At 49.8% G+C, this 70,074-nt stretch overlaps 3 protein-coding genes across 12 annotated transcripts in view; 1 reads left to right on the forward strand and 2 right to left on the reverse strand.

Annotated features, from left to right (window-relative positions):
- Positions 1–4,308: 4,308 nt before the first annotated feature.
- On the reverse strand, positions 4,309–32,990 carry PPCDC (phosphopantothenoylcysteine decarboxylase). 10 transcript variants are annotated; one of them, XM_013059390.2, is made up of 7 exons: positions 29,237–29,418; positions 26,027–26,177; positions 24,647–24,855; positions 10,442–10,537; positions 9,458–9,586; positions 5,320–5,488; positions 4,309–4,885 (listed from the first exon to the last, which is right to left on the reverse strand). In XM_013059390.2, the coding sequence occupies exons 3-7, from the start codon at positions 24,779–24,781 to the stop codon at positions 4,800–4,802; spliced, it is 615 nt and encodes a 204-aa protein (XP_012914844.1). In that variant the 5' UTR covers positions 24,782–24,855; positions 26,027–26,177; positions 29,237–29,418; the 3' UTR covers positions 4,309–4,799. The 10 variants fall into 10 exon arrangements, with proteins under 10 accessions (XP_012914844.1, XP_012914845.1, XP_044926757.1 ...); XM_013059391.2 differs by lacking the exons at positions 26,027–26,177; positions 29,237–29,418 and adding exons at positions 20,061–20,091; positions 21,071–21,275 and having other exon boundaries at positions 24,647–24,784; XM_045070822.1 differs by lacking the exons at positions 26,027–26,177; positions 29,237–29,418 and adding exons at positions 20,061–20,091; positions 21,071–21,269 and having other exon boundaries at positions 24,647–24,774.
- SCAMP5 (secretory carrier membrane protein 5) lies at positions 30,342–51,951 on the reverse strand. The gene is made up of 7 exons (XM_004758447.2): positions 51,700–51,951; positions 39,107–39,170; positions 38,242–38,370; positions 35,025–35,181; positions 33,821–33,922; positions 33,300–33,417; positions 30,342–33,057 (listed from the first exon to the last, which is right to left on the reverse strand). The coding sequence occupies exons 1-7, from the start codon at positions 51,949–51,951 to the stop codon at positions 32,863–32,865; spliced, it is 1,017 nt and encodes a 338-aa protein (XP_004758504.2). The 3' UTR covers positions 30,342–32,862.
- Positions 51,952–68,547: 16,596 nt separating this feature from the next.
- RPP25 (ribonuclease P and MRP subunit p25) overlaps positions 68,548–70,074 on the forward strand; it is a 1,538-nt gene continuing 11 nt past the window's right edge. The window contains exon 1 of the mRNA XM_004758442.3: positions 68,548–70,074. This exon is cut by the window's right edge and continues 11 nt beyond it. Within this exon, the coding sequence (XP_004758499.1) occupies positions 68,782–69,423 (642 nt within the window). The 5' untranslated portion in view covers positions 68,548–68,781 and the 3' untranslated portion in view covers positions 69,424–70,074.

Below are 70,074 nucleotides of genomic sequence, written 5' to 3' on the forward strand. Positions count from 1 at the left end.
AGTGGGTGGCACGGGGGACTGGTAATAAATCTTGCGGCAACACACACACAGTTGTCATTAAGTGCCCCCCCCAACCCAGCCCCACACCCTCCAGCCACAGGACAGTGGTTCTTACGCTTTCTAATCCTGCTAGATTTTTGTCACATCGTCACTCACTTTTGCACCCCCTTCCTCCCCAGAACCACAGGTCTGGCCAAGGCCTTCAGCACAGCCTCGCTTCCCCTGCTTAGTGTCCGGCTTCCTCCCCAACTCCAGCATCTCAGTCCTCCAGTCTGTCCTGGGAACCACGAAGCTGACCTCTGTCACACTCCCCGTTCTCCTCGCTCCCCTTCTGAACCTCCCCAGGTCCTTAGCCCCGGAAGCCCAAGTTCCAATCCAGGTGTCCCACATCAAGCACAGGCAGCACGTCTCCAGCCTTCCTGTCCTCTTGTCCCTTCCCCCGTCCTCCAGGAAGCATGGGCGTGAGCTCTGCACCCTTCAACAGGCCCAGCCTTCCTACTTCTCAATTCTGAGCCATACACTGAGTCTCACGTTCAATTCTAACGGTAATTTGATTGTTTTAAGGCCTTGGGTCTTCTTCCCATAAGACCATAAGCTGCTTGAAACCAGGGGTCTCAGAGAATCCTAAGGAGCACCCAGGGTCCTCTCTATGAGCTCATGACAGGAAAAACAGACCCATTCCTACTCCAGAGGCCTTGATGGAAATCTCCAGAGGCCCCTGCCAAGCCTTTTGCATTAACTCTCTGCCAAGTCATTTTTAGGAACTTCTGGATGAAGGACAGAAGGAACCTTTCCTAAAATGTGTGGATTTACTGCCTCTGCGGTTGGTAATAGACTCTGCCTCACAACTTAAGATGCAGTTGGTCTCCCACCTCTCTCCACCATTTGCTGCCAAGCGCCAAACAATGGACTGACTGGTTTCTTGTTTATTTTTCCATAGGTGTTCGATGCACCTGCAAGCCAATGGGAACACAGCCTCCTTTCCGCCCCTCACTTGCTTTGCACACAAGCTAGCATGCAACAGACATTGTTCTGCGTCTCGCATTTTCTGTTTAGCAACGTGGTCTTGGACGGCATCCCATGGGGCACCTAGAGGGCTTCCTCACTTTCACCTTGTGGCTGCGTAGCGTCCCTGTGTAGGGGCAACTGTAACTGATGCAACTGGTCTCCAGCTGTGAGATAGCAAGGGTGTTCCGAGCCTTTTACCGGCTTGTACGATGCTGCAATAAATAGCCTTATTCAGACATAATGTCCTATATGCCAGCCTATCTGTGGGACTAATCCCTGGAAGTAGAATTGCTGGGTGAAAGAGCAAAGGACATACATGATTTTGATAGATATTTCCAGATTGTTCTCAAGCGAGGTTGTAGCAAACCTGCAGACCTGCTATTGAGGTAGCAGGTGCCCGTCCCCTCGCCCTCACCAATCTGACAGACAGAAACCTCCACGGGGGTGCAGTCTGCTTTGCATCACTCTCCCTGTGAATGTGGTGGAGTAGCTTTTCACATTTAAGAGCCTTGTCGGGGGTGTGCGTTTGTGTGTGTGCATGGACTTGATCTTTTTATCCTCTGCTCACTTTTCTTTTGTATTCTTGGTCTTTTGGGAATCAACATATAGCTCTTTATATCTTAGAGGAATTAGTCCTTTGTTATATGAGCTTCGAATAATCTCCCACTTATGTTTGTCTTTTGACCTTGCCTTTGGGTTACTGCTAGGTGGAACTGTTTGTTTTTCTGTAGGCAAATTTATCAGTCTTTGCTTTTATCGCTCCTAGGTTGTCTTTCTCAGAAAGGAGGACTGCCCCTCCCCCCACCACCACACACACACATCTTTTGTCAGTACAAGCTTGGAATGACATACCAGGCTTTGTGAGGAACAGGCCAACTCCTGCCCTCCAGGAGATCCCTGTTTACAAAGTAAACAGGCAATTGCAATTCCGTGTTATAATAAAGAAGAGGGGGCACCATAGGAACCTGGGCAAGCACCACTCGATCTAGCCTGAGCCAGCCAGGAAAGGCTTTCCAAAAGAGGTGGCACCCAGGTATATCTGAGGCATGAGTGTATCACCTGGAGTCAGCCAGATGAAGAACAGGGGTCAGCCAGGCCAAGTGGCAGCAGGTGCAAAGGTAAGAAGCAACAGGGCTCTGTAAAGGCAGCCCAGTCGGGAAGAGGATGGGGAGCCTTGCACGGTGGCATGTAACAGGGGTGGAGCTGGAAAGGTAGGCAGGGGCCAGTTCATGGAAGGCCAAGTTGAGTATGGCCCAGAAGTCAGGGCCTTACCCTGAGGCAGTGGGGAGAAATCACAGGATCACAGAAGAGCTAGATGCAGCCCAGTTTGGGGCCAGGCCCTGGCTTGGAGACTTGCGCCTCTCACCCCACAGTAGCCACAGCAGCCCAGAGAAGCTCCAGGCTGCCGAACGAGAGTGTGAGTTTCAGACCCAAATGTTCAGTTTTGTCAAACTTCCAGAATTCAATAAAATGAGAGAAACTAGGGCGCCTGGGTGGCTCAGTGGGTTAAGCCGCTGCCTTCGGCTCAGGTCATGATCTCAGAGTCCTGGGATCGAGTCCCGCATCGGGCTCTCTGCTCAGCAGAGAGCCTGCTTCCCTCTCTCGCTCTGCCTGCCTCTCCATCTACTTGTGATTTCTCTCTGTCAAATAAATAAATAAAATCTTAAAAAAAAAAAAATGAGAGAAACTAGCATCTTCTCTCAGAAATACTTCTAACTTCTACGCTGACCACTTTCAGAGCTCTGACTCTTGGTGGGGCGAGCTGTGCCCCTCATTTCTCTGCAGCTAGGACCAGGCGGGAGCAGCCTGATGTTGTTCTCTCAACTCCAGCGTCAGGGGCTCAGGGGACACCCGGGCTCTTCAGCCCCAGCTCCAGGCCATTCATCCAAACCCCAGTTCAAAATGTGCAACGGGGATACAGGATTGCTGTGACAGAGTGGCACACCCCAGGGATGGAGCCTCCAGCTGGCCCAAGTCCACAGGGGACATTTCTCCTTCCAGCCAACAACCTCCTCGGTCCCGCTCTGAGAAGCCAGAGCTGCCTGCAGACGTGCCATCTAGAGGCCTATCAGCCTCGCTGCTCCTACGGCCCTCAAGAACCAGCATCGTGTAGCAGGTCTGCTGGGCAGCTGTCTTCCCTAAAGTGCCCGGCACAAGGTTTTGCATACAATAAGCACTCAGTAAATCCGTAGCAGTTTGTTAAACCTGGAGAGCCTCACTACTCATTAATAGGTTGCTGAGGGAAAGAAAGGGCAATGTGGACACAAGGGATGCTGGGAACCACTGTAAGAACGACTTTTGGATTGTCTCTGGATTTCAGTTATCCAGGTCCTCCCCATCCCCCAACTTCAAGCCTGTCAAAGAGGCTGGTGTGCGCTTTGAAGTGGATTTTCTTTATTGCCTTCAGATTATTTTATCGCAAAGGGTCACTTGATTAAGTCAAGATAAAGGCTCGTGGAGGTCTGGAAGCCCTGGTCCCAGCCAGGAGGCTTACTGGTGCCCCTCAAAGGTTAATCTCTATCCTCAGGGGTCCAGGGGCATGCATGGAGTGCCCACACACCCTCCAGGCCCGGCAGGCAGGAAGCCAGCCCCAACCACAGCTCCAAATAGGCACACAAGCCTCTCCCCAATGCAGCAACCAGGCAGCCGTGAGGTCAGAGACAGGGTGGTGGGGTTTTCTAGGGCAGAACATGTTTCTCTCCGGAGTCTACTTCCCACACTCCTGTGTACCACGGGGTGGGGTTGAAGGGGAGGCACAAGACACCCAGGTCCCAGTCTCAGGTGCAACAAAGCTGATGAAGACATCAGGAAGTAAGGGCAGGTTCCAACCCTGCCGGCTGTGTGGCTGTCATTTGCATAAAGGCCCCGTCAGCTTAGGGCTGGGGATTTTACTTCTCCCAAAATGAGAGGATCTGTTTCAGTAAATGTTAAGCAAAGCTCACTGGTATGATATGTATTTGGCTTTAACTTCCCTTTAGTTGACATTTACTATGTAAGAGGCAGGGAGGTGGGGATCTTGTACACATAACCTCGTTTAATCTCTCAACTCCACTAGGGCAGGATAACCGAGATGTGGAAAGCCAGAGTCAGAAAGGCTGGGCCCTGAGCCACAGTCCCACTGCTAACACATGGCAGAGCTGGGATTTCAACTAGAGTCTTTCGGGCTTCTGAGCCCTCAACCACCCATATGAGCTTGGCAGGAAGACGCCAGTCAGTTGTCAGCCCTGACCCTTCCCCAGCCACACCAAGCAATGCCCCTGAGCTCCGAGACCAAGACAGAGGTAAAGGAAGGACACAGACTCCTCTAAAGGTCACTCTTTATTCCCCAGTTGGCAACCCCCTTGCCCCACCGATCTCACCGCATGGTTTATGGAGAATCTCAGTGTCTTGCCAATCACAGGCTGCCCTGACTGCACAGTGCCGGGGCAGCCCACCAAGGAGCTGAAGTGGCTCCCAGGCACCAGGGAGAACCACGGTTTCTCCGTCATCCCTCAGTCCCCCTCCCAGAGCACAGGGACATACAGTAGCCTGCTGTGCCAATCCCAGGGAAAGGTAAGGAGGGTCTTGGAAAGCAGGCATCTCTCAGCTGGAAAGAAGTTGGGGCCTGGGCCTTTGGTCTCATTGAACCTGAGGCCAGTCAGGCCCCCAGGGAGGCTCTGGAGCAGGACCAGGCCAGACCCCCCAGTAAACACAGGAGTCTTCACCATATTATGCCAATGTCCACCTTCTTCATAAACTTGGCCTGAAAACACGCTGAGTGCAGAGCGATACACATGACAGAAATCCTGGGTTCAACTCTGCTGAGAGCCACAATGCTGGAAGAGGACTTCTTTCACTTTGTCCACAATGGTGCCCACCTCGGCCATGGCCCCCAGACCTAGGGAGTAAGGTTCTGCTATGGCCTGCAGACTAAGGCAAGGGCCCAGCCCCAAGCCACCCTGCTCAATGCTCGCCTGAGCACTCCACCCAAAGCCCAATGACTGAAGGCCAGGACCATGTCTGCAGGAGCCAGACCCATCTAATCCCTTCTGAGGCACCCTCAGGTCAGGCCCCGGGAAGAGTCGCAGTAGCCGTCCGGAATTGCATACGGGCAGTGTGCCAGGGACACCAGGCACCTGACATCTCATTTAATCCTCCCAAGTCTGAGAGGAATCATGACTTCCATTTCCCAGACAAGAAAACGGAGCCCAGAGAACAATTCTGCCCAAGGTCACAACAGACTGCGATGCCGACCCAGATCTGACCCTGGAGCTGAGCCCTTCTGCGACCCAGGGCCGCAGGGAGGGCCTATGAGCCTGGCCAGGTGCGCACCTTGGTCTCCACACACCAACTTCTTGGCCACACAAGGTATCTCAACATAGCCGAAGGCCTTGAGCTGGCCCAGCTGCTGAGCAGTGATGGGATGCTCCCACATGACGGTGTTCATCGCCGGGCAGAAGAGCAGGGGTTTGCGGCAGTCCCAGGCTCGGATGACACAGGTCTGTGGAAAAGGGCCGGGGTGTGGCAGGCGGGTGCCTGCTGCTCTGCCTGCCACCCCTCCCCAGCACTCCCAATCCCACCCACCATCCTCTGGGTAACAGCCAGCCATGGGCCGGGGATGACTGGGTGAGACTCGTCCGTGTCCGCCAATCTCATGTCTCCTCAGCCTCTCCACCTCCCCATGGGTGCTGGCATGGGGCCTGATGCAGAAAAGGTCCTCCACCAACCCTCGCAGCAGCCCAGCCACCTCCACGCAGACCCCCACTCCTCTGCAGAATGCTCTCTCCGAGCCAAAGCACAAGGCTTCTCCACTGCGGAACACACCTCCCAGACAGAAGCCAGCCCAGGCAGCAGTTACCCCCAAAGCAAAGGCCCAGACTACTCACTGGTTGGGGCCCATCTACCCCAACACCAGCTCTACTTCGAGGCCGGACTAAAACTGGGCAGTGAGAACACCTGAACGTGACAAAAATCCTCTTCTACGCAGTACCCCACGCACCTCACCATGACCCTGTAAGGAAGCTGCTCTGGGTCCCGGACAGAAAAGCTGCACTCCCCAAGGTCCCATGGAGACAATCCAGGGCACAGAACTCTGCATGCCACCCCATGGGATCTGCCATTATCCCACACAGCCTCACTACCTCCCGAGTTCCGAGTTCCAGGCCATCTCACCAAGTCACACACCAGAGAAGCTGTGAGTGGGACCCGCCTGCTCAGTGGGTTGCCAAATCACAGACCTGGGTTCGAATCCCGACTGTGCTATCTACTCCCACTTCAAGCCATGAGAACTTGGAGGAGTAATTTAAGGTTGGGAGTCTTAGCCTTCTCTCTGCAAATGCCCCCCTCATTGCGTGGTTGTGAGGACAGAGGCTGGAAATGCTTAAAGCTCTTCATGCAGGGCCTGGCATCAAGGACAGGCTCCCAAGACAGTAGCTCCTATTACTACTATAAGCACAGGCTCCCTGGGCCAGGGGCTGCCTGGGGGAGAAATAAGCCCTGGGGCCCCCCAGGAGGGTGCTCCCCTATGCCCTGACTGCTCTGGTACCCCCTCCCCAGCTGTGGGCCCCTTGGGGAGACAATGGTCAGCACACCCCTTCCCTGAAGTGCAGCCCATGTAGGAAGGGGTGGGGGGAGTTCAGAAAACAATGCCATGAGCAGGACCGAGCCGATGCCTGCCCCTCTCAGTGCCCTGGCCCTCTCCTAGGGACAGGAAGGAAGTGGGATGGCCTGCAGCCTCAGGACTGGCTGCTTGTGCAGTCCCAGATACCAGCGTCTGTTTCCCACCAAGTCGTCTCAATGTGGCAACCAGGCTGAGTGGACAGTTTCAGTCCCACTTCCTTTTGGCCCTGTGCCACCTGCCGCATCTATAAAACGAACTTACCTAGAGGAGCCCGTCTGCGTGTGGAGTGTGGTCAGGGCTGGCTTGGGGTTTCTAAGCGTCGTCAAAGCAAAGCACACCAACAACCAGAGGACAAACCCAATACCTCCACGCCTCTCTAGCTCTTCCCACCTCACCTCGCAACTCAGCCCTTCCCGGACAAACCACAGCTCGTCTGAACCTCTGGCAGCAGGAGGGATGAGAGGAGGCAACAGTTCCCATGGTCACTTCTGTTTGGTCAGTGTTCTGCTCAATCTGTACCTCAAGCTCTGCCCCTGGGAAGCTGCCTGGGAGGAGAGAAGGCCTAGATCCCGATTGAGACAAGTGCCCAGCTAGACTGGTGACCCAGGAAAGTCACTCCTCTTTCTGGTTCTGCTTGGCTTTTTTTTTTTTTTTTTTAGTAATTTCCACACCCAGTGTGGGGCTCAAACTCATGACTCTGAGATCAAGAGCTGCACACTCTACCAGCTGAGCCAGCCAGGAAGCCCTCTGCTTGGCTATTTAGCACAAAGAAGGGGCCAGGGCCCGAGTAGGCCAGAGGGCTGGCTAGAGAGACACCTCACCCACGCCAAGGGCCCAGAGGCCTGGCGCACAGGTTCACACCTAGCACGCTGCTCTACCGGTACCCTGGGTTCTAGACACTGGAAAGGGAATCTGATGGAAGGGGACAGCAGGGTCATGTTTTCAGGGATAAAAGGACAAAACATCTTTGATTGAGGACAGAGCCATAGAGCAAGGATGACAGTTTAAACTCTATGAGAGGAGCGCCTGGGTGGCTCAGTCGGTTAAGCGTCTGCCTTCAGCTCAGGTCATGATTCTATGGTCCCGAGATCGAGCTCCACACTGGGCTCCTGTTCAGGGAGGAGTCTGCTTCTCCCTCACTCTCTGCCCCTCCTCACTCCTGTTCTCTCTCACCCACTCTCTCTCAAATACATAGAATTTTTTAAAAATAAAATAAAATAAACCATGGGATTTGTAATTCCTTGAAATATGTATGCCTTCAAGTGAAACCTTTTGAGGCAAATGGCCTGGGGACTGGTCCTAGGAACATATAACACTGCTCAGCCAACTCAGGAAGAGGGAGCCCTGAAGATTTCATGGAGCAGGGGGCAGCTTTGAAGGAAAAAGGGAAGCAAAGCTTTGCAGGGGAAGAAAAGAGCCCTCCGAGAGCCAGTCCAGCCTGGGGCACACCTCCTAGAGGTCAGTGTACTTCCATCATATCAGCCGCTGCTGACCGGCCGGTGGGAAGCCTGCAGACCTGCTGAGATGGTGCAGGGCACACACCACTCAGGCCTCCAAAGATGGAAGTGGCCAGGAGCCTCCCTGCTCCAACTGCCTAGTCAGCCATGCACCAGCCCCACTGGGAAGCCTTTTGAATAATACTGACCCCAGACTCGCCCTTCTCTGTACTCCCCTACCCCTGCTCCTGGCTGCAGAATCCGTGTGTCACTCTTTTTCTGGTCACCCTGGGCTCTTATTCAAATGACGCTTCAATCACTAGCAGATTCTTCGAGAAGTGCCTTACGTACTCATCAATTAGCATTCAAGGAGACTAACCTCCTATCAGACCCCCAACATTTTGACCCAGCTTCACTATTCACTTCTTTATTCTACTGAACTCTGAAAATCTCCTTGCTCTTTGCCAAAGCAGAGTGACTGATGACCTCCTACATACAGTAAATATTTACTGAACACTTATTATATGCCCAGCCGTGTCCACTGTCAAAGCACCACCTGGGGTCACTAAAGACTGTACCACACACACCAAAGCATACTCCCTTCTCACCTGCATGTGTAACCAAAAGCCTTCTCCTTCCAAACTGGGAGCCCCGTGTCCTGTGTGTCCCCAATCACAGGGCCTGGTTCATGTTAGGGAACCGCTCAATGAATGAGGGAAGCGGGGTAATAATGGAGAGGAGGCAGGAGAGAGATCACACACCTAGTTCTTCCCAGGAGGATCATATAAACAGGCCTTTTAGGACAACGGCTTCCTGGAGGTCCCTCAGACCGATGACAATCCCCACTTTGTGCAGCTGGACTTCTGTTCCTCTCCACCACCAGCCATCAGCTGGCTCCTCTCATCCAGCCTTTCTTCTCCTTCCCCTCTAAGCTTTCCCTAACACACAGGAAAACCACATTTCTGCCTTGTGGCCAATGCTACAGGAGAGATAAGTGTGTACAAGAGATCCATGAGGAAGTAAACACTCTTATCAGATTCCCCATGTGGATATCCAGATCCTGGGGAGAAGACAGGGCCAAGTGGGACAGGCAGCAGGGCTGGGCATGGAGAATAATGGAAGAGCACATCGAGGACAGCACATGAATGAGGGACAAAGGGAGAAGAGCTGAGCACCAAGGGGCGGGTGAGAGGTAGACCCCCTCAGAGAGCACACACAAGCTGAGGCCATCCGTCTGCCCACTAGCTGGAACACGCTGACACCAGGTGGAGGGGAGAGAGTCCAGGGGACAGTGTCCCGGGCAAATCAGCCCACCATAAAAAGAATTCCATGGCAAGAACCCCATACAAAGGCAGTCTACAGCTCAGCAAACCAGCAGTGAGGCCCAGGGAGGGAGGAAGGCAGAGTCACTCACAAGCAAGTTGTCACATATGCCACTGGCCACTTTCCCCAGGGTGTTGGCATCAAGAGGAGCCACCAGCATGAGGTCGGCCCACCTCCGCAGGTCAATGTGGAGAACAGGGTCGGATCGGCACTTCCACATCTGGCAGAGGGAAGGAAATGGGGGAGAGAGGGAGAAAGCTTGGCGGGGGTGAGGGGCAATGAGGCCAGGTAGAAACTTGAATGGGAAACCAAGGGAGACCACCTGGGCAAGGCCTGCCCAAGTCTACTGCTGTTCCCTCTCACAGCTATGCTGGGGAGCACTGGCTGTGGAGCCAACAGCCTGAGAGAAACCAGGCCCAAGGAAACAAACGCCCCTTGTCTCTCCAAGCTATTCCCTTTATGGTTTGGTTTTCAAGAGAACTGACATCTGGCAGGGAACTCCTGGCCTGTCTGCTTGAGGCGGATGCTTGGGTTGTCCAAGCCAGGGGAAGGGCTCTGGGGCGGCGAGAATGGAGGGGGCGGGGTGGAGAAGACAGGCCAGCCAGAAATGTTCTAGGCTGAGAATGTTTAAAAATGCCTGGCAGGGCACCCCTGTGAGGCCCACACTCGATGTCTGGTGAGCCGGCAGTGCCTGACCCTCTGCGGGAGAGCAGAGGCAAAACCCTGCGGCCGCGGGAAGCAAGGCACTCTCGACAGCCCTGACACTGGGAGCCACGTGGACAGGGGTGGTGGGAACAGAGCTCCTCTGTGGTTTCATTAGCCCAGATAAGTACAAGGACATTCAACCTGAGGCCCAGGGCCAGGGCTGAACTCAGCCTGGGGTGGGAGGAGACGTCGGGCCTCCCGCAGGCCAGAAGCTAGACAGATGTTTTCCTCATTGCCTCTGCCCAGAGGGCCCTGACCACTGACGTAAGCCTGGTCCGTCTGCTCTGGCCTCTGGGACCACAGGCTGTGGGGAGGGCACTCCTGCCCTGTTGGTAGAGAGAACTCGGCCCTGGGGCCCCCATGCACTGACCTCCCATTCATCAGCGTCGCTGTAGAGAGGGACAGGAATGTCCTGGGGGCTGTAGAAATGTCTGGCTCTCTCAGTTGTGACCACTGCTACTTCCAGCTGTCACCGAGAGAAAAATGGAGGCGGGGAGGGAAAGGGAAAGGAAACTGTTACCAAAGCCACGGGCCTGGAGGCCACACGGGGCCAGGCCAGGCAAGTGCTGTGGAAAAGACTTCTCCCTCCTCGGCAGTGAGCCCCATGTTTGCATAGCTACTTCCGATGTCACCCAAAGGTCAGCCCCCACCAGATGTGGCCGTTTCACTTCCCTATCTGAGGGGCTGCTGAGGAATGAGTCACCAACTGCCCAGTGCCTATAAAGCGGCAGGCTCCTGCCACTCAGCTCTAGGGGCAGAGGCAGACAGGAAGGAATGCAGGGCAAAGAGGGGCCACCCCCAAAAAGGCTTACAGGTCCTGAGCTCTAACCCACACGGCAACCCTGCCCTCTGCAGGCCAAGGCACTGGGCGCTGGGGCTTGGCACACAGTCTCTGCCGCATGCCCCAGCAAGAACACAAGGCAGAGTCCCTTCTCGGACTTCTAGGAACAAGGCCTCGTGGGCTCTACTTGCAGACAGACTCAAGGAAAACTAAACCCGTCCACCCTACACTCGTGGGGCAAGAATGACGTTTACTTTCACACTCCTCGGTCACAAGTAATTCATAATGCAAACAGGGGAATGGTTAAGGCGCCTGGCAGACTAGACGGCCGTGAAAAACGGCGCACCATAGTGCGGACAGCACTAACCAGTTGCCATTATTTGTAAAGTGCTGTGTTCATCTAACACGCTGGCAGAGAAAAGAGCTCCGAGGAAGTGGCTGGGAGGGGAAGGGCACAGAAAATCACATCTCTAGGGGACATTTATCCAGGAGATGGAAGAGTCAAGGATGACAAGGACAGACTCATCAGCTGGCTGGAACAGGAATCCTGTGTGGCACGTAGGCCAGATCCAGCCTGCAGACATGCTTCGTGGCCTGCATGAGGTTATAAACATTTTTGAGCCAATATATACAGATCGGGAGATTTCACAAAGAAAATCCAATTTCCTGGCTTCTCTTGAAAAACTAAAACTCTGACACCCTGGAGCCCACACTCCTCCTTGATAATGGCAGTGTTGCGTCATGGCTACCTCTTGGGATGGGGCATGCCCATGCCAACTCCTAGTAGCCCCATCCCTCCCTATGGTCTCATGGAGGCCCCCCTCCTCATCTGTGTCCTGCCTGTCCTGCAACAATGAATGACAGCGTTCCACACAGCCCGTAGAGCGAAGCTGGGGCTCAGAAGCAGATGTCTCGAAGCAGCAAAATGTGGTACTTCAGAAGGTCTGCTATTCCTAGCTCCACTGGAGAGCTCTCAGACAGGTCCCCTCTCCCTCACTCTCCCTTAGAATCTACCATCCACAGAACTTGCACAAAACCTCAGTGACCTTTTTAAAGGTCATTTAAACCAAACCCCCACTGAGCACTGGAGGCCCCTCCAGGACAGCTCTGAACAAGATGGCGGATGAAGAGGGCTGCCTTCTCTCCACAGAACCCAGGCCTGGAGAGATGACACAGGATCAGCAAAGGCAGGGAAAGCAGAGGGAGGCAAGGTAGTCCTGAGACTCTCAAGACACAAAACAGTGACAAGGTAAGATGGGAATGGTAAGTTAGAGGTAACCAGAAGAACAGGTAACTCTCAAACCAGCAAAAAACTCAAGTTACATAATAAAGGATTGGGAAAGGGAAAAAGGAGCAGAGAGAACACGTGACAAGTATGTGAGATGGTATTAAGACAGCAGAAGCTAAGTCCTAACATAACAGTTATGCCAGTAATATATAATGAGTTAAATTCCCTACTGCCATTTGATTCAGACTCTCATACTGAATTTTTTAAAACCCTCAATCATATCAAAACATGTCTAAAAAGACACATTTAAAACAAAAGGATATACTGGGGCACCTGGCTGGTCAGTCAGTGGAGCATGTGACTCTTGATCTTGGGGGTTATGAGTTCAAGCCCCACGTTGGGTGTAGAGATTACTTAAAAATAAAACATGAAGAAAAAATGGTGGGGCGCCTGGGTGGCTCAGTCATTAAGTGCCTGCCTTCAGCTCTGGTCATGATCCCAGGGTTCTGGGATCCACCCCTGCATTGGGCTCCCTGCTCAGCGAGAAGCCTGCTTTTCCCTCTCCCACCCCCCTCTCCCCCTCTTGTGTTCCCTCTCTCACTGTGTCTGTCAAATAAATACATAAAACCTTTAAAAAGAAAGACAAGAAATGGAATGGAATCTCCCATTCCATCCTGTCTGAGACAGGAGCCATCTCTTCTGCCTCCCTACTGACATTTGATCAGGATCAGGGGACCAGAGAATCATGTCCCTGTTACCCGCTGAGTGTCTCTGTCTGTGGAGCCTGGGCCCACAGCACCTCTTCCGGAGGCCACACCCTCCTGCTGACATATGGGGGGGGGGTGGTCTACAATCAGCAAGCTCGACAGAGTTCCTCACCACATTGCTAAGCCGCAAACCCCAGCCTGTACCTACATAGATACTCTTCTGGTCCCAACTGCAGTCTGTCACACTTCCCTGGTAAATTCCACCTTGAGACGTAGCCCACAGAGAGTTCATAACATCTCAGTCCCGCTCTTAGCCAGCACCACCATCAGGAGCCCTCCATCCCTACCCCGAGACATGAACCAAATCATGAACAGAACAAAGACCAGAGCAGAGCTCTTCCCTAAGGTCCGTGGGGGTGGGGGTGAGAGGTGGGAAGGAATCAAGAACAAACCCTCCCAAAATGGGATCTTTCAGGGCTTAACATGCTGACATCACCATCAGATGGTCCAGATCCTAAGACTCTATAAGGGCCTCACCTCAACCCCGAACTTTTTTTTTTTTTTTTAAGATTTTTATCTATTTGTCAGAGAAAAAGACAGCGAGAGAAGGAACACAAGCAGGAGGGAGAAGGAGAAGCAGGCTTCCCACTGAGCAGAAAGCCCAACTTGGGGCTCAATCCTAGGACCCTGGGATCATGACCTAAGCCGAAGGCAGATGCTTAACCAGTTGAGTCCCCCAGGCACGCCCCAGAAGTACTTTGATGTCCAAAAAAAAACAAAAACAAAAAAACAAAACAAAAACCCTGAAATTGTTAGGCCTTGTTCTCAATGAGCCTGATCAAGCCCCAGTGACTACCAGTTTCTAAGAGCTTTTCTAAGTGTTCGCAGACCCTGTATATGGTAATTTGCCTTTTTGATAAATGGAGATATATCTTCTCTAGCTCCCAGGCCCTCTGCTGTTTCCCACCCATCCTGCAGGCCACCAACCAAACAGAAATTTGCCCAGGAGATGAGCCGCCCAACTTGGGTTCAAGTCCCTTCTATCACCATTTGTCCTGCTTTTTCAAGCTCAAAAGACGGAAACAAAAATGGGACATAACCCTTGTTCCTTTCCCAAATGTATGTAATAGCCCTTGGTCATCCTGAGTCTCAGGGCAAGCTTCTGCTCACTCTGGGTGGCCTCTGGGCCACCTCCATTTTTAGCTACATGTCCTCCTTTCCATTTAACTGTTTTCCAATCTCCTTCAACAGAAAGCTTCCCAGATAGACACATCGGTCTCTGGACACCGCTATCTTTTGTCTCTAAGAGCTTCTCAACTACCCTAAACAAGAATATCTCAGTTCAGGGGCACCTGGGTGGTTTAGTAGGTTAAACGTCTGCCTTTGACTCAGGTCATGATCCTGCAGTCCCAGGATCGAGCCCCGAATCGGGCTCCCTGCTCAGTGGAAAGTCTGCTTCTCCCTCTGACTCACCCTCCCTCAAGCTCTGTCTCTCTCTCTCTCAAATAAATAAATATATAATCTTAAAAAAATAAAAAAAAAGAATATCCCAGTTCAGGGGTGCCTGGGTGCCTGGTTAAGCATCTGCTTCGGCTCCAGTCACGACCCCAGGGTCCTGGAATCGAGTTCCACATCAGGCTTCCTGCTCAGGAGGGAGCCTGCTTCTCCCTCTCCCTGCTACTTCCCCTGCTTGTGCATGCTCTATCAAATAAATAAAATCTTAAAAAAAATATTCCAGTTCGTCCTCTATTCTGAAATCTTGAAAGCTACTTCCTGAAGATCTAGTTCCCCTGCTTTCCCTAATTCCAAACTGCCTGTCAGTTCTCCAAAGGACTATGCCTAGGGCTAGTGAGAAATATTCCCAGTTTGGTAATGGCCCTCCTCCCTCTCACCTCTGCCTGCATCCCCCTCATGGCCTGAGCCTCCCCCAGCCCCTAGAGAGTTCAAACCACAGATCTAGGTGAGCCTCCCACCTGGGGCCCCTGCTTGAACTCTTCCCTCTGAGCTTTTCCCCTCAGACTCTAAGTCCATCCTTCTCTGGCTACCTTCCCAGGTTACACAGTCATTGTCAGGGAGCTTCCTGGGGCCAATGTCTTTACCTCAAGAGTAATGTGAAGAGTATGTGATGAGCCAATCCTTCCTGATGCCCGTCCCCTGACCCCACTGAAGCAGCTACCTCTTCTTGGCAGTGACTTGACCCTCGTGCTGTCCAGCAGGCCCAAGCCCGTTTTTCTGGTTTTAGAGGGATGTCACTTGATCTAATTCATCAGCCCTATGGGCTTTGTTCTTTCATTTTCATTCACTCTGCCAAATGTCCTGGGAGCCAAGGACTAGGCCCTGGGTTTGCACACACTTTAAAAAAAAAAAAAAAAGGAGTGCTCGCTTTGGCAGCACATATACTTAAAAAGGGGGAAAAAAAAAAAAGGACATGTTGTGTTACCTTCTGAAATACTAAATAATTCAGACTACTTATTCATTTAACCTGACCCTTCCCCTAGCAAATGCCAAGGGGCTCTGTCAGGGCAGGAACCCGCTTTGGCTTTCTTATACCCATCACGGGTCCTGATAGAAACAGGACTGGGATTAAAACAAGCTCCCACACACTGGAGAGTTCTGAAAGGCAGCTCTGTGCTTGGTCCCCTGGTGAGAACCCTGCCAAGAGTTTTTAATACCTAATATTTATTTATTTATTTATTAAATATTTATTTATTTATTTGAGAGAGAGAAAGTGAGACAGAGCATGAGCGAGGAGAAGGTCAGAGAGAGAAGCAGACTCCCCGCAGAGCTGAGAGCCCGATGAGGGACTCGATCCCGGGACTCCAGGATCATGACCTGAGCCGAAGGCAGTCGTCCAACCAACTGAGCCACCCAGGCATCCCTAATATCTAATATTTAAAACCTGAACTTCGGGGCACCTGGGTGGCTCAGTGGGTTAAGCCTCTACCTTCGGCTCAGGTCATGATCCCAGGGGCCTGGGATCGAGTCCCACATAGGGCTCTCTGCTCAGCAGGGAGCCTGCTTCTCCTCATCTCTCTCTCTGTCTGTCTCTCTGCCTATTTGTGATCTCTCTCTCTGTCAAATAAATAAATAAAATCTTTAAAAATAAATAAATAAATAAAACCTGAACTTCTTTGTGTAACACGACCAAGGCTTGGCCAGACCTTATCATATAAGCTGTCCGCATTTGGCCTGGCATTTATAACGTTCCTTCCAGAAACCAGTTGGCAAGTCTCATTTCCTTTTCTCTGCTGAAGGTACATTAGCAATCCCATCTGCGGTTCCTGGAGAATCAAGGAGGGAGAAATGGAAACAGATTTGGGAGTGATACCTCTGTATCTACTGTCAGGCCTAGTCTGGCCCAGGCTGCTTCTGGGGCAGACAACCAAAGGAACAACCAAAGGGACTATGAAAGCACTTTCATAGCCATCAGATGAGACAAAGCCCATGACCTGAACTTCCCCCTCCCACCCTATCTCTGGCCCCTAACTACTATCACCAGGACCCAGTAGCACCCCTGTCCAAGTAGGACAACCAAAAACGTTCCTGAACATAGTCCAATGTCCCCTGGGACACAGAGCTGCCCGAGGTGAGAACCAGCTCTCTACAGGACTATCCACCAGAACTCTGCAGTGACAGAAACATGTCACATCTGTGCCGCTCAGTACAGCAGCCACTTGCCACATGTGGCTACTGAACACCTGAGGTGTGGCTAATATGACTGAGGGACTGAAGTTCTGGTTTAATTTAATCTTAATAATTTAAATTTAAATGTGGCTAATGACTACTATATTAGATAGCACAGTTCTAGCATATATAGGGAAAGGAGAGACACAGCTGGAACCTCCATCTGAGTGGCCCAAAAAGAGCAGGTGTTTCTAGTACGGCAGGAGATGACAGCATCACGGGGGCTTCGGAGGATTCCAAAGAGGAAGCACCCGCCGTGCTTTGCACTGCCACAGGGCAAGGAACCTGGAGCTCAGGTGACTCAGGCCTCTGGGCTAGCATACACAGCAGAGGCCTCTAACACTAAGCTGACCAGTGTGGACAGTGGCTGTGCCCAGAGCCTGGGAACCAGCCCAGACGCTGGCACGAACCTGAGCTTGGGGGTGGTGGGTATACTCTAGGAAAAAGGACTCTTGGTGCCCAGAGGAGTCAGCACATAGGGTGGGGAGCTGTGGAGTAGGAGGCCTCATTAAAAAATTCCTGAGGGGTTCTGGTTGACTGAGTGGGTGTCCCAACTCATAATGTTCCAGCTCATAATGTTTTTTAAATTTTTATTTCTTGGGCGCCTGGGTGGCTCAGTGGGTTAAAGCCTCTGCCTTCGGCTCAGGTCGTGATCCCAGGGTCCTGGGATCAAGCCCCACATCAGGCTCTCTGCTCAGCAGGGAGCCTGCTTCCTCTGTCTCTGCCTGCCTCTCTGCCTACTTGTGATCTCTGTCTGTCAAATAAGTAAATTTAAAAATCTTTAAAAAAAATTTTTTTTGATATTTCTTTGAGAGAGACAGCACAAGGGGGCCACAGAGGGGAGTGGCAGAGGGAAGGGGAGAAGCAGACATCCTGCTGAGCAGGGAGCCCCCACGGACAGGACTCGATCCCAGGACCCTGAGACCATGACCTTTGCTGAAGGCAGATGCTTAACTGACTAAGCCATCCAGGTGCCCGATGTCTTGACTTGTCAAACATTTACTGAGCCTACACACAGCTGGTAAGATACGAACGCTCCCCTCAGCAAGGACTCAGTCTGACAAGTAGGTGCGGTATTTATGACCTTGACCGTGAAGCAAGGTGAACCAGGTAAGAGTCCACAGTGTCCTGGAAATTCTCATCCTCACAGCCATGATGAGCTTGAGCACAGAATGCCTATGCTCCAGATCCCAGCTCCTCAAGTTCACTTGCTGACAGGAGTCAAGAAACCTGGCCCCAACCACCAGTTCTGCCAGCTCACTGGCTCGGGGAGGGAGGGTGGCAGGTCTTGGGCAAATCCCTCTTCCTCTTTGGCCCTGGTTTCCTCGTCTGAGCCATGAGACATTTAAACCACAAGGCCTTCAAGGGGCCCATCCAGCTCACTATGCCATCCCAGCCCTCTTGCCCTTTCCCACCAGGCGCTGTGAGGAAAACCATTCTCCATCAGCCTCCCAGTGGGCCTCCTGGGGGAGCTAGTGTTCTGGTCTCAACAGTCCTTCCTGCCATTCAAGCAGGACTGAGCTGCCAATCCCTCTGTGCCCTTCCCCACCTAGAGAAAATTCTCAAGAATGGAACTCAAAAGGCAGAATACAGAGTTCACTCCCTGGAGGGGCTGATCAGGGACCGAAGGAGCTGGCCAAACCAGCAGAAACCTAAGTAAATGCCTCAGAGCGGCACTGCTGAACAGACCAGTTTCCACAACAGGACCACAGGGCAGGCAGGTAGCCCCTGCCCAGAAAGAGAGGAAAACCTCAAACCAGGCCTTGTTTCTCCTACTTCCTTTTCTCAGTGAGCATTAAAAAAAAGAAAAGAAAAAAAAAAGCATAAAGTTACAAAGAATGTTCTATAATTTTCCCACCAAGAGTCCCACTGACTTTAAAAATAAATATACACAGAGGTTAAAAAACGAAGATTGAACAGAATGATACAAAATCCAAGTCTCCCTTCCCACCCTCCTTTCCCACGCAAAGGTGACAACCTCCAGAGGAAAATGTGTAGGCAGTAACTCAGATATGTGAACATATAAAAGGAACCATTCAATATGCCAGCGGTCAGCATACATTTTCTCTAAAGGACCAGATACTATTTTCAGCTTTGACACAACTACTCGATTCTGTAGGAGTGAGACCGCAATCCTAGGCAATACTTAGATAAACATGGGGCTGTGTTCCAGCAAAAACGTTATGGACACTGAAATTTGAATTTCACATAATTTTATGTGTCTCCAAATACTGTTTTTAATTTTCAACCACTTAAAAATGTAAAAAGCATTCTTAGCTCACAGACCATACAAAAGCACAAAAGCAGGTAACAAGACCAAAGTTGGCCTCTTGGCCCCGGTTTGCCAACTCCTGTCCCAGGCCCATTTCATCTCTATCTTGAGGACTGTATCGCATGAACACCAAGATCCAGGCCTTCTGAATCGCTGCCTTAATCCTTCACAAGGCTGGACCGAAACTGTACCAGAGTGCTCTTTATCCTTGGACATTTTATTTCCAGTTTTGGTTTTGTTTTGAAATGCTAAGCAATGCTATCATGAACATCCCCATACACACGGTGAATCTCTGTGCCCTACAGGAGTCAAACCAATGGGTGAATCAAGGGCTAGGAACACTTTCTCTCTCTCTAGACATTGCCAAATGGTCCTCCAGAGAAGCCGAATTTACTTCATACTGCATATGAGTGGGTCCTTCTTTCCCTCACCCTTGACCGCGGTGAATGTCCTGACAGGCAATCTAGAAATTAACCTTTGGGGCACGTCGGTGGTTCAGTTGATTAAGTGTCTGTCTCAGCTCAGGTCACGATCTCAAGGTCCTGGGATCAAGCAACCCCCCACCACCTGCTCATCAGGGAATCTGCTTCTTCTCCCTCTTCCTCCCCCTGCTCCTGCTCTCTCTCCCTATCTCCAACAAATAAACAAAATCTTTTTTAAAGAGAAAGAAGAAAGAAACTTAACCTTGTCCTGCCAGCTCCCCAGATGGGAGACTCTCTCCACCTTTAGAAATCCCCAGCTGGCTGTACCCCTGCTGACCCCGGCCGGGGCAAAAGCTAGCAAGGTGTCTTCTTCCCCAAAGTGAGAGGATGCCCAGGCGGAACCGCCCCCCAGTGCCATGATAACTGTGGAAATGCAAATGCCCTGACGCTCCTGCATCCCAGGACCTTCTCTCGGGATGCCTTCAGGATCTATTCCTTTTGGCCTCGCATCTACAATCTTCCACCACTAGTGCCAGAATAGGCCTTGGAGAAGGGTTATTTTAGTACCCTACCCACACCCACCCCCACTTCCCTGCAGGGCTAAGAAGACCAAGGCCATAAAGACGACCTGAGTCGCCCAGAATCGCGGCATAAGAAATCCTCTATGTGGATGCCTCTCTTGAGGTACAGCAGGCCCCCTCTAGCAAACTTCCCCCACTACAGAAAGCATCCCAGGATTCTTGGCGGTGGCCTCTCTGCCCACCTGCTGGCATGTGAGTCCTGAGGACACATCCACCCCTCTCCTGCAACCCTCCACAGTCTTCCTGGCCTGGCTCCAGCCAGCTGCTGCCCTGGGATGCCTGGACACACCAGTGAGTGAGGAATAGAGACCTACCTTGGGACATTGCGAGTCTGGTTCCAGACCACTGCAACGAAACACATATCACAATAAAACTAGCCAAGTAAGTTCTTCGGTTTCCCAGCACATATAAAAGTCATACCATCTCATACTGCACCATACTGTAGTCTCTCACATGCGCAAGAGCATTCTGTCTGAAGAAATCAGCAAGTGTACCTGGAGGGGTGCTGACAACACCAACCCCATACCGGACTCTCCACCGTGTTCGTGCCCGAGCAGTGCCCTCCCTCCAGACGGTGTGTTTCAGGCCCTGTGGTGGGTAACGTCTACCTCACCAGAATGCAGGAATGTTTGTTCTGACCTTCCCTGAAGGGATGCACAGACAGCACCACACTAGAGAAGGACTCATTGACCTCCCCACGCCCTTCACTCCATAAAAGTTGTAGACTGAGGTCCCGACTTGAAAGAGAAGAGCCGCACGGTGCCTGCACTGCCAGTCATCCAGCCAGCCTGCTTGCCCTCTGGCTCCTCAGCAAGCTCCCCTGAATAAATCCCTGTAACGGTATGGAGCGGCTCACTTTTCAGTCTCAAAGTGCCTTCTCAGGCTGGAGAACTCCTCACTCTCCCTCCCCCACTTCTGACCATACCTTAATAATTAAAAGTGGTTTACTGTGGGGCACCTCAGTGGTGCAGTCGGTTGAACATCCCACTCTGGGTCACGATCTCAGATCTCAGGGTCGTGAGATCCAGCCCCCAGGTCCTGAGATTCTCTCTACCTCTGCCCCTCCCCCACCTCCCTAAAATAAACAAAAATAAAAATAGTTTATTGCTTAAAAAAAAAAAAAGGATAACCATCATCTGAACCTTCAGCAAGTTGTAATCGCTGACCACAGATCGCCATAACAAATAATCAAATAGTTTGAAATATTAGGAGAATGACCAAAAAAATGACACAAAGTGAGCAAATGCTGTTGGAAAAATGGCACCAAGAGACTTGCTTGACCCAGGACTGGCACAAATCTTCGATCTGTAAGAAACCTCAGTACCTGCAGAGCACAGTAAGATGAGGTACACCTCCAGTTATGGGCCAGATGTGTGGCATCACCCAGCTCCCCGGGGCCCAGCCTTCAGCTGCACATCTGCAGGTCCAAATCTAGAAATGCCTCGGGAGCTCAGAAAAGCCCTGAGCGTGTGATTCCATAATGGAGGCAAACAGCTGAGAAGGACCGTTCCAAGGGACAAAGACTGCTCCTGCGGGTGACCCAGAAAAAGAGGGCAATGGGGTGATCAGTACCATCAGGGGTGTGGGGAGGCCACAGCATCAGGCCAAGCAAGGACCCCCCTCTGATTGCACCTCACAAGAACTCTACCAAGCAAACCCAGGCTCCTTGGAGAACCATTCTACCTGTGGGATGAGCCGGCCAAGAAGTGAGAGGGCAGCGGGCCCCTCCACAGAAGCAGATGAACTGTGACTCCCACAGCTCTCCTAACATGGGCTGTCTCACCAACCCCAACAACCCCTTCCCCTCCCCATGTGGCTGGCCCAAAGGACATAAGGGGTAAGGAGAGGGTGAAAGACAGGAAACAAACACTGGCAAGTGTTTTTGTGTGCCAGGAGCTGTGCCTAGCTGATGACAAACTTTGTGTCCCCTCCCCAAGCCTGGACAAGAGCCTGAGAGGATGGGTGGCAGTAATCACCTTTATTTTAAATTCGAAAAGCAGGCTCCAAGTCCTCCCTCCTAGGTCAGTGCCCTTCTGGCTGCCGGACTTTCAGCTTGACTCCACAGCCAGAGAGGGAGAGCCAAGTTCCTGTTCCAGACAAGGCCTGTCCCCCTCAGAAGGCCAGGGCCTGAGGTGGGCTGGAGAGCCTCCTCACACCCCTGTAAATACTGGCTGCACGGGAGGCAGGAAATGGGGGAGTTGCCATTTCCCCCAGCTCTGAGGCTGCCCATCTGTTTCCTGGGATAGGACGCCCTGCCCCCACCCACCCCCAGTCCGGAAATTCACTTGCTCTGGGGCTATGGGAAAAGGGAACTGCATGGCTCACACCCTCCCAAGGGGACAGAGGCTGTCACTGCTGCAACAAGCCCTTCCAGGCCTCCAGGCCTCCCGCTCTCACAGGTCTAGGGAGCCAGCTCCTATTGGGCCTGCGGGGGAGAGGGACCAGGCCACAGGGGGTGCTGCCCAGCAGCACGAGACTCACCTCCTTCCCCCCTTCTGGCCTGGTGGCATCCCTGGCTGCCCGCTTCATTGCTGTGGCAGTATGAGGGGTAGGGTGAAGGGCTGACTTTCTCACTGTAAGTCTGGGGAAAGTAAGGGAGTGGGGGGGAGATTGCTCACCCCTGCCTTCAGCCCTGACATGGTCATCTGCAAGGGAGCACTGCCCCCTGCTGGACACACTGGTACAAGCACCTGTGCAACCACATAAGGTGGCGCACAGATAACAAGGAAAAGCGCAGCCTGGGCCCCAGCAGTGCACTACACGAAAGTGATGTGCAACAGAGCAAGCAATGTCAAAGCCAACCTAAGATTCCCCACACCCTGTTCAAGATTCTCTCCCAGACCAAACTCTACTCAGGCTTCTCTGTACCATTTTTTTTTTTTTTTTTTTTTTTTTTGACAGAGAGAGATCACAAGTAGGCAGAGAGGCAGGCAGAGAGAGAGAGGAGGAAGCAGGCTCCCTGCCAAGCAGAGAGCCCGATGCAGGACTCGATCCCAGGACCCTGAGATCATGACCCGAGCCGAAGGCAGCGGCTTAACCCACTGAGCCACCCAGGCGCCCCTGCACCATTTTTTTTGACTAGGCTCATCCTGGGGCCTGATCCTTAAGAGCAAGATTCCTGTTAAGCAGGTTTGGCCAGAATCCCCCACTCTCACTATCTGATCAGCCTGGGTATCTCATAGGGCTCCTCAACCCTCAACAACCCCCACGTGATGACGGGTCACCTTGGCCTGCCTGCACCAAGAATCCTGTCAGGACAGTTAGCCAGAACCCTCCTTACTCCTGATACTTCCTCTTAGTAACTTTCCATCCACTGCCCTCCACCTGCTCCTTGCCTATAAACCCCCACTTTTCCCTGTTGTATTTGGAATCAAGCCCAGTTCTCTGCTGAGGTCTCTTTCCCTTATTATGGTAATTTTTCTGAATAAACCCTGTTTTTACCACCTTACAGCCAATCTCAGGTTTTTCTTTAATACATCAAATGAGGGTGACTGGGTGGCTTGGTGGGTTAAGCCTCTGCTGTTGGCTCAGGTCATGATCTCAGCATCCTGGGAATCCTGGGATCCAGCCCTAATTTGGCCTCTCTACTCAGCAGGGAGTCTGCTTCTCCTTCTCACTCTCCCTCTGAGCTCTTTCACACAAATACATAAAATCTTTAAAAAAAAAAAAATCAAATGAGTTGGGTTTTTTTTTTTTTAAGTATTTTATTTATTTAAGTAAATTCTATGTGCAATGTGGGGCTTGAACTCACAACCTGGAGCTCAAAAGTCGCATGCTCTACTGAGACAGCCAGGTGACCCTCATCAAATTAGTTTTAAAAGGAAGGAGAAAATGCCACATGGGCTGAAGCAAGCCAGGAAGGTTTCCCTGTAAAGTGTTTGTGCAGAATTTAGAGAGGCAGAGGAATAGGACAACAGCACAGCTTGACAGGGGCCAGGCCAAAGCAAGGGCCATTAGAGTGGAGTGTAGGCAGTGGGAGTTCAACAGACCTTGAAGACCAGACAAGGAAATGAGGTCAGTAGTTGCTGGCTTTCACATTGTTTAAAGCCTTGAATTTTTCCCGATGAAAAATCTGCCCCAGGACCTCAATATATAAAAATAAATATAGGGGCCCCTGGGTGGCTCAGTGGGTTGGGCCTCTGCCTTCAGCTCAGGCCAGGATCCCAGTGTCCTGGGATCAAGCAGTGCATTGGGCTCTCTACTCAGCAGGGAGCCTGCTTCCCCCTCTCTCTCTGCCTGCCTCTCTACCTACTCATGATCTCTGTCAAATAAATAAATAAAATCTTAAAAAAATAAAAAATAAAAAATAAAAAAAAATATATATATATATATATAAAACTGATCAAAATGGAGGTTTCCCTCACCCCCAATACACTGTGGTGCCCCAGCATCTCTGAACACCTGAAGGAGCAGTCTGAAACCAGAGCTGCAGGCAACAGGGTACCCCTGATATTCCAGTGCATCTAGGCAGATAGGATAGCCACGGTATCTAACAAGGAGGGAGAACAGAGCCATGGTGCTCAAGATGAAGTGGGGGTGGGGCACCCAAGGCAGCAAGGGGACACTGCAAATGTGTTCCTATAAACCCCCACTTTTCCAGCCAGCCTCCTCCCACACCAGCATCTCAGGGAACCAGGGTCAGCATATGGGAACCCAAACCCTCCATTCAGCACAGTGTTCCTTTCCAAGTCTCCCCTCTCACTGTCCACACCCTCTCATCTAGCTCTCAGTTATACTGGACTGTCTCCTGCCTCCCCTACTACACACTAATGCACATGGAGGGCTTCCAAAAACACCATCATTAACCAAAAAAACCCGTGCACTGCATAAAAATGGCCTGGCCCCAGGAGCAGAAGCTCTCCACCATCAGACTGCCACACTGGCTAATAAGCATACTCACGCCAGGAATGTCCAAAAGCCTAGACACCAGAAGAGGCAATTTCAGGGCTGCAACACTCCCAGTGACACCAACGAGAACACGGAACTGTTTCTTCACCAAGGGTGCAGCAGCTGGACACGAGGCACTGGACTCCATGTGGGGTCTAACGGCTTCGAATCTCAGGAGCCTCCCAGGACGGGCCTCCACAAGGCTCTGTCAGGACTTAAAATCTAAAAGCAGAGTAAGGGGCACCCACTTCACTCATATGTTCAACCAAACTGTCTTGAGGACCCTGGGCCAGATGCTGGGGTTACTGAGGGGTAAGCAGCCCCAGTGGCTGGGAGCACACGATTTGATGAGGAGGTCAGGTACTGTGTAATTCGGCCCAGTGTTGAGGAAGGTCTTTACTGGGGGCTGTGGCTGCTCAGGATTAACTGTCTGAGGAAGTCAGAGACCTGAACAAGGACAGCTTGGGTCCTGAAGGACCAGTATGTTTCCCAGAGAAAGAAGGAATTAACCATGCAAGAAGGAAAAATCTCACAAAGGAGAAGAGGCCTAAGGAGGGTGGCAAGTTTGGGGAACAAGGAACAGCTTAGGAGTGAGGCTAAAGTTTGATGGGAGGTAGGGGGTGGCAGGAGGTAAGGTTGCAATGAGGTCAAGGGCAGTGTGAAGGGTGGTGAGGGCCAAGGTGAGTTTTCATTTTAGAAAGGTAGTGCTGGTGCCAGGTGTGGAGGGAGCCCTAAGGTGGAGACGGGAGGACGCTGGACTGAATGGCATGGGTTCAGAGATGCCTGAGAGGTGGGAAACCCGAAGCAACAGGAAGACTCAGATGATCCGGGGAGTGAAGACATTTACCTTTTTGTCCCCGTCCCTGGAGATCAAACTGGACACCCCTCTACAAATCTAAGCCCAGGACGAAACAAGCATGTTGGCCACTCCTGTGGGACCAGCTGCTTGGGTTTTTTACCTCTGGCCCTCAGATGTTGCTAGGAGTGAGTGCCCCAGATAATACAGCTGATGGACACACCAAAACCTACACTCTGCAAGCTGGGCCAGCAAAACATGCCCACTCCATCAGCAACAATCACTGAGGGCCAATGACATCTAGCACTGGGCATAGGAATTCTTCAAGACACAACACTGCCTTTGGGGAATCTGTAGATGAGTTGAGAAGACAGGAGTCATACCCGAAATCACTTGAGATAGGCTTTTCTCTGGGATGCACGTGCCTGGTAATAATTAGTGATTCCATTTTTTCCGTGTTTCCTTGCCTCTCCCTCTTCACTTCCCCACCACCACCACTGCCACCAGCATCTCCCTGAATGTATGACCAGGTCTAATCACCAACAGCCAGGCACCTGCTAGGTCCTGAACCACTGCTGGAGGAATAATGAACTGTACCTTCTGAAGCAGGGTGGGCGTGGGGCACAGGACACTGGCACAGAAGCCCAGCTGGTACATCAGGAGCCCTGGACCCCATCCATCGTTGTGCTCCTGAGCTGATGTGTGACCTTGTCTCACAGTACTTCCCTCCCTGGACCTGTCTCTTCATCTGAAAAATACAGAGGTAAGACCAGGTGATCTCTGAAGCTCCTTCCAGTAGAAACTTCTGAGTCAATGTATGAAAGACAGAGGTAAGGGCTCTCAGTAAGAGTCCTGCGAGATGACTCAAAACGGGCAGAATCAGCAGTAGGAGGGGAAACCAAGGCAAACGTCAAGGAGGAAGTTATCTCAATCACCCAGAGGCTACCTCTGAGGCTGCACACCCAGAGGGGCTTCCTCTTCACTCTAGAGGCTCCTTGGTTCCTGAGGGCCTCTTCGCCCAGTATCTGCCTTCAAGCCTCAGGCACACACCTACATGAGCCCTTGCCCAGAAAGATCTCCCAGAGGCCCAGACCCGGGGATTAATCAGCAGGAGTTAAGCACAGACCAGTTCCCTAGAGCAAGACACCCCCGAAGTTCCATTTGCTAGCTCTGTTTCAGTCTCTGCTCTAAATCAGGGCCTCAACCAGGGCCTTGCTTGCCCAAACCAGAAACGAGTCTACTCCAGAGCTTGGGGAGCCTGTTTCAGCCCATGGCAAGGTCTAGAGGGCCTATCAGCCAGCCCCTTCCCAGACCAGCATACTGATGAGCACACTCAGTAGGCCATGGAGGCATTCTTGACTCTCTGGGGAAGCCTATCTGCTAAAGCTCAAACCCCAACCCCATCCCACCCCAGCTCACTGGTGCCAGGACAGGGAGACTCCTGCCAAACCAGAGGCTGAACTTCATCTCTGCAGCCCATAAACCTCCTCTACATCAAGCTGGTATCATTCCTAAGAAACAGGTTACTGAAAGCCATCAGTTAAATCAAGGGAACAGGGCGCCTGGGGGGCTCAGTTTGTTCAGTGGCCAATTCTTGATTTCAGCTCAGGGCATGATCTCAGGATCCTGGGATTGAGCCCTGAGTAAGGGGCTCCACACTCAGCAGGGAGTCTGCTTGAGGATTCTCTCTTCCTCTCCCTCTGCTCCTCCCTGTTTATACTCTAATAAATAAATCTTAAAAAAAAAAAAAATTATGGCATGAAGCCATGTTGGGGATTTCAATTACTTCCCCACACACTGGGTGGTATAGCCCAAGATTTACAACTTAGCCTGCTGAGCAAGACTTGCTAAGGACCAATAAGGACCAAAGCCTACCTACCTTCAGAGAAAAGTGTATGTGGGTTGGGTGTTGGGAGTAGGGGAAGAAGTACTTGAGTACCAGAAAGTGGATAATTTAACCAACATTTGAAAGCAAGGTCAAAATGGTTCAACCTAACAGTCTTGTGACATGTGATAACTAGCAGTCTTTATGTTCATTCTCAAAAGATCAAATCCCAAACTAGTAAGTCTGTTACTCTAGCCAGTTCCTGTTAGAACCACCTACTTACTTGCACAGCCAAGATAGCTGTAGATAGTGCCTGATTTTTCTGGGCTTTGCTAGACTCCTAGGAAATCTTGAGCAGAAAGTTATCACAGAGAGGTTATAAGGGCTGAAGACTATGATTACTGAGCCTCAGGCTCCCAGGACATCAGTCATGTTGGTAAGCCACAACCAGAAAAATGGCAGGTTCTCTATCCCTTAGAAAGACAGGACCAGACAGTGGTACCTGGGTGGGGTGGCTCAGAAGGTTAAGTGTGGGACTCTTGGCTTCAGCTCAGGTCACAATCCCAGGGTCATGAGATCGAGCCCCATGGTCGAGCCCTGCATCAGGCTACATGAAGAGCATTAAGTCTCCTTAAGATTCTCTCTCTGCCCCTCCCCCTGCTGCTCATGCACTCTCTTGCTCTCTTTCTCAAAAAAAAAAAAAAAAAAGGCAGAGCCAGAGCTTGCTTATGGCAAGCTTGTGATGTATAAGTCTCCTCTGCTGAGTTTAATTAGGGCAGGCAGAGTTAAATAAAGGTTTCAAGAATATCTGCCAGTCACAATAGGGGAATATGTGGAGTCTCACAGAACTAGGGCTAAAAAACAGCCAGACAGTACAAACACTGCCCAACACAGGAACAGTGAGGGGCTGGGACCTAGAACAAAGCAGAACCAAACATGTAAGACTGGGGGAACAGGGATCCAGGATCCATTAAGAGATTATAACCTTCAATTTAATGTCAAAGCCCCTCACTCCTGGCCCCAGGCTTTTGCTCTGGCCCTATCTCCCAACAGTCAATGCACTCTACTCTGTCCCCCTCATAATGAGCAACTTCTAGTTCCCCAAAATGTCACCCTGCTCCCCAATCCAAAGACATTAAAAGGGCATAGGGCACTTTAAATCCTTGTCCCCAAGGTAAGGCAACGAACTTCTGCTAAAACTGCTCTTCTCTGCCACTAGAAGCAGGCATGTTTGACTCTGCAGCTTCTGTAATCCCATTTAGGCACTCCTCAAGTCCACGTTGAGGATATATACATATACTATAGGGTATATGATATATTTTTATTATATATATTGTATATATTATATATTTCTGTATCACATTAATATACGTTGTATATAACATATTATATAGTAATATATTGTTATATTGCTATGTATTGTATATTAACTAAGTATCATAGTCACACACACAGCCTACTAGCAAGCTAGTTACAGCCACTGCCAGAGATGTGGGGGAAAAACCCTGCTCCCAAGACATTCACCAGTTCAACTACAGCAATCTCTCCTGATTATCATTTGGTACAGGCCTTTAAAGGACAGTAGGAAGTTTTTCTTTGGCAAAATTTAGCCTCATTCTAATTTTAAAAACCATCAGCACTTTTAGGCGGATCTAGGGGATATAATTCCAACATACCAAGGCTTTCCTTTTTTCTATTTTACCAATTTTAAAAATAAGGGGAACTGATGGGGCTACCTTTTAAACTAGTTTAAACAGCACTGAACAGTCGCAGTGCAGCACAAAGCAGGGGTGAGAACACAGGTACAAATCCCCCACTCCCAACTCGAGCCAGGAAGAGGTCCCAAATGCGCCGGCAGACAGGTAAGTACAGTCCTAAAGGCTCGACACTGCCCACACAGACACAGCCGCCAACCCACAGTGGCGAGCTGAGCTTCACGAGCAGAGATAGGAAACTGAGGTCATACACCCCCGCGGACTCACAGCCTTCACACACATACACGCGCGCGAGCGGGCCAAAGGAAGGTCACGCACAAACAGTCGCGGACCGACAGTCAGCGAAGTTCCCAGCGTCTCCCTACCGCCGGGCGGAAAGGACACAGCCTCCGAATCCCCTTAGGTTCCTCACGCACGCCTGACGCTTCTCGGGCGGCCCCAAACATCGCGATATCTCAGCCGCCCTTCCCACTGTTTCCGCCTACCACGTAGTTTCGCGAGGGTGCCGGACTGCCTACATGTCGCGCAGCCTTCTGGGAACTGTAGTCTATTTCTCTGCCTCTGGTCGTTGTAGTCCAGTGGAGAGAATCCTGCCGTGAACATCCGGTTGCTGTTCTTAACAGTGCCCTCTTGGGGTCTGGCCTAATTGCCTGACCTCCTCACCCCACACCCTCATCCCACACAGACACACTGCTCATCATTGGGGCACTTTATACTGAACATTTGCGGAACCTCTCCTGTTTTAAATGCACAGAATACGGAGCTAAATCAGTGTCCGGGAAATTACAGAATAAGATCCTCCATGAACAATCAGAAGGACCAAAAAACTAGAGGCAGGGAAGCCCTCTCAGAGGAGTCAATCAAGGTGAATCTTGAAGTATGGCCATAAGCTTAGCTGAAGTGTCTCCAAATGGAGGGCACAGCGTTGCCAAAGGAAAAGCGGCAGGAGAAAGCATACTGGGTGCACCTCACTGCCTTCTTCATTATCCAGCATCAAGACCCCCATAAGCTCTGTGTGCTGAGGTTACTTAATCCGCTGCCATTCTCCATCAGTGAGAGCTGAGGAGGGGGTCCTCTGTGTTCTACCCTTGCCCTTGTCTGCATCTGGACCAAACCACCTCTCCCCTATTAATCCAGCCTTCTACTTCCTCCTCAGGCAACTCAGAACTCCTTCCAACAGGCAGGAGGCCTTTGTGGCAATTTCAAGGCCTACTCAAGGCTGCCTCAGAAAGAATCACACAGAAGTCTGTGACTTTTGGCCCCCGGGGAACGACAGGCCACAGACCCATTTGACCCACCCTACCTCCATGCCCCACAGCCCACAGTGAGGCTCCACACAGGCCCACATGAAGACACATGACGCAGCAGGACACACAGGGCCAAATGTTCCCCTTTATTATGGTTCACTCAATTACCATAGACAGACAGCTCAGGCAGGTCAACTGCCAGGTGGACAATGGTCTGTGTCTCCCAGAAACGAGGAGGAGCAGTAGGCACCAGCAAAATGCAAAAGCAGATCACTGGCTGGCCAGACCTGAGGATTCCCAGAAGTGACCTTCCTCCATCACACTCCCAAGACAGACCATCCAGCGGAGATGAATTCATGCCCAGCCCCCAATTCTCATACTGGTTCCCTCCCTAGGAAAGTGCATAGTTGCCTAGAGATGCAGCATCCCAGGGCCTGGACAAGCTGGGTCACACACAGGTAGCAGGCCTTCCCAAGAGCAGAGCCAGGGCATGGCCATATAGGTCTGGGCCAGGAAAGAAGAGAGGCGAGGAGGACAGGAAATTGACTGCAGGTGGCATCCAACAGGAATGAGCGCTACCACACGCCTCCTGGAGCTACCAGATACACTAAGAGAAAGGGAGCCAGAGGTCTAGGGTAGGGGAAAGGAAAAGGGAAGAAAACCTAGACCTAGAGTCTCTTTTTAGGTATAGAGGCTGGGACAACTGCTTTCTGGAGAGAAAATGGTAGAGCAGATAGTCAATCATACTCTGGCCCAAGCATCGGGGACCATTAGGAAGAGAACTTTTCAGAAGACTTGGCTCCCCTTATAGGAAAATTGAAGTGCCTGGAGCTCAAAGCTCAGGATGGCACCTGGAAGCACAGGTGTTGGGTTCCCGGCTGGAGCCAACCCAGAGTGACCAAGCTGGGCTGGCCAAAATTTTCAGGCCAAATAGCCCAGACAGGAGAAGGGAGGATGGAAAACAGGCAGCTGCTCTTTGGGTAAAAAAGTCCACTCCCTCTAGGCCTCAGAAAGAGCTAGGACCTCTACCAGCAACATTTTCACAATGCTTGGAACAGAACAGCCCCAAGTAGCCCCAGGTAGCCTTAAATCACTACCCTGCAAGGGAAAGTGGGTTCTGACGGGGTGAGAAAGGTCCAAAGACCAAGTCTAATAGGCAGAAGGCGGTAGGTGATCTTGATTTGGGGGAAAAAAAAAAATGTGAGAAGGCGTCCCCTCCCACCCCGCCTAATCTGAAAACCCCATTCCAGCTACTATGCTCAGGGATAGGACTGAGCATGTGCTTCTCCCTGGGCCCTGAGTTCAAGTGCCCAGAACTGCTCTGTGACCAAAAGCAAGCTGGGGTGGGAGAAAGCAGGCTCTCCTCTCCCTGGGTCCTGCCTGCCTTCTCCTCCAATCTTCCCTCCACACCTCTGAGCCCGCCCCTCTACCAGACCCAAGCAGAACAGCTCTCTGCTCCCAGGAATCCAATGGTCATTCAGAGATACCTCGTACCTGCCCAGTGGCCTTGGGCCAGTCAGAACTCACTCAGGGACCAATAATTATTTACATACCCTCTGCTCCAGCTGTACCTTTACACCTGAAAATTACTTGGATACCACCCAGCTCTTCAGAGAAGGCAATGGAATTGGCCCTCATAGACAACAGATGCCACCTAGCATGGGATGGGGGTAGGCTAGCAGCTGGGGGCATGGGGAGGGACATAGGCAGAGGGGCTCAAGGGGGCTCTGGGAAGAGGAGGGGAAGCAGGGCAGAGGAGAAAGGAGCCCCCCTCCTTGCAGGCCAAGCTCTGCAATGACCCAGCATTTCTACTCCCTGGGAGTGAGGTACCCAGGTAGGCTGTGCATCTCCAGCCATGTGCCCTCCCACATCACACCTAAGGCTCACTCCTGTCTTCTTCCTTGATCTGGGAATGGGCTCAGTCTCAGGAGCATATACCACTGGGACACATAGCCTTGGGAAAGACAAAGAAAAGCCACATGGGGATGGGAGAGACCCTGGCAAGAAAAAGAAGCCACAGGGAATCTGACACCAGGAGGAGGGAAGGGAGGGGGAGGAGACCAGATCCGAAGGAGCAAAGGAAGATCCCTGGCCTATCCCCACCCTACTACCTACCCACCCCCATAAGTGCTAAATACTGTTGCTTCCCAGTGAGGCTGAAAGTGGAGACAGTTTTAGCTCATAACCCTGGGGAAGGGGCCAGGCTTTCTGCTATGCCTCCCCCTGGTCCATAAGGGGTCTCCAGGGCAAGGTCAGAGGGGGCAGCCTGGTGGAGGGTGGGGGCTGGTTTAGTTCTAAACATACATCTAGCACCACAACAACAGAGACCTCCACTGCATACTACTTCACAAGGGGACACGGACATAGCTACCACCGCACGGGACAGCTCCACGTGCAGCCCACAGCTCTCAGAGTACTGAGAACAGAATCCAAAGGAGCAGGGAAAGGGGGGGGAGACATATACATATATATATATATATATATATATATATATATTTATATATATATATAACTCTGATTCTTTGTACAAAGTTGGGGAGGAGAAAAGGGAGGGGGGAACCCTGCTTGGTCACCACAACCGACAATGTGGCTTGAGTCCCCATCCCACGGACCCCCAGCCCTGCCCTCCTGGTTGGCTCGGCTGGCTCACATCTCATTGGAGTATGTGTAGTTGGGGGTGGCGGAATACTGAGTCTGCGGCTGATTCATGGCACCCTGGGCTGCCCCCATGGCTGCATTCTGGGCCGCCTGCTGCACGTGTGGGTTCTTCCATGCCCCCGTGGTCCACTCCTCCTGAGCTTTGCTGAAACTCCCCCCACTGCCCCGGTAGAATTTATGAACCTGTAGGAGGAGGAGAACAAGGAAGGATTAATCAAAGGGAAGGGGCAGCCCATCCAGGAAAATCCTGGAAGCCAATCCTCCCTCCCATACCCACCCTGTGTACTAGGAGCAAAGTCCGCCAAGTCATTCTAGAGTGAGTCCCTTGGAAGACCTCCAGGTCCTCCTGTAATTTGGAGGAGGGTTTGTCCCAGATCACAGCCCCTTTCCAAAGCCACCCTCTCAGCCTTGAGGTGACCACGTACCATGCTGAGGGCAATGAAGGAAAACACAGCCACAACCGTGAACATGATGGTGGGAATGAGCATCACCACTGCTGAGCCAACATTTGTTCCGAAGAAGGAGATGGTAGCGATCCAGCCACTGCAGGAAGAGGCCAGCTGTGGGGCTGCCAGCATGTTGAGGGGTAACCCGGAGCCCTACCACCACAGCCAGGAGCCATCTCGTTGTCATGGGGAGGGGCCATATCATCGGATGCAAAGAGACCAGCCACAGGGCCTGTGGCAGTGTTTCAAAAGAATCTTTTCCCACGGCTCAGGAGACAAACTCCTCAGACATAAGGCTTCCTTGCCTTGGGTTCTTCCATGATGCCTACCACCCCTGGGAACTCCCCAAAACCACTCCTCTGCTGCTGTGCCTGTGTCTACTACACTACACTGAATCCTCTCACAGGCCAAGCAGCTAACACACAGGCATAAACAAAGGACACACGCAAGGTGCCACCCATGCCAGCCCTGGGGCCATCCCAGCCATCCCAATGTCTTACCAGACGCCCCAGCCTGGGATGCCCACGGCTTGGATGATGCTGATGACCATCTGGGCCATGAAGGTGAAGAAGAACGCCATGAAGCTGAAGGAGCTGTCAGTCCTGCAGCAGAGAAGATGACTCGCATTACCTGGGCAGAGGGCGAAGCCTTCCCCTGTCTTCAAGAGCCCCCAGAACTTCCAAGTTTAAATGAGTATGCAATAGACAGAAGACACTTAAAGGCCTTGAGAGGCAAAATGGAACAGTGTTTACATGAATCTTTGCGAGTTTCCATGTGTTAATCTTGTGTGAGCAGCAGTACATAGGGAGAGATCTCCTTAAAAATGGACCACTCATATGGACGGTACATGGATAGTTGGTCCCACTGGCATAGAAGTAGATGGGTCAATTAGGGCAAGAATAAATGACCCCATTGTCAAGGTGATAGACAGCCTTACTGGCACCAATATATCTAGATCCACCGGTACGTGGATGGATAAGCTCAGAGACAGAAAGCCCCACTGGTATAAGAATGGAACCCAACCAGCTCCAAACAGTAGCCTAACTGGCATACAGATGGATTGGAAAGATATCTGAGGCCCCGTTAGCACTGAGATGGATTCTCCACTGGCACCAAGACAGACAGCCTTGTTGGTACCTGGATGAACAGTCCCATTGGCACCAAGACTGAAAATCCCTTTTATACAAGGTAGACATCCTCTGGCACCAAGACAGTTAGCCCCACTTGTACATGGATGAATGGTCCCTTTAGCACAGAGTTGGATGACATCATTAGCACATAGTGTCCGTAGTACATGGATGACTGGTTCCATTAGCACATAGATAGATGTCCACTTGGTACCAAATCAGCTAGCCCCACAGATGTCAAGATAGGCAGCTCCACCGACACAGGTGGCCCCATTGGCAAATCTGACATACAGCTGCCTGGGGAAGGCAAAGCTAAGAGAGGCCTAACTTCTATGTGATGCCCACCCAAGGAAATGAGGAATGAGGAAAGAGGGAACCAAGGCTCTGACTCCCAGCTCCCTGATCCCCAGCACTGAATTCTCAGGAAGCCCACATCCTACTGGGCAGTCTGAGCTGAGGGTGAACAAGTGAAAGTGAGTTTGGGGGGGCTGTCAAACCAAAGTGAGAAAATATACAGAGAAGAAGAAATAGGGCAGAGAGACAAGGTTAGGAGCTGAGGTCAGTACCAACCACTTACTTGAAGGCCTTGTAAATGGGCCGAAACCAGCAGACGTAGGAGCAGGGTGTGAAGAGGATGAGCCAGAGAAAGGCGAGGCCAAAGTTGGTGGCTCCCCCGCCTCCGATCAGCCACGCGAGACAGCCTACCAGGTTCACGGCCAGCGTGACGCTGTTCACTGCAGACCCAGGAGCACATGCATGCACACAGACAAACACCAGACATGCACACAGACACCCCGGCACATGCAGAGACACGTGAGCACCCAGACATGGACACACACACACACCCATAATTCAACAGACCCACAATCAAACACATGGAAACAGCATAATGCACAGAGAGGGAGATACACACAAACATACATGAAAACCACATTTACAGAGATTCGTACCCACAACCCACATCAGTGAATACACACACATACCCACAGATACATGAGACACACATACATACACACACAGAAAGAATACAGACTGTAAGAAAGAAAGCTGGGAGCTTAGACCAATTCCCCTCCCCAAACCCATTCCTAGGGAGCTGAGAAATCCAAACAGAGTCTCCAGAGCAGGAACCCAGAACCTCAGTCCAAAAAACCTCACTGAAGGGCCCCAAAGGCTCCAGGTGGTAGAAATGTTCTTCTCCTTATAAGAATGGCCTCAGTCCCTGGCCCTCCCAGACTCACAGCAACCACCAAGACCAAGGCACAGAAAACCTTAACATCTCCTCTTGCAAGGGGCACAAAAAGTGGAAAGTAAAAGGCCTTGTAGAAACATCTCTTCAAGCCGTTGTACCTTTTGCCCTGCTCTTAAATGGGGCAGGCAGCAGTAGCTGGGATCTTAGTCTTTATCTAATTCATCTCTCAGACCATACCACCTCCTCCACAGAGCCTTCCTTCATTGCTGCACCCTTATTCGTGTCCCATCCCTCTGACCTCTTGCAGACCTGGGCTGCTCTCAAGCACAGTTCCCCAAATACAAATTCTAGCCCATCAACCACACCAGAAGCTCCCCAGGGGCAGAACCCAGGCTCCCACCCCTCTGTGCCCACATACTCTAGTTGAACTCAGAATCACAGGATCACTGAGTCACAGTCAGCAGAAACCTCAAAGACTTGTGCTGGCACTACCACACACCCAGGGCTTCTGACATCAGGATGCTCCCTTCCTCAAACATGAGGCTGAATCCCTTTAAGGCTCCACAATAGGCTGAGTCTCTTTAAGGCTCCACAAAGACCTGCTGAATAAACAAAGGCTGGGGGGTGGGCCTCCATCTCTGCCTCCAACAACCAGGCATCTGAATAGAGCCCTTAAGCATCTCAAGGGTCATTTGCATTTCCCTGGGAGCAAAGCATCCGGCAGGTGCCTAGTGAGGACTTAGGAAGATATTTATAGCCCTTAAATCCAGCTCCTGGATGAGATCTTCTCTGGAGCAGAGTTCCCAGATCCCAGGGCCAAGTGGGGTGCTCCCCAAGTCTGGCGGGACAATGCTGTCACCTGTGTAGGTATACCTGCCTCAGGGTCCCTCACGACAAGGGTGAACATTTCTTCTTCTGAACTTCGGCTGCATTTCCTCCATCTCTGTTCATTGCACCCCAATTTCCTGGAACTCCGGAACTCCCGGAACTGATTTTATTTGCTCTTTACATAGAACAGACATTAACCTGTTTCTATATTGATTAACACCTCTCTTCCCAGTCCCATCCCTCTCTCTCTAGCTCACTGGTTCTAGTTCCTCTATTGTAATTATTGTAATTATTGTATCCCCTGTTTGGAACAGACATCCATTAACGTGGCCACTCAGCTTTTTCCATCTCTATTTCTCTCCCTGTCCCACTTAGATTCCATAGTTCATTACATGTTCCCTAATGAAGGGACCCCAGCCTTGTCTTTTGGTCACCCTCCCCCCAGATGAACACAACTCCCATCCGTACCAGAGCTGAACGTTGCTAGGAAAGGAGCCTACAGAGAAGCCTGGTGGGACTATAAATTCACGTCAGCCAACCTCAAATGAACCCTGTACATGGCCCAGAAATCTTAGGAGTCATGTGTCTTTGGATAGCGTCCTCACCTTCTGTCCACAAAGGTGCTCTCATTCTAATTCCACTTTCCTCAAAGTTCCCATCCCCACTTCTACATCACATTTGATGGGAAAAAATAGAAGCCATCAGAGGTGACCTCTTCATTCTCTTCCCAACATCTACAGACCGACTTCCACCTGCCCCCATCTCTTCCTTCCCTCACGTTACACAGAGAAAGATGCCTTCTCCACTAAAGGCCAAGCCAGGACTTGAAACAGAGTCTGTCTATCTCCGCACTCCTTCTACCACCCCATGAAGAATCTGCAAAGACAGCATTCTTTACCTCTTCTGGGCACAAGCAATCACTTCCTCAGGTTGGCAGCTAAGTGCGGGCTGACTCAAGGCAACATCACATGTGACAGACCTTGACTGTGGTCACACCGCAGGTCTAAGCTTCCTTGAGGCCAGAACCCAGCACGGGAAAGTCAGCCTGCCTTCCTTGTACATGCCTAAAGGTACCTTTGACTAGCCTGGGGACAGCCAAGTGCCATCCCTCTAAGATGACACTTTCCCACCAACCTGCCACCAACCATCAGCAACGAGGACTTTGACACTTTGGACCTCAACACTGTAGAACATTAGAACTCTACAGTCTTAGAAAAGTACAGACCACACAACACAGAACTCCTTGGAACCATAGTGATCACTGAGCCAACACCCTCTTTCTATAAGTGAGGAATCTGCTGCTTGGGGAGTTGGACAACCAGCCCAGTTGAATCCCGTATCTCCCGACCCCCAGTTAATGCTATTTTCTCTGAGCAGTTTTCCAAAGAAAGCAAGACAAATGTGGCTTCAAGACAAGGATTCCTCTCTGCATCCAGAACCCGAGGTCCTGGCAGCCACCACTGGCTCCCTGGAAAACCACCCCAGTGGGAAAGGGAAGGGAAAAAAAGAAAAGAGAAATGATCCTGTGGACAGAGACCCTCATCCAGATGCTCTGTGAATGGGAAGTGTAGGGTAGGGGGATGAGGGAAACTGGGGTCCATATGGGGGTTGGCCCACACGAGGAGGCTGCTGGGAGATGGCCCATGCAGTTACTGCAAGTGGGGCTGATGGACAGCCGGGCCTGCAGCGCCCCATCCCACCTGGTGCCCAGCACCCTCCAGCCTCTCCCCCTCCTCCCTCCGCCCTCCACGGCCCACCCCCATCCCACAGCACTCACACATCCAGAGGTAGTAGAGGCGCTTGGTCATGCTGAGATGCTGGGGAGGAATGTCTGCCTCAAAGTCTTGGTAGAAACATGGCTTCAGGGGGATGAATTTGGGCAATGGAGGGAAGTTGTTCACTTTTTCTGTGGGTGAAGCATATGGCACAGCATCACCTTGAATGGCCCCCTCCCCGATAACCCAATATGAGCCTCCTGCCCTAGTTTCAGCGGTCCCCCACCCCTGGCCCCTGAGGTCCCAGGCTACACTGCTAACCCCTCCCAGCCATCCCCGCTTCCTCTGCTAGGAGGTTCCCAAAGTAACCAAAGGCCCTGAGCCAGTGTTGTTGTTTCTCAGAAAGAAAACAATAAATGCTGTCCAGATCCAGGCAGATGAAGCAGGATGGGTGAGCCTGGAGAAGGGGTTCCGTGTCCATTCCAATATCCATGTTCTCGTTTTATCCAGAGGGATGGGCAGGGCTTGAGCCAGATCGTCTCTAAAGGTCCCTCCAGCTCTGCATTCTGTACCTGAGCCTTTGGAAGCCAGCAATTCAGAAATCTGAAGGAAAGGGTCTCAGAGTATTAAAGAGCAGTGATGACAGAGGGGACAAGGACTGAGCCACCCCTGCTGCTTGTAAGTCAGATGGCTGGCAGGACCAGAGCCTCGGGGTTCTCAGTCTCAGGTTCCCACGGTCAGAGAGCTAGACAGTGTCAGGCTGATGGTGTCAGACAGACACGCCTCAGAGGGGAGCCAGGGAAAGCCCAGGGATGGGAGGACAGAAAGAATGTAACCTCCAAAAACTAAAGGGTATAAGGAGACTAGGAAGGGGGCCACCCACCCTCTGCTCACTTACATGTCCTGTCTACATGACCCTGTCCTTACCTGCCATGATGGCAAGGATGGCACCAGCCGGCCCAGCGGCCTGCCCACGCCTCTTTGTCTTGACCTGGAAGGAAAGCAAAACCAGAGCAGGATGAGGCCCTACATGACCCAGACCCTGTCTCAGCCCCTACAGGGCTGGAAGCTCCCTGGGTCAGAACGGGCTCCCACATCCCACAGGAGCCCAGCAGGGGCAGCACCACCAGCTACCTCCTTCCAGGCACTCCTGCCCTTTGCCTCAAGGCATTGGGTTTATCTTCAGAAAACCCTATCCAAGGGTAGGAAAAGAAGCTGGGAAGCGAGCCCATGAGGCAAAGGCAAGTGACAGAGAAGGCCTGAGGAGACTAGAGACCTCTGAAAGACAGACTTTTACTCCTTGACCCTGAACATGACAAGAGTCACAGGCTGGCCTCCCCTCTCTCCAGCTTTTGCCTTCAGTCCTTTGTTAGGGATGGGTAATGTGGCAGCGTGGAGGTAGTGAGAGTAAGACAGATGGGGTTTCTGCCCTCTGCAGGAGATAGTCAATAACCTGTGTGATGCAGCCTCTAAAAGGGAAGGGTGGCTACCAAGAAAATATCCATAACACAGAGCAAGGCATTAAAAGTCAAGGCTGGGTGGGGCGGGTTCCAAAAAAAAAAAAAAATTGAAGTCAAGATAGTGTTAACCTTGAAGAAGGGAGCATAAGCTGAGGTACTGGGACTGGTCTGTTCCTGGGTCTGGGAGAAGGTTACACAGTGTCAATTCGGTGCAAATTTATCCAGCATGAGATTACAATTTGTGCACTTTCTTGTGTTATACTTCAATTAAAAGTTTGCTTTAAGGGCACCTGGGTGGCTCCTGTGCTCTCTCTCTTTCTATCCCTTACACCACAAAATAAATACATAAAATCTTTGCATTTAAAAAAAAAAAAAAAAAAAAACCCTCCTAGAGCTCCAGTCAAATAATCTTTTATGGCCCCTTTGTGATATGAAATCAAATACAGATTTAAAAGAAAAACCAACAATACTGGGGCACCTGGGTGGCTCAGTTGGTTGAACAACTGCCTTCAGCTCTGGTCATGATTCTGGAGTCAGGCTCCCTTCTCAGCGGGGGGGGGGGGGGGGGTGTCTGCAACTCCCTCTGACCCTCCCCCTCTCATGCTCACTAAGTAAAATCTTAAAAAAAAAGAAAAAACCAACAACATCTACCACAAAAGGGGAAAAGACAGGCAGGGTAGAAACCTGCCTGAAATGATCCCCTCGCACAGCTGCATTAATTGTAGCATTGTTTGTAACACCAAAAGACTGGAAAGAATCTACACAGCAATAGGGGATAAGGAAATAAACAGTGCACACATACAATGGGCTGTTCTGCAGTTTTTTAAAATGCTCTGCAGCTCTTTAAAAGAAAATACTACTATGAAAAGATCTCCACGATTACTAGTCATTGAAAAAAAGGACACAGATATAGAATAGTCTAGACAATGGGAAACAAAAGACACAGAACAGTCAAAACAATACACTAACTCATAATTTAAGAAAAAAAAAGAAAAAAAAGGAGGGGAGAAGAGAATAAAATTTTTTTTCCTTTTGACCCAACAATCCTATTTCTGCTTTTTTACCCACAAATAAGAAACAATAAATACATGTCATTCAACATGACACTATTTTACAATAGGAAAATGTTGGAAGTGACCTAAATGCAACTGTTTGAATAAACTACTTATGAAGGGCATGTATTACATGGAGCACAGGGTGTGGTGCATAAAAAATGAAGTTTGGGGGCGCCTGGGTGGCTCAGTGGGTTAAAGCCTCTGCCTTTGGCTCAGGTCATGGTCCCAGGGTCATGGGATCCAGCCTCACATCCTCACATCTGTGAGCACTCTGTGCTCAGCAGGGAGCCTGCTTCCCCGTCTCTCTACCTGCCTCTCTACCTACTTGTGATTTCTGTCAAATAAATAAATAAAATCTTTTAAAAAAATGAATTTTGGCACACTGAAAAAAATTTAATTTAAAAAAAGAATGAAGAGGATCTCTATTAATTGTTGTGGAATGATTAAAGAAAAAAAAAGCAAAGCACAGACAAGTATATATAGTATGCTACTTTTTACGTAAAAGGGGGGGATAAGAACATACATACAAATTTGCTTATTTTTGCAAAAGAAACACAGGAAAAGTAAACCACGCAGTATAAAAATGGTCACCTACAGGATGGAAGGGCTAGGATGACTAGTGAGATTTCTTTGGGTAAAGATTTACACATACTTTTTGTATATATAATCTCTTCCATACTCAAGAACTTACACCAGAAAGAAAAGCAGACCCTAAAATTGAAATAAACAAAAGCAAATGACGCTAACTGTACAGGAAATTGATAACACGACCACATAGAGAAAAGAACTGGCCAAGTAACTTGGTCAGAGCACTCTTTGTTCTCTTAAAAGAATATATCTCCAGGATAAAAATAACTGGAAAGAAAGCTTCAGTATAAGCAGGTTTATATAGTGTGGTGATGCTGAAGCTTTGTCATGTGTCCCAGAGGAGAGGACATACAAGTGTACAGGTTGTTGTAGGACCTGGGTTCTCACTGTTAAAATATGAAGAGAGAACATGCAAGGTGGGACAGTAAGAGGCCTGTGCTGTTGGATTTGAAATGAGGGATCAGTATGAACTCACAGCTTAAAAAACAGATGGCTGGTCTCAAGCCAGGACAAGGAAATACCACGATAGCCTAGAATATCGTGAGGTAACAGAGACAAGCATGTATACAACAAATGGATGCAGGTCAAAAGGGCACAAGTTTAGGGGCACCTGGGTGGGTCAGTGGGTTAAGCCTCTGCCTTCGGCTCAGGTCATGATCTCAGGGTCCTGGGATTGAGCCCTACATCGGGCTCTCTGCTCAGCAGGGAGCCTGCTTCCCCGCCCCCCACCTGTCTGCTGCTCTGCTCTATTTGTGATCTCTCTATGTTAAATAAATAAATAAATATAAATATTTTTAAGGGGCGCCTGGGTGGCTCAGTGGGTTAAGCTGCTGTCTTCAGCTCGGGTCATGATCTCAGAGTCCTGGGATCGAGTCCCACATCGGGCTCTCTGCTCAGTAGGGAGCCTGCTTCCCTCTCTCTCTCTGCCTGCCTCTTCGTCTACTTGTGATTTCTCTCTGTCAAATAAATAAATAAATAAAATCTTTAAAAAAAAATATATATATATATATTTTTTTTTTTAAAGGACACAAGTTTAAAAGAGCTACCACCACCCAAATCTGAGACAATCAAGAGTCTCAAAAATAAGAATGACAGTGACATATGACATCCTGAATGTTAAACAATAATCCATGATACACCAAAATGCTCTCAGGAATTTTCATCTAATGGTGGGGATCACAGGTGATTTTAATCTTTTCCTTTATTCCCCTATGTATTTTCCAAATTCTCTACACCGAATATACACAACTTTCTTAATAAGATAAATAGTAAGTGCTATTTTAGATGTAAAAGTCACAGACCCCTGGGTGGCTCAGTCATTAAGCCTCTGCCTTCGCCTCAGGTCATGATCCCAGGGTCCTGGGATGGAGCCCCACACTGGGCTCCCTGCTCGGCGGGAGATCTGCTTCTCCCTCTGTCACTCCCCTGCTTGTGTTCCTTCTCTTGCTGTGCCTCTCTCTGTCAAATAAATAAATAAAAATCTTTAAAAAAAAATAAAATAAAATATAAAAGTCAAAAATAAGTACCACCACTTTGTGAAAAAAAATAATAATCCATGAGTCCAAAGGGACACTCTCATTTTTAAAAAAGAGAGGGAAGAGCTCTTCTTCGTAGAAGAAGCTAGCCATAAACATAGGAGTGGCAGAATTAGAAGATCTCCCAGTGCCACAATCACTATAATTACTGATTTGAACGATGGCTGCCAAAACCACTGGACCGGAGACTGTGGGGAGGACAGTCACAGTCTCCAAGTACCAGCCCAAAGATGACGTGCTACTTACAAAGGGGAATTGGCACTTTTAGCGTGAAGAAGGCTGACAGATACAACCTTAACCGAGTGATCAAACTTAATGTCACCAATAACAGGACAGACAGACACTACGGCCTCCCAGTATGATGCACCAATAAGGACACAACATCGCCTACCTAGTATTCCTGCCCCAAAATGTTTAACTTGAATCCAATCATGAGAAATAAGCAGACAAATGCAAGTTGTGGAGCATTCTAAAAACTAAACTGGCTTGGGAGTGCTTGGGGGCTCAGTCAGTTAAGCCTCCAACTCTTGGTTGATTTCAGCTCGAGTCATGCTCTCAGGGTCCAGGGATCAAGCCCTGTGACAGGCTCCCCACTCAGCAGGGAGTCGGCCTGTCTTCCTCTCCCTCTGCCCCTCCCCCTGCTCATGTGTGCACCCGCTCTAAAATAAATAAATAAATCTATAAATAAATAAAATGAGTGCCTATTAAAATATAGTAATAAAAACTAAACTGACCTGGACTGTTAAAAAATGCCATCATAGGGGCGCCTGGGTGGCTCAGTGGGTTAAGCCTCCGCCTTCAGCTCAGGTCAAGATCCCAGGATCCTGGGATTGAGCCCCAAGGCTCTCTGCTCAGCAGGGAGCCTGCTTCCCTCTCTCTCTGCCTGCCTCTCTGCCTACTTGTGATCTCTGTCTGTCAAATAAATAAATAAATAAATCTTTTAAAAAAATAAAAAATGCCATCATCTAAAGGCACCTGGCTGGCTCAGTTGGTGGAGCAGCTCTTGATTTTGGGAGAGTTTGAGCCCCACATTAAGGATAGAGACGACTTAAAAATAAATCTTAAAATATAAATAAATAAGGGTGCCTGGGTGGCTCAGTGGGTTAAAGCCTCTGCCTTCAGCTCAGGTCATGATCCCAGGGTCCTGGGATCGAGTCCCGCATGGAGCTCTCTGCGAAGGAGGGAGCCTGCTTCCCCCCCTCTCTCTGCCTGCCTCTCTGCCTACTTGTGATCTGTCAAATAAATAAATAAAATCTTTAAAACACATATATATAAATAAATAAGCAAATAAATAAAATCTTTTTAAAAATGCCAACATCCTAAACTATTTTTAAAAGTACAAAATAAAATAAGGGATTATCTAAACCAACGGAGAATAAAGATGTATGGCAACCAGAGCCAATGGGTAAACCTTGACTGGATTATTCATGGGGGAAACACCACAAGGGTCATCACTGGGATAACAAAGGAAACTAGATAATACGATTGGGTAGATGTTACATCTCTTGGGTGTGATAATGGAACTGAGGTTTCATAAGAGAATGCCCTTGTTCTTAGAAAATGTGTTCATGGGCTTAGGAGTAATGTGTCTTATGTCTACAACTTGCTTCAAATAGCTCAGAAAATTAAAAATGATGGATGGACACATACAGAATCAAAGCAAATGAACAAGGTATGAGTCCAGGTGAAGCAATATAAATGTCCCTTCAACTTTAGTTTGGGGTAAAAGTTTTCCAAATACAAAGCTGGAGCAGAATATGAATGATGTCAGTAATGGATTACAACACAATAAATTAAAAGAACGTAGTCTATGGAGATACACAAAAGAAAAGGAAGGAGAGGGAATGTTCTTCTAATAAATATAAACAAAATGACAATTTTTAAAATCACTATCTGATATAGGCTGGGGTCATCGGTGGCTGTGCTATGGCTGTGCTAAAAACACCAGCTGGGGGTGCTGGGGAGGAGAAGCATCTCTCCGTTTGTTGCCCCTCCCATTACTTATCAATCACAATAGAGGAAAGGTACTTCTACAAAGAGAGCAACTGGCAGAACAAGTGAGCCAACTTAGCATTTCTGACACTGGGACAAAAGGACATGTTGCCTCTTGATGTGATACACCTAGAAGTCCACAAGATCATCTATATAGTATTGTTGCCCAAATATTTAATTTGAAATTAGGAAAAAAAACAATCTGACAAAACCAGACTGTGGGAAATTCTTTAAGACAAATATTAATGTCAAAAGGACAAAAGTTGGTAGGGGAGCATCTAAATTAAAGGAGACTAAAGACACATGAGAGATCCCACAGTGGATCCTAGGTTTTTAAATCACAGCTCTCAAGAGCATTTTTAGGGGATATGTGCTAAAGTATTTAAAGGTCAGCATCTTGTCTGCAACTTACTTTCAAAGGGTCCTGCAAAAAAAATTAGATAGTTCAATAGATGACAGATAAAGCAAATGTTGCAAAATATTAGCAACTGGCGGGATGCCTGGGTGGCTCAATTGATTGGGCATCTGCTTCGGCTCAGTCATGATTCCGGGGTCCTGGGATCAGGTCCCTGCTCAGCAGGGAGCCTGCTTCTCCCTCTGCCTGACGCTCCCCCTGCTTGTGCTCTCTATCTCTCTGACAAATAAATAAATAAAATCTTTAAAAATATATATTAGCAATTAGTGAATCTAGGTGAAATATCCTGGAGTACAGATGTTCTTTGCATTGTTCTTTTTTTAAGATTTTATTTATTTATTTGACAGACAGAGAGCAAGCATAAGCAAGAGGGAGCAGCAGAGGGAGAGGGAGAAGCAGGCTCCCCACCGAGAAGAGGGTCCAATGTGGAGCTCAAACCCAGGGCCCTGGGATCAAGACCTGAGCCGAAGGCAGATGCTTAACCAACTGAGACACCCAGGTACCCCTTTGCACTGTTCTTTAAATTTCTCTTAGCTTTGAAATTTTCCAAAATAAAAAGTTGGGGGGGAAATATATTTTTATTTGATAATAGATATTCAAACACTGTCTAATAGGATACTTAAGAAACAGTAATTGTGGGCGCCTGGGTGGCTCAGTGGGTTAAGCCGCTGCCTTCGGCTCGGGTCATGATCTCAGGGTCCTGAGATCGAGGCCTGCATCGGGCTCTCTGCTCCGCCGGGAGCCTGCTTCCTCCTCTCTCTCTGCCTGCCTCTCTGCCTGCTTGTGATCTCTCTGTCAAATAAATAAATAAAATCTTTAAAAAAAATTAAAAAAATAAAAAAAAAAAGAAACAGTAATTGTGGGGGCACCTGGGTGGCTCAGTGGATTAAAGCCTCTGCCTTCAGCTCAGGTCATGAACCCAGGGTCCAGGGATCGAACTCTGCATCGGGCTCTCTGCTCCGCAGGGAGCCTGCTTCTTCCTCTCTCTCTACCTGCCTCTCTGCCTACTTGTGATAGCTCTGTCAAATAAATAAATAAAATATTAAAAAAAAAAAACAGTAATTGTGGCTCCCCAAGGGATATGGAGCAGGAGGGAGGAATAATTTTTACTTTGTATCTTTGTATCAGCTAATCCAAGACACCATCAATTTTAAGATAAATCATTATTTTACTTACAAAAAGAAAGAAAATACACTGCCAACTTGTAATTGTTCAGATGCCGAAAATTTTTAAGATACAGATATTAAAATGTTTTCAGAAATATCAAAATGGTGATCTTAGAACTCATGAAACTTGGAACATCTTTCTGAATTAAAAATCATGTAAATGTATTACCTGTTCAAAAATACAAAAACAGAGACGCCTGGGTGGCTCTGGATTAAGCCTCTGCCTTCAGCCCAGGTCATGATCACAGGGTCCTGGGATCGAGCCCTGCATCGGGCTCTTTGCTCAACAAGGAGCCTGCTTCCCCCTCTCTCTCTGCCTACTTGTGATCTCTGTCTGTCAAATAAATAAATAAAATCTTAAAAAATTAAAAAAAAAAAAAACAAACAGAAACAAAACCAAACAAAAGCAAAAAAACAGTCTAAAGAGGATGAGCTGGCAAAGGATGAGAAGGAGCAGCCAGGGAGGCAGGAGGAAAACCGGGAGAGCGTGAAGTTTCCAAAGCCAGGCGTGGACAGAGGACAAATGAAGCTCACGGTGAAGGGAGGGAAGCAAAGTCAAAAATAGTGTTGCAAGGTAGAAGGGGCTGGGTCATCTTAGTCTTGAAGGCCCTGGGCAGAATTGGGGCTTTATCCTCAAGAGTCTTACAAGCCACTGAAATATTCCATTCCTCTTCCTTTTTTTTTTTTTTTTTTAATATATAGCCTCATGGGGCACTTGGGTGCTTCAGTGGGTTAAGCATCCAATTCTTGATTTTGACTCAGGTCATGATCTCAGGGTTGTGTGAGCTCAAGCCCTGAGTTGAGCTCTGAGCTGGGTGGGAGCCTGCTTAAGATTCTCCCTCTCTGGGCTGCCTGGGTGGCTCAGTGGGTTAAGCCTCTGCCTTCAGCTCAGGTCATGATCCCAGGGTCCTAGGATGGAGCCCTGCGTCCTTGTCCCTTGTCTGGCTCTCTGCTCAGAGGGGAGCCCGCTTGACCCACCCACCCCCCCCCCAGCTGCCTCTCTGCCTACTTGTGATCTGTCAGACAAATAAAATTAAAAAAAAAAAAAAAAAAGATTCTCTCTCCCTCTGCCTCTCCCCCTTCTAAAACAATAAAAGCAAACAAAAAAGAAAGAGAAAGAGTGCCCTGTATGTTAACTGTAACTAAATATATGTATATATATATATATATCCTCATATATAGTTTTTATAGTTTTGTCATAAAATGAAAATGTGTTGCTTTTTAGCTTTGTATAAAAATATTTACAAGTTTTAAAAAAAAAGTATATAAACTTGAAAATAAAAGTTCTTCTAAATGACCTTCTCAGAGATCACCTCTTTAAGAGACTGACCTCTAGGTTTTTGTTTTTAATGTATATACTAGCATTTATGACAAAAACGAGATTTTTTTTTTTAAGATTTTATTTATTTATTTATTTGAGAAAGACAGAGAAAGCATAAGCAGGGTGAGCAGCAGAGAGAGAGGGAGAAGCAGACTCACCACCAAGCAGGGAGCCCGATGTGGCGCTCGATCCCATGACCCTAATTGGAAGGCAGATGCTTAAAACTGACTGAGCCACCCAGGTGCCCTCAAAGCAAGATCATTTTATACATGCCCTTTTATAACCTGTGTTTTTCCACTCAGCAATATCTCTCAAAAATTTTTCATGTCAGTGATTCAGATTATCTCAATTTTTTTTTTATGACTGATTAACTGGATCAACACCATCGTGGCCATGAAACAGTCAGGTGTGTCACGGGATGACTGGGCAATTCGAAGGTCACAGCTTCAGGAAGTGGTGGGGTAAAGGCCAGCTGCCAAGAAATGAAAACAGGAGGGAGAGGAAGAAGGGACCAGTCTAGCAGACTTGTCTTTCAAAAAAATTGGCTTAAATTTTAATACACACACACACACACACACACACACACACAGTATCAATGACAACACTGAGAGACTTTGTACCGAAGGATGAATAGTAGTCATCTCTGGATAATGAGATTATAAGTTATTTGTTTCCTTTCCTTTTATCTTTATTTTCTAAAATTTCTACAATGGTCTCATACCACTCTTACATTAAGACAAAGCAATAGGTTTAAAACACCAGCAGCTGGAGGAGGACATAGGAAGCCAGAAAACAGCACTCTCCTGGTGGGGCTGGAGACTGGGCGTAGAACCATAGAAAAGTTTATCGAGATAGAATATGTGAATATATATACTTAGAAGCAGGAGGAAGGCATTACAGAAAACTGTGGAGAGTGAAGATACAACAGGGGGAAAACAGCTGATGGACACTGAGACCCCAGGAGATAAGAAGGGCCAGCATCCATATCACAGAGCAGGCACATTAGACTAGAGCCCTCCTTCCACTGGGATTCAAGAAATCAAATTCAAGAAATGGGGAAACGTGGCTGCAATTCCACCTCCCATACACCCACCAAACCCCCTTCCCTGGGGGCTTTGGGAGAGTAGGCCAGCTTGGGATACTTCTCCCACAAAATGGAATGGGGAGCTGATGGGAAGAGGGAAAGGGTTTCTACAAGTAATAGAGAAAGAGGTGGGGCTGGAGACTGGGCGTAGAACCAGACTGCCCTGGTATCTGATAGCCCCCAGAAACTTCTGCATTCTGAGTATAGAGTCCAAAAATGAGGAGGAGTCTGTTGCTGGAGTGGGACACACAGGCAAAATGATGTGGTTGTTGAGGGCACAAACCAGAGAATGGTTGGACCATGGGGTCCAGGAAGGACATGGAAAGTGTCACGCTCATGGGACAGAGGAAATGGAGGTACCAGAGAACTAGAGGTCTCCCTGAGGTCACAAAGCATACAAAACAGAAGCTGGACTGTGCTCAGAGGATATTGGAGTTTAAGAGTTCAGAGGTAGTAACATACCAAGTGGCTGGTAGAAAGGGTGGTAGAGGGAGGCAATGGAGTCAAAGACTGGTCCAGCACTAAAGTCCTCCATGAAAATAAGGAGGGGGTGAAGATAATAACTTAGAATGTGTAAGACTCAAAGGAGGAGACTCTAACCCTGCTCCAGCCTGACCCCAATCTTGCTCCCATGCTGTTTCCATGTGCCCATGGCTCTAAGGTCAGTGTAGCAAAGTCTGGATGACTCAGTGCAGGAGAAGCCAGAGCACAGAGCAAGGCTGCTAAGAGGGAAGTTCCCCACTCTTGCTCTACCTCTAATCCCCTTATCCCAGCCCAAGCTGCACATCCCCAGCCCTGAAGTCCCAGAACTATGAATCATCCTCAGAAAACAGCACTCTCCTGGCACTGCTATCACTGTCCTATGATGACTCTTCATGACCACTGCTGATCCTGAGCCTGGCATTCAAGGCCTGTGTCAATCAGCTACAAACACCCCAAACCACTACCTTTGCTTCTCTACCACAGGCTGATCTGCTTCCCCCACAACCCAGTTTCATGCAGGAGATCATATCTAGCCACCCCCTCGATTTCCAGGGCCTCTAGACCCTGTTAACTGTAGGTCCGACTATTTGCTCACATCCCACCTCTTCTGGGAAGCCTTTCCAGATAACCCTACCACAATCCCACTGCTTAAATTCTGAACCAGTTGTTGGACAGCAAGTGCACACTCACTCTCATCCAATCTTCTCCTCACTCCCTGATAGATAAGACTTCCAGGAAGCACCCAGCACAGGACAGGGGACAGAGCACAGTCAACCTCTGTTCTTCCTTAGACTTGAAAACTCTCCCAAAGGGGTGGGAGTGGAACACCTGCTGCCCTTTCCAGTCAGGCTAAGCCCACAACTTCTGTCAACCCTCTGTGTATGCTACTTCCTCCCAGCAGCCTTCAGAGATTCCAGGCTATCAGCAGGGAAGGAAGGGCAGCCTGTAGAGGAAATGCTGTGGGGAGGGGGCACGGACTGGGAGGGAGGCAGAGGAAGGAGAGAGAACAGGAAAATGGAGAACTGGGAGGGACACTCTATAAACTAGAACAAGCAGTTTCCTCAAGGGAGGACAAGTACTTAGTCCTATTATTTTGTCTCCAGAGGAAGGTGCTGGCAAAGAGCGGCCCAAGAGGGGAATCAACTTGTTCAGAGGCAGCTAGCCAGCCAGGGAAAGAGTTAAAGAAACAGCTCCAGACCCCAAGGCCCCTATCCAGAGCTTTCCTCCCAGGACCCCACTAACTCTCCACAGGGTTTGCTACACCTAAGACACTCTTTCTGTGACCCATTCACCAGAGACATCCTCTCTCAGCTCTAGGGACTTTGCCTTCAGGCTCACCAAGTAAGCCCAGGTCAGATCTAAGCTAGCAAGATTTGTGTAGCCCCAAGCAAGATCTCCCATCAGTCCCTGCGCCTGTACAAGTAGAACAGGAAAAGCACAGGCTGCAAAATTCTCCAGACTTCCCCTACCCCATGGGCACAGTCACATGGCTGGGGTCACAGGCGGGCATCCCCAACAGCTGTTTTTAATTCCCTCCTCTTTGCCCATATCACTCGCAGGGAATGCCCTCTCCTGACTCTACCCCATCCAAATCTCCCCTCCCCCAGCAAGTCTATTCACTGGCTCTTGCCTCGGTTTCTCCTTGTCTCTGTAGGAAAGCCTGCCAGGCCCTAGCAGATCTCCTCATCCCGCAGCAGGGGCATTACCGGTCTGAACAACCAAAGATGGTGAATTCTCAGTAGGAGTCTCTACTTGATTTCCCCAACCCCCAGGCCAGGAGCTACCCGAGGAGGGGACAGGAATGGATTCCCAAACACCTCACCCCCATCCTCATAGCCAACTCCTGCCAATATTGGAATGAGCTACATCCGGCACTCCCAACTCACCATCCCAAAACCCTAGTGGAGCCTAGCTCCGTCAAGCCACTGCGCCCATCCCCCGCCGACTAAGGGTTGGCAAACCAAAGGAAGCGACGGGGGACACAGCCTGGGTCCACCTGCAGTCACCTCTTGTGAGGAAGGACCCAAAGGAGGCCACTGTCACCCCGCCACCAGTCGCGTGCACCATCCCCAGGAAGAGGAGGAGGCTGGTTTCCAGGGAACACCAGGTGGGGCGAAGGAGGGCCCAAGGCCCAGGCTCCAGAATCCAGGGGTCTGACGTCACCCAAGACCCGGGTTCCCTCTGCGGGAGCCGGGAATGGGGACGGTGGGGGTTGGGGGCCCGGGGGCACCTGCGACGATTTTCTCCTGCCCCAAACAGGGAAGGTCACCTCGACTCCCCACCTCTCCAGCAGCCTGGCCTGCCCCTGCATGCAAAGGTGAAGCGTAGGGGGCACAAAGCTGGAGAGTAGGTGACCACATCTCGCCCTGCGCCCAGCCTCCCTGGAAAGCCCCTCTCCTGGCCTTCAGGCCCGGGACTCACCCGCCGCTGCCGCTCGGTTGCGGAGAGGCCGCAGCGCTGCGCTGCGTTGCGCTTCACCCGGCGATGCGGCGCGGAGCCTGCCGCGAGCCGCTCCGGGGCTGGGGGCGGGGAGCGCGCGCGCGCTCCTCGGGCCGGGTCCTCACGCGCCCGCGCCACCCGCGCCCGCAGCAGCAGCCGCTCTCGCGAGACTCCCGCGCCACCTCTAGGGCCGCTCCTCCTACTCTCGCGAGAAGCAAGGTCTGACCACCCCATCACCTTGCAGGAACTGTCCGAGGTGCTAAGTTCCCGGACACGCCCGGATCAGGTGGTTGTGGACACGGACAGGACAAGAGTGCAGAGAGAACTAGAACGTGGAGAAAGAGACCCAGAGATGGAAGCCAGGCACCAGTAGCCAGAGCCTCAGCTTCCAAATCTGTAAACTGGGGAGAATAATTTCTATGCCGATCCTAGGGGCTGCTGGGACCATACCAGAAAGGAGGAGAGAAAGAGCTTTGTGAGCAGGGTACCTGATAAAGGTCCTTAAGACCCACAAGCCCGAAGTGACAGAGGATGCAGGATGGAAAATCACAGATGAAACAGAGATAGGATGTAGGAGAATGGACACATAGATCCATGGAAAGATGGACATAGAAAGATGAGATGAAAGCCACGAACAACGAACACAGAGACACAGAAACATGGAGAGACGTGGAGAGATCACGATTTGGAAAGAAAGAAAGACATGGGAAGATAGGAGAGACAGAGAAAACATGAAGAAGTGAGAAAGAGACCAGAAATAGGGACAGGCAAGCTACACAAAGGAATAGAAAGACAAAAGTTTAAAGAGACACAGAAAAAAAGAATGAAAGAGATTGTGATTGGCAGAGATGAACATGTAAAGAGAGTAGAGACCAGGGTAAATATTTAAAAACCCAGAACTAATGACATTTAAGAGACCCACTTGGAGAGATGGGGCTGGGAGTGAAAGACAAGCTTTTATAGTGAACAGTGTTTATGTTGCAAACCTCCTATGGGATCTCGACAACCAAGGCTATCCTCTGTCCTCCCAGCCAATGGCTCCTGCCCTTCACAGTGCCCTCCACTCACACCATCCTGCGCCTGGAAGGGAGCCTCCGTGGGTGGGAGACACTGAGGGGATTCTTTGCCCAGAATAAGGGCCTATTGTCTGGCTCTAGCCTGCTGGGAGTGGGACCACACTCCCACAGCTGGGATGGAAAGAGGGTGGGAGGGAAGAAAGGCAGACAAGAAATAGCAAGGGAGAGGGAAGAGAAGGGAGGGAGTTTAAGGGGCTATGGAGGGTTGAGTAGGAAGTACAGTCTGGCTACCAAGCCAATCAGGAGGGGAGAATCATGTGCTACAGGGCAGGACACTGTGTTCTGCTGTTAGTCCTGTCCCTGGTTCATTCACATAGTCACTGTTCTCTGTCCCTGCTATAATGCAAGCTTTAGCTGATTTACAGAGCTATGGGGAAGACTCAATAAGATGAGGAATGGGAACCTGAGGACATTGTCAAACATGGCTCCTGGGGTGCCTGGGTAGCTCAGTGGGTTAAGCCTCTGCCTTCAGCTCAGGTCATGATCTCAGGGTCCTACAATCGAGCCCCGCATCAGCTCTCTGCTCAGCAGGGAGCCTGCTTCCCCCTCTCTCTCTGCCTGCCTCTCTGCCTACTTGTGATCTCTCTCTCTGTGTCAAATAAGTAAATAAAATCTTAAAAAGAAAAACAAAAAACATGGCTCCTAACAGGAGAGATGTGGAGAGTCCATGTGAGCCTAGGGAAAGATATAGCGGCCACATAAGCCTTTAGGAGAGGGGCCTGAGGTCCACACTGAAGTTTACAGGTAATCTGTCTGGGATCCACACAGAATTCACAGGAGATATCTTGTGGTTCATGTGGGTCCTACCGAAGAAATGTCTGGGTTTCCATATGATGACTTCAGATGATATTTTTCCCAGTCAGGAGAATCAAAAGGACCTCTTAGTTGTCCAACAAATAAGACAGGAAAATATCCAGGTCCAGAGTCATAAGCCCATCTTTGTCCCAATGGATTACATCTTCAGAGTGTGAGTAAATGCAAAGGAACAATGTTGTCAGTGATGACAATCATTTAAACAAACTTTTAGTCAACAAACATGCTGATCACCTACAATGAGAAGGAGCACAATGCACTGGTTAAGAATATGGACCTAGAAAGCAGACTGCCTGCCTTTCCCCAGCTTGGTGGTTTGATCAAGGTACTCGTTCTTACTGAACCTTAGTTTTCCACATATATAAAACAAGGGTGGTGAGAACAGAACCTGTGTCTAGGTTTTCTGTGACAATGAAATGCATTAACACATGTAGACACATGTAACACAAGAACTGTTACACAGTTAATAACTGTTTGTTTATACTGTGTGCTGGGAACATGTCTTTCTCATGGTTGAGGGCAGGAATGAAAAAGCCTGAGCCAAATCATGCAAATTATTTAAAGCTTCTTCTCACATGTGGCAAATGTCACATGCCACTCACCAAAGCATGTCATATGGCTAATGCATGAGAGACAGAAGACATGCTCTCTCTAGAGGATGCAAGGCATAACAAACTGTGGGGATGTCAATTGCAAGGAGGGAGTAAGTAACTGGGAGCAAGAATCCAGTCACTCATAGGGCCAGCTCCAGGCCACTTGTCTTCTCTTGCCTCGCTATGGTTGAATGAGGCATGTCCACCAAAGGGTGTCTGGGATAGTATCTATGTTATCGGCCAGTAAGCAACTGAAAATAAAAGAGGATTTGTCTAGCATTTGCTAAACTCTTAATGTATCTGAGTGAGATGCTAAGCCTCATGACTACTCCGTGAAGTGCTATTATCCCCAATTTGTGTCTGAGGAAAGTGAGGCTTAAAGAGGTGAAGTGATCTGCCCAAGGAAATAAAATGGATTTCTAAGAAATGGAAGAACTAGTATTTTTTAGTATTTTTTAGGGGTTTCTGGGAAACCCCAGAAACAGACAGTGGGATAAGGATGTGAGTGCCAAATAACCTTTTTGAGAGATGATACCCAGGAAACACTGGTAGAGTTGTGGAGGAAGCAGAGACAAAGAAATGAATGGAAACCAATTCAGGGTGCAATAATGAGCAGGTTACCACCATGGGCAATGTTCACATTGGGGGTGGTTGGCGGGCATCTTTATGGGGGACCTCTGGGACACAGTGGTGCAGAATGCAACACAGCTGTTCCACCAAACAAGTGAGGAAACTAAGGTTTGAGAGCTGCTCCTGGCATTTTCAGACTTTCCAGTGTGCCTTCTGAACAGAAAGCCCTTGGGCAGAAAATCCCAGGGGCTTGCAGTATGAAGTCATCAGAAATGGTTAAGGAATAAGGGAGAGAACACAATGTAGTAGCATCTACTACAACCAAGATCTAAACCCAAGTCCATCAGGCTCTCAAGTCACATCATGCTGCTTCCAAGGTAAACCAGTAGTCCTCTGGAAGATTGCAATATGGAATCTCCTTTCTTAAGAAAGACCTTCCTGCCCCACCTCCCCCCATCCCACTCCATGCTCCTGGTCTTGTGAGATGTCAGGTCCCTACACTTAGCATATATGTCTGATCCCATGGCACTGTGTATACAATGACCCACCTTATTACCTGCAATGTCAGAGCAGCTCATTCAGTCCACTAACTAGTCAGGTGGTCGACCGTGCAACTCAGACAGTTCATCCTAGGCCTCCCCACACAATTCTTCTCTCCTCCATACCTTCTCCCTACTACCCAGTCCCTGTGTATGTCTTCTCTCCCCAACCAGACTGGAAACTCCACCAAGGAAACCCACAGAATGGAAAAAAGTATTGACAAACCACATATCTGATAGAAGACTTGCAGGTAGAATATATGAAGAATTCACAAAACTCAGTAATACAATGAAAAATAACCCACTTTTTAAATGGGCGAAGGAGGAACACCTGGGTGGCTCAGTTGGTTAAGCATCTGTCTCCAGCTCTGGTCATGATCCTGAGGTCCTGGGATCCAGTCCACATCAGGCTCCCTGCTTAGCAGGGAACCTGCTTCTCCCTCTGCCTGCTCTGCCTGCAGCTCTCCCTGCTTCTGCTCTCTCTCTCTGACAAATAAATAAATAAAATCTTCTTTTAAAATTAATTAATTAATTAATTAATTAATGAAAATGGGCAAAGGATCTGAATAGAAATTTCTCCAAAGAAGGGGTGTCTGGTTGGCGCAGTTGGTAAAGTATACGACTCTTAATCTTGGGGTGGTGAGTTAAAGCCCCACATTGGGCCTAGAGTTTACCTGGAAAGAAGGAAGGAAGGAAGGAAAATTTCTCCTAAAAAGATATACAGATGGCTGATAAGCACATGAAAACATGCTCACTATCATTAGTCATCAGAGAAATGCAAATCAAATCCACAATTAAACATCATTACACAAGCACTAGAATGGTTATAGTCAAGACAGATACTAAGTATTGACAGGAGAAAACTGGAACCTCATATTCTGCTGATAGGATTGTAAAATAGTGTAACTACTTTGGAAAACAGCCTGGCAGTTCTTCAAAAAGTTAAACATAGAGTTACTGTTTGACCTAGCAAGGTCTAAACCCAAGAGAAATAAAAACATAGGTTCAACAAAGAGCAAATTTATTCCCACTTTATTTGTAGTAGCTAAAAACTGGAAATAGCCATCAATAATAGAAAGGATAAACACATTATTATATATTCATACAATGTAATATGACTCAAGGAGTAAAATGAATTAGCAATGACTACATCCAACAATATGGGTGAATCTAAAATATATTAAGCAAAATAGGCCAGACCAAACAAAAGCAAAAAACACTCCATACTATATGATTTCACTTATATGAAGTTTAACAACAGGGAAATTAACGTGATACAAACAAGGAAAGGGTTTGATGACTGGGGGGGGGGGCGGGAGGGTGGGTATACTCAGTTCAAATAGACAGAATAAAACATTTCTGGGGTGATAGAAATATTCTAGATCTTGTTTTGGGTGGTAGTTACAAGTTATATAAAATTATCAAAACGTATTAAACTGAAAACTTCAGATCTGTGTCCTCTATTGTTTATAAGTTATAACTCAGTATTGTTAGCTTAAAAAGATGGGGATCACTGGAACAGCCTGAGTCTGGGAAACAAATATGATTCCCAACCTCCACCTCTTGCCTGTGTAGCAAGCCCTAGGACACCGCCACTCCACCTTGCTTCCTTTCTATCAGCAGTGCCTCCAATAAACCACTTGGGGGCAGCCACGCCTGCAGTGACTAATCCCTGCAAGTGCTAGTATTCCACCAGCTAGGTTGTTCCAGCGCAGCTGCTGGAAGAGCTGGGCGCTGCCCTGTATGTAGCCTATTGGCCTATGCAGCTCAAGTCCTCATCACCACCACCCCTTATAGCCTAGCCAGCAGCTGCAAACATGCAACACCCACCGCTTACTTGTCGAGTTAGAACAGACGTGTCCATCAAAACCTGCTCCCACTAACTGCAGGCACAGTACACCCTGGGCCCCTCAACTTCCCATCCTCTGTTCCTATTGTTCCTATCAACAGCTGGGTATTGCTCATGGTATTCCTTTGGCTAGCTGATTTCCACTCATACTTCGAGTGCCCGCATGAGTCTCAGATCCTCTGGACAGGTCCATGGACCAGATGCCTCAGCCCTTCCTTTCCTGCCACCCTGTGCTGTGTTGTTAACTAGATATTGGACTCCCATCAGACTGAGTTCGGGGCCAAGGGTGATGGAGCAGGCTCACATCTGTGCTGCACACCATCACCCCATTGCCAGTTACAGGGACAAGGAACCTTGGTTGAATAGTGTGTTTGGTGAATGTTAAACAACCAGCTCTTCACAGGAAAAATGTATATATATATACTTATTGCAAGAGTTACTGATAGAAAGGATGTGTAACACACAATGTATACATAATAAAAAACACAATACAGTTTATTAGCAATTCCTTATAGCCAACTGATTCTCATTTCATCAGTTTTTCCTTTACACTTGCCTCCATAGCCTATAGTTACAACTGATGAATGAGCATAGATAATTAAAAAATAAATTACAATAAATCAAGTTCTGTATCTGTAGTGTTTGCTGATTTCTGTGATGAAAGTACTTCCACTGTGGCTGATTTCAAGCTACCAATATGATGTTCCTGAATGCTGTGTCAGGCAAAGATGTCCCACAGCACACCGTTAGACAGTATTACCGCTGCACAGACACAAGAAGCCTAAATTAATTCAAGAGCATGAATAGTAAAATGTCCTAAAGTTACTATAATGTGGTAACTTTTGAAGGATGAGTTGAATATTTATTACTTTTCTTTTCTTTTAATGCAGCTACTTAATTATAAGCTGGTATAATTAAACTTTTTAAAAAATATTTTATTTATTTATTTGACAGAGAGAGATCACAAGTAGGCAGAGCAGTAGGCAGAGAGAGAGGCAGAAGCAGGCTCTCTGCTGAGCAGAGAGCCCGATGCAGGGCTCCATCCCAGGACCCTGAGATCATGACCTGAGCCGAAGGCAGAGGCTTAACCCAGTGAGCCATCCAGGCACCCCTAATTAAACATTTTTTAAAAGATTTTATTTATTTATTTGAGAAAGAGACAGTGAGAGAGAGCATGAGAGGGGAGAGGTTCAGAGGGAGAAGCAGACCCCCTATGGAGCAGGGAGCCGGATGCAGGACTCAATCCTGGGATCATGACCTGAGCTGAAGGCAGTCACTTAACCAACTGAGCCACCTAGGCGCCCATGATATAATTCAACTTTTAATAGTGGTTGTAGCTTAACAACCAGACTACCAAATGAAAAACTGAACATTTGGCTCTCATGTGCTAGTATGAGCTGCTTCTAGGTGCCCTATTCTTTTGTTTTTATATGCAACTTACTGTGAAAATAAAAACATGGTTAAGCATAACCATAAAAAATAAATTTCTGGACCAATTAAAACAATAAGTAGTTAGTATCATACATGACTGTCCCAGGGCACCTGGATGGCTCTGTTGGTTAAGCGTCCAGTCTTGATTTTGGCTCAGGTCATGATCTCAAGGCCGTGAAATCCAGCGCTGCACTGGGCTCCATGCTCAGTGTAGAATCTGTTGAGATCCTCTCTCTCCCTTGCCCTCTGCTTCTCCCCGCATTTGCACTCCCTCTCCCTCTCAATACATAAATAAAATCTTTAACATCAACAAAAAATATCATACATGGTGCCTGGGTGGCTCAGTGGGTTAAGCCTCTGCCTTTGGCTCAGGTCATGATCTCAGGGTCTGGGGTCGAGCCCAGCATCAGGTTCTCTGCTCAGCGGGGAGCCTGCTTCCCTTTCTCTCTCTCCCTCTCTCTCTGCCTGCTGCTTTGCTGACTTGTGATCTCTCTCTGTCAACTAAATAAATAAAATCTTTAAAAAATAAAATAATAAAATAATAAATATCATACATGATTGTCTCTAGAACATTTTTGGTTATCACCAAGCTCAGAGACTTACCGCCCTGCCCTTGTCTTCTAGCAGCACATGGGCCACTGTGATGCTGGGCTCCTCTGCATACTTCAGCTCTTCCCTGGGCCCTCGCCTCTTCCCAACCTTCATCTCTCTCTGGAACTGCTGATGATCAGCTCCAAAACCCCCAATTCCGTAGCAGGAAGGCTGGTTTAGCCTCCATTTTATTTTATTTTTTTTTAAGATTCTATTTATTTGACAGAGAGAGAGACAGGGTGGGAACACACACAGGGGGAACGGGAGAGAGAGAACCAGGCTCCCTGCCGAGCAGAAGCCTGATGTGGGGCTCATCCCAGGACCCTAGGATCATGATCTGAGCCGAAGGCAGATGCTTAATCAACTGAGCTACCCAGATGCCCCAGCCATGACATTTTAAGGTAATTTGTTACCCAGCAGTAGGGACCTACAACAGGTTGACAACATTTTAAAACATGAAACTGTCATGAAGTGTTTTAGCTTGTTTTCTTGAAAACAGTTGGAATTCAGGGCAGATTCTGGAAGGTGTGCACACCCTATCAACCCACAGGGAAGATATGTGGACACAAAAGACAACTACTGGGGCACCATGGTGGCTCGGCTGGTTGAGTGTCTGCCTCCGGCTCAGATCATGATCCCAGGATCCTGGGATCTTGGCCCCCATCTGGCTCCCTGCTCAGTGGAGAGTCGGCTTCTCCCTCTGCCTGCTGCTTCCCCTGCTTGTGTTCTCTCTCTCTCTTTCGCTGTCAAATAAATAAAATCTAAAAAATTTTAAAAAGAAGAAGAAGAAGAAGAAAAGACAACAACTTCAGAGATCTGCCTGTCTCCATGACTTCTCCTGGAGGTGGGAATGATGAGGCTTGGTGACATCCACTCTTAACTCTATTATCTCTTCCAAGACAGGTTCCCCAGGAAGATCATTAATCAGCAAACACACATAATTTCTAGGCAGAGAGAGTTCTCCCAGAAATTCTGCAAACAATATACGTTCTTTCCCTTGCTGAAATATATACAATTTATCCTCTTGGACAGTATGTACAGGGCACCTTGTGACTTATTTTGGAACAAGAGATGGCAGGCAGACTTGATTAACTTCATCTTTTGCTGGAGAGAAGGAAGGACATAATTAACTGGTAGTAACAAGGAATCCTCACGACCTTAAAGAGGATTTGACCAAGTAACAACCTTGAACTGGAAGGAGCCCCGATTCATCCAGCTTGATTTGGGGGCTCTGCTCTGGACTGGCAGGAAGAGGGATAGGGTGGCAGGGGTGTCATGTGAGAAGTCATGTTTCTATTCTCACCACCATAGAGAGGCATGGAAGGGGCAACTGCCAGGAAGAGAGGTGACCCAGGGAACACAGAACTGTTTCCTGGCTTCTTCCCAGTGCTCCAGATCCTACGTGCCTCTACAGCAACAAAATGACACACTTCTCCATAAGCCTGACTCTGATAGGATGCGATGGGAGAAGGGCTCTCTATATACGCAGCATTTGGGAAAGCTGATACAGCCATTCCCTACTGAAATGAAGCCAAAAGTGTTAAATCACACACAAGCAAAATAAAACCACTGGGCCTGCATTCCTGCCTGTCCACAAACAGCTGGGGCCCAACAGCTCTGGCTTCCTTGTGGAGGTTAATTTTCTGTTAAGCCTTTTTTTTTTTTTCACCCCACCCTCTGTTTGCTCATAAGCTTGACTGTTCAGTAGCTAAATGGGCAAGGACAAGCTTGTCTCTGAAATGTGGGAGTGGTGATCCCATGGCAGTACTGGGGGGATAACCTGAGACAGGAGGTAAGCACTTACATTGTCATTTCCATTCAACAGGAGAGGAAACTGAGGCACAGAGAAGTTCCAAGGCTTGACCAAGGGCACAGTTAGCAAGAGGCAGAGCTAGGATACAAACTCAGGCCATGGGCTCCAGAGTCCATATTCCTTTTTTTTTTTTTAAGATTTTATTTATTTATTTGACAGAGAGACACAGCAAGAGAGGGAACACAAGCAGGGGGAGTGAGAGATGGAGAAGCAGGCTTCCCCCTGAGCAGGAAGCCCAATGCAGGGCTTGAACCCAGGACCCTGGGATCATGCCCTGAGCCGAAGGCAGATGCTTAACAACTGAGCCACCCAGGCACCCCTAGAGTCCATATTCTTAATCACCCCACTAGCTGCTTCTGGGTGTTGGATGGGCAAGCATTTTCTAACTTGTCAAAAAACTCAGTACACCCCTAAAGGATAGTTTTAATTCTGGAAGGCATAAACTAAGCACCCTAGCTCTGCCCCAAGTCAGAGCTGGAGAAGGAAGAGCAGCACTGGTGCCCCTCATTCCAGGCAAGCCCTGGCAGAGCAGACTTCTACCCTGGAGTCCCAGGACCTTTGTTCCGGATGACTATAGAGACCCATAGCTGATGGCTTTCACCCTGCCGCCTCTCCCTCCTCTAGGGGGCCTAGTTCCGGGATTAAGAACACATTTGGGGGGCACCTGGGTGGCTCATTTGGTTAAGCATCCAACTCTTGACTCAGCTAAGGTCATGATCTCAGGGTTGTGAGATGGAGCCCTACATCGGGCTCATGCTGAGCATGGAACCTGCTTAAGATTCTTTCTCTCCCTCTGCATCTTCCATGCTTCCATGCTCTCTCTCTTAAAGAAAAAAAAAAAAAAAAGAATAGATGCTGGAGCCAGGCTATCTGACTTTGGATCTGGCACTACCTTACTTACGAAATGGGTAGCAGCTCCTAAATAGTGCTTGTATGAGATGAGCTCGTACGTGACGAGTGTAATGCCTGGCACACAGTAAATGCTCAGTAAATCTCAGCTGTAATTGGTAAATATTCCCTCATCTTATCATCTCTATACTTTCCTGCCCCCCCCCAAGGTTCTCAAACATCCTGTTTCTTTGGTTTTAGGTCAATCTCCACCATTAGATTTAGAAGTATAACCTTATCTTCTCAGGGAAACGCTGATTCAAAAGTGGAAGCAATCATGGAGAATTTCAGGCATCACAACAGGCTCTTGGGAAGTATTTTGGGGCCCAGCACACTCCTGGGAACTCTAACTGTGCCCAGGTGAGTAGCTTTTTACTACACTTGTCTTTCCTTTACTTCCTCTTGGGACTCAGGTGACTTGGCCTGATGCTAGGAAAGCAATCGAATCTCAGGCAAGGTTGCTGGGCTCACTGGGTCTATACCTCAAACTCCTATTTTCCATCTCTGAGGCCAGAGCCAGCAAAGGAGAACGAAGCAGCCTGAAGGCAGAGGCTTGGCGGGTGTTAGGACTCCTGGGTCCTGTCCTGGCTGGCCCATGCAAAAGCAATAACTGGAGGTGAGACATGGTGAGGAGACTGGGCTGGAGTGGGGACAGAGCCGAGGAACTAGAATCAGAGCATTTTCCTAGGGTATGGGACTCAGTCTGTGAGAAGAGGTATCAGGCCTGGACAGGGACTTCTCCATGGCTGAGCTCTTGGTCTCTCCCAGGCCAAGTTCCCCCTCCAGGCTTCATTGCCTAGCAGTGTTAAATTTACAAGGAGCTCTGATAGCTATAGTCCCAGTCAGCCTTCAAGAAAGCCCTGTAGGGGCCCCTCGTGGCTCAGAGAGTTAAGCCTCTGCCTTCGGTGGAGATCTCAGCGTCCTGGGATCTAACCTCTGCTCAGCGGGGAGCCTTCCCCCCCTCTCTCTGCCTGCCTCTCTGCCTACTTGTGATCTCTCTCTCTCTCTGTGTCAAACAAATAAATAAATAAAATATTTTTAAAAAAGAGAGAGAGAGAGAGAGCGCCCTGTAAAGTGGTGAGTGAGCTTATGGTGAGTGAGCTTGTGCCCAATGACCAAGGACTTGAAAACAATCTTAGAAACGTTGTCACACTTAGGGCGCCTGGGTGGTTCAGATGGTTAAGCATCTGCCTTGGGCTCAGGTCATGATCCTGGGGTCCTGGGATAGAGCCCCGCACCGGGCTCCCTGCTCAGCGGGAAGCCTGCTTCTCCCTCTCCTTCTCCTGATGTTTGTGTTCCCTCTCTCACTGTGTCTCTCTCTGTCATATAAATAAATAGAATCTTTTAAAAAAGAAAAACAGTAAACACCAATGCTTTAAAAAAGAAAAGAAAAGTTGTCGCTCATGCAACTGTTTAGCAAACATTTATTGGTGCTCCTGGGTAGCTCAGTGGGTTAAGCATCTGACTCCAGGTTTCAGTTCAGGTCATGATCTCAGGGTCTTGAAATAGAGCCCTGCTTTGGGCCCTGTGCTCAGAGCAGAGTTGCCTTGGGATTCTCCCTCTCTGCCCCTCCCCTCTCCCCCAACCTCACACCCTAGCATGCACTCTCTCTCAAATAAATAGATAATCTTAAAAAAAATTGAGAGCTTTCCATACACCAGGAAATACATTTGGCTTTCCTGATTCAAAATTTCCACATATTTGCTTCAATATGTTGGTTCCCTATTGTCTCTCCTCCTAAGTTTGCCTCCCAAATACTCCCCTTCGGCTGTGGCTTTGAAATATCTACAGATTTTTTTGACACTGCTCCCTTCAAGAAGTAGAACTTAACTCCTCTTCAGAAGAACCTAGGCTACAAAATGTACTGAGGCTTCCTGCTCATTTTTTTGTTTTTGTTTTCATTTTTTTTGGTCTCTTTCTCATCACTTGCTCTGGGGAAGTCCACTGTTATGAACACATCTATGGAAAGATCCAGTGGGATAAGGAACCCAGGCCTCAAACCAACATGTGAGACCAACATGCAAGTAAGCAGGGGAGCAGATCTGCCAGATCCAGCCAACATCTTGCCTGCACCCTCAGGAAAAGACCCTGACCTATAACCACCCTTTGAAGCTACTCTTGGGTCTGTAGCCCTCAGAAACCTGCTGAGTTTTTGTTTTTGTTTTTGTTTTTTGTTCCAACCTGCTGAGTTTTGTTTTTGTTTCAATCTGCTGAGTTTGGGGGATAATTTTTTCTTTTCTTTTCTTTTTTTAAAGGTTTTATTATTTATTTGACAGACAGAGACCACAAGTAGGCAGAGAGGCAGGCAGAGAGAGAGGAAGAAGCAGGCTCCCCACTGAGCAGAGAGCCCGATGCAGGCCTCCATCCCAGGACCCTGGGATCATGACCTGAGCTGAAGGCAGAGGCCCAACCCACTGAGCCACCCAGGTACCCCTGGGGATAATTTTTTATGCAGCAATAGATAAGCAATATATCTTCCCCATTGTAGAAACATCTGCTCTCTCCAAAGTCAACTCAGAGCTTTATTATTTTTTTAAGATTTTATTTATTTATTTGACAGAGATCACAAGTAGGTAGAGAGGCAGGCAGGGGCAGAGGGGAAGCAGGCCACCCGCTGAGCAAAAAGCCTGATGTGGGGCTCAATGTGGGGCTCCATCCCAGGACCTTGAGATCATGACCTGAGCCTAAGGCAGAGGCTCAACCCAATGAGCCACCCAGGCGCCCCAACTCATACTTTTAATAGGCAGCTCAGATCATTTGAGTTTCCTTTTCTCTTATACTCACTCAGGTGAGGTAGTAAAGTGAGTCAGAGCACCTGCATTCAAACACATGTGGTCGCTGCTTTCTAGCTGTGATGACTGGGCAAGTTACTTAACCTCTCTGTGCCTCAGTTTCCAAATGATGAAAAGGAAGATTATGAAAACTGAATTGGAGAATATATCTGTTAAGAGCACCTGACCCAGGGATGCCTGGGTGGCTCAGTGGGTTAAAGCCTCGGCCTTCAGCTCAGGCCATCATCCAAGGATCCTGGGATCAAGCCCCACATCAGGCTCTCTGCTCATTGGGGAGCCTGCTTCCCTCTCTCTCTCTGCCTACTTGTGATCTATCTGTCAAATAATAATAATAAATAAATCTTTAAAATTAAAATTTTTAAAAACTTTTAAAAAAAGACAAAAAAAAAAGTACCTGACCCAATGCTGGGCACTTTATAGTAAGCTCCCTTAGGCCCCCTTCTAAATTTCTAATTCCTGACTCCTTTGCATGCTCCCAAGTCCTTGCCCAGAGGGGCTAGGACTAGGAGCAGCTTCTTCAGGATCATGTCCTCATGCTTGCTCTTCCTGCCACTGGAGACAGAGGAGGAGGAGACCTGCTCTGTGCCTGGGGATTTCTCCCAGTTTTGGGGTGAAAAGAGACTTGTCCACAGAGGCAGGGTGCACTGCTGCCAGAAAGGTCCTCTTGCAGAGCAGGGAGCTGTGGCTGCAGTGGCTAAGCCCAGGCTCCAGTCTAGCCACCCTACCACCTCCTCTGAGGGTGAAAGGATTTCAAGCTGCCACTAAGTAGTCCCTAACATATCAGGAAAACTGCTCTTGCCAAGGCTTTGCCCATTTTCCTTTCCTTTCACCAGCTTTCTTTCCCCCTCACCTCCCTTTAAAATTTTTTAAAATTTATTTAAATCTCCAATCATATGTGAAAAATACTAGCCAACATTTCCCGAGAATCCACCAGCCAAGTTTCTAAGACTGCGATGTGTCTCACAGCCGGTTTAGGAGACCAGTTCCTATGTCAGCCCCGTTTCACAGCTGAGAAAAGCAAGGCACAGAAATTAAGTAAATTGCCCAAGGTCACATAGAGGCAAAAAGGAGGTAATGAAGCTCGGGCTCCAAGGTCAGTACCTCCTGTACACAGGCTGTTCCAGGGCTCTGTGCTAAATTCTGTATTCAGTAGCTCTTTTCTTCAAGAGGCTCACAAAAACTGAATGCTGCCTCCGAGGTAACAGATGCAGTGTGCTCTTTTCTTAAAGATATTTTAAAAATACATTTACATCTACAAATGCACACATATGGAAATAGATTCCCCCATCAAACTCGCGCGCCTTAAAAAAAAAAAAAAAAAAAAAAAAAAAAAAAAAAAAAAAACTCCCGGCCCTACCCAGCTCTTTAACAGCCTTGACTGTCTTTCCACGTTTCCAACCGTCGCGGGGTCTGCGCCACCCATACGCAAATTTACTTGCCCACCTTCCGAGTTGAGCCCTCTACTCCCCTCCCAACCGTGCTCGCCTCTTCTCCCGGGTTCCGGGCCGCCTCCCCGCGTATTCTCCCTTCGTCCGGCTTTGCTCTCTAACCTCGCCCCTCCTCTCGCAGCCCTCCCCCGCGTGTATCCTCGCCACTTCTCTGTCCCCAATCCTAGCCGCCTGCGCATTTCTCCCCTCTTCCTGCCTCGCCCCGGTACATCACCGCCCACCCATTTTTTCACCCCCACTGGCCCCTCTTCCGCCCCCGCTTCCTCCCGGCCAATCTCCTCACCCTTACTCACAGTTCCCCCACTCCGTGAACCTTCCCACCCCCCAACCCGCCACCGCCCAGCTGGAGCGCACAGCCGGCAGGCTAGGACGCGCGCTGACAGGGTAATGAATGGCTTCAGCGGTAATTAGCGACCCGGCGGCTAATCACGATGTACATTTACATTTTAAGTGCTGCAGAGGGAGCGGGGGAAGGGGAAGGGACCCGGAGGGAATGCGGGCCTTTTCCGCGCTCTCGCTTCCCGGGGGAGCGAAGTGAATCCGTGTGTTCTACAGCTGGAGGTGGGAGAAGGGGGAGGGGGAGCTTTCGAGGGCCAACCCCGGCGGCCGCAGAACAGCCGCATGCTAACCGGACGCAAACCGGGAGCTCCCAGGCCCGGTCCACCAAACTGCAGATCCGGCCTATATCCCCTCCAAGTAAGGTTCGGCCTGGGCTTGCATACTCCTGCGGATGGAGAGCTCGCTTCTTCCCTAACCAGCCCCTTCTACCGTGGATCCCACCGGTTCCAGGACTTTTCCCTAGGTCTAGCAGAAACTGCTGTCCTTTAAGTCCCACAGCTACCTCGGTCTTACGGAATGTGAGGTTCCCTGCGCCCGCCGCCAAGCGCTGCAGTCAGTCTTTGTGTCTCAAGGCTGCTGTGCCACCGCGACTGTGGCGGATTCTAGTGGGGCCCGCGGGAGCTGGGCTGAGCCGAAGTCCGGGCTCCAAGCGGAGCACTACCCCGAGGGCCCCTGAGCCTAGCGTGCGACCAGGATATCCCGGACGGAGATGGTCACTCGGACGTTGGGGCGCAAAGTCCACCAGCTCCAGCCATTCCCCCAAAGTGCGGTAATGGGGTCAGCCTGGGTTCTGAACTGCAGAGGCCGAGAGAGCTAGGACAAACAAGAGGGCAAGGAGGCGACAACAGCTGTGAGAAGGCAGAAGGCCACCCGGCAGCCCCGTTATGGGGCTGGGACTCAGCTCCCCCCAGGCACTGTCAGGCCGCTCGCACTTTTGAGGTTTCCCGCCCGCTGCAGCTCTCCCGGCGCCTCCCCGCCACCGCGGTGCTAGGCTACCCAACCTGGATCAGATCTGCACCACTCCCTCGCTTGCGCCAGGGGCGTGGAAGGGTGAGGGGCGAAGTCCTAGAGCAATTCCGGGGGCGGGAGTCCAGCTCCTTCTAACTTCCCTCCCATCATCATCCCTTCAGCCCCCAGCCTCACCCTCACTGTCCACCTCTCCTGGCAGGATATCGGGGTTACTCTCCCAGCCCTGTGGTGTTCCCGGTAGCTTCCTAATGCCCCCGAGGCTTCAACTTATCCACCTTCCTCCCTTCTCCCCCAACACCTGCCTTCATCCAGCCTCCCTTTTGAAAAAGGACCCCACCGAGTCTCAGGGGGCCAAGGCTGGCTGACAACGAGTTCCACCTGGGAAGAAGGGGATCCACGTTATCAGGGAACTGTGCCTGGCTTACCCTAAAGCATGCATTTCTCGTAGCGGACGCTCCATGGGTGCGGGGAGCTTAACTCCCCTTGAGAAGGGCTCTCCTTGTTCTCTTCCCTTTCGCCTCAGGGACAGCCCGGCCCAGCGCCTCACCCCTCAGCCCAGGAGCGTACGGGGGTCCCGGAGCCTCCTGCTCCGGTCAGGCGCCGCGAGCTGAGACCTCAGTCTCCCGCCGCCCTGCGAAGACCACGCCGCGACGTAGTCGTCCGAGGGCAGCGCCGGGCGCAGCGGCAGCCAGCGCCTCCGCACTCTGCTGACCGTGCACAGGCTGTCCTTGAGGCGACAAGAGCGGCTCGGGCGCGGGAGGGACGGAGTGGAAATGTTCCCTGAGGAGTGGGGGAAAGAGGCGCCAGCAGGCCTCTCGGAAAACCCTCCTTGAGAGGCGACAGAGGCGGCCAACGCGCAAGGGCTCGGGGACCCGGCTTTAAGCAGCTTTTGCATCGCAAACACAGTTTTTATTTAGGTCGCCCGTTTATGATGGTTGGCTCAGGGAGGGCAGACGGCGATTGTAGGGCAACTTCGCCCGGCAGGTCACCCCCTGGCTGCCACTACACATCTCGGAACGCAAGGTTCCCTGGCCCCGGTGGCTAGACTCGGGCGGGACTGGATCCCGGGAGCCGGCAGAGGCTAGGACGGGGGCGGGCCAAGCTGAGTTAGGGGCGGAGCCTGACGGTAGGGGCGGGGGCTTCCAGGCTCCCAGGCGGGGCCTCCGCTAAAGGCGCGGAGCACCCGGCGCCGAGAGCGCGGCGTAGAGCAGCGCCCGCTGGAGTGAAGTCGGAGACGAAGATCGCGCCGTCCCAGCCCTCCCGCCAGCGTCCACGCCGCTCCCGCACCCTTACCCCTGCCGGCCCTTGCCGGCGCGACCGGCGGCCATGCAGCCTCAGGGCTGAGGCGGCCCCATGGCGAAGCCAGCGTCCCCGAGGTCCGGGCAACGACGGCGCATGGAGAACTTCCGTAAGGTGCGCTCGGAGGAGGCGCCGGTGGGGGGTGGGGCCGAGGGGGGCGGCCCAGGCTCCAGCCCCTTCGCGGACCTGGCGCCTGGTGCTGTGCACATGCGGGTCAAAGAGGGCAGCAAGATCCGGAACCTGCTGGCTTTCGCCACTGCCAGCATGGCGCAGCCAGCCACGCGCGCCATCGTCTTCAGCGGCTGCGGTCGGGCCACCACCAAGACCGTCACGTGCGCTGAGATCCTCAAGCGCCGCCTGGCGGGCCTGCATCAGGTCACGCGGCTGCGCTACCGGAGCGTGCGCGAGGTGTGGCAGAGCCTCCCGCCTGGGCCCACACCCGGTCAGAAGCCTGGCGAGCCGGCCGCCAGTCTCAGTGTACTTAAGAATGTGCCCAGCCTCGCCATCCTACTTTCCAAGGATGCACTGGATCCGTGCCAACCCGGCTACCAGCCCCCGAGCTCCCATCCTGGACCCTCGTCCCAGACAGCTGCACCAGCGTCCAAGAGGAGCCTAGGGGAACCTGCGGCTGGAGAAGGCTCTTCGAAGAGGTTACAGCCTGAGCCAAGCGCTGCGGAAGAGGACCAGACGGCCTGAGAGCTCGTGGGTCTGGGCCACGTAGACACGCTGGATCTCACCCCCAGGGCCTCGACCTTGAGACGCATCTCCAGCCTTTCACGCCTCGGTGCTCTGGATATAGCTCCTCAGACGGTCAGCATGGACCCCAAGGCAACGAGAGGGACCCCAGGGAAGCTTCGTTCCACCACTTGTGTTGTCTGAAGACGCAGAACTCCACCTTCAGCTTTTCTGAGCCATGCTGGAACCTTCTTCAGGGAGGGAGTGGTGGACCATGGGACTCCTGAGCCTTGCTTAGGACCCCCAAGGGTTAAAGGCATGCAGTAGTCATGAGTTCCCCCCCACCCCGGGTGTAACCTTAGGAGAGCTCTTGGAATCATCTCCACCATTGACTGGTTGAGGGCAAGGGATGAGAAAAGGACTGCTTGAAGGCAAGGGAGTCTGAGTTGATGGGGGTCTGTTCTGCCCCTCACCTGGGGAGACTGCTACCTTCCTAGTTTTCCTTACCCTGCTATCAAGGAGCATCTTGAGACGAGGTGCAGGGCCACCTCTATGGGCTCTAGCTCTTTTAACAACCCTCTTGCCCACTGGCCCAGAAGGAGAGACCCAGGACAAAACTCTTCGCCTTCTCTCCTGAGTCTCAGAGCTGGAGTCGTGCTTCTAATAAAACAA

This window comes from Mustela putorius, unplaced genomic scaffold, assembly GCF_011764305.1.
Source record: "Mustela putorius furo isolate JIRA1106 unplaced genomic scaffold, ASM1176430v1.1 tig00003972_pilon_pilon_pilon, whole genome shotgun sequence".
Classification (NCBI taxonomy): Eukaryota; Metazoa; Chordata; class Mammalia; order Carnivora; family Mustelidae; genus Mustela; species Mustela putorius.

What these genes read in the sequence shown, in the direction of transcription:
- PPCDC (XM_013059390.2), bottom strand. Translation starts at nt 24,781, where the DNA reads ATGGAGTCCAGTGCCTCGTGTCCAGCTGCTGCACCCTTGGTGAAGAAA. An exon ending in GCGACGCTGATGAATGGGAG is followed by an intron (nt 9,587 to 10,441) that starts GTCAGTGCATGG and finishes TCCCTCTGCCAG; the next exon opens with ATGTGGAAGTGCCGATCCGA. An exon ending in GCATATGTGACAACTTGCTT is followed by an intron (nt 5,489 to 9,457) that starts GTGAGTGACTCT and finishes CCTTTTCCACAG; the next exon opens with ACCTGTGTCATCCGAGCCTG.
- SCAMP5 (XM_004758447.2), bottom strand. Translation starts at nt 51,951, where the DNA reads ATGGGGTGGTCAGACCTTGCTTCTCGCGAGAGTAGGAGGAGCGGCCCT. An exon ending in CAACCGAGCGGCAGCGGCGG is followed by an intron (nt 39,171 to 51,699) that starts GTGAGTCCCGGG and finishes CTTTCCTTCCAG; the next exon opens with GTCAAGACAAAGAGGCGTGG. An exon ending in CCTCTACTACCTCTGGATGT is followed by an intron (nt 35,182 to 38,241) that starts GTGAGTGCTGTG and finishes CTGGGTCTGCAG; the next exon opens with TGAACAGCGTCACGCTGGCC.